Source organism: Gymnodraco acuticeps, unplaced genomic scaffold (genome assembly GCF_902827175.1).
Source record: "Gymnodraco acuticeps unplaced genomic scaffold, fGymAcu1.1, whole genome shotgun sequence".
Taxonomy (NCBI): domain Eukaryota; kingdom Metazoa; phylum Chordata; class Actinopteri; order Perciformes; family Bathydraconidae; genus Gymnodraco; species Gymnodraco acuticeps.
The window spans coordinates 123-71,264 of NW_022991478.1; the positions used below are offsets into that span (position 1 = coordinate 123).

The 71,142-nt window shown below is 40.4% G+C and overlaps 5 protein-coding genes and 1 pseudogene across 6 annotated transcripts in view; 5 read left to right on the forward strand and 1 right to left on the reverse strand.

Annotated features, from left to right (window-relative positions):
* The first annotated feature begins 5,996 nt into the window (after positions 1 to 5,996).
* On the forward strand, positions 5,997 to 10,883 carry LOC117533076 (cytochrome P450 2K1-like). Its single transcript, XM_034196703.1, has 9 exons — positions 5,997 to 6,362; positions 6,508 to 6,670; positions 6,794 to 6,943; positions 7,023 to 7,183; positions 7,376 to 7,555; positions 7,950 to 8,091; positions 8,199 to 8,383; positions 9,719 to 9,860; positions 9,943 to 10,883. Exons 1-9 carry the CDS (start codon positions 6,156 to 6,158, stop codon positions 10,128 to 10,130), a joined length of 1,518 nt encoding a protein of 505 aa, XP_034052594.1. The 5' UTR covers positions 5,997 to 6,155; the 3' UTR covers positions 10,131 to 10,883.
* A 4,241-nt stretch (positions 10,884 to 15,124) lies between these two features.
* LOC117533077 (cytochrome P450 2K1-like) lies at positions 15,125 to 23,933 on the forward strand. The gene is made up of 11 exons (XM_034196704.1): positions 15,125 to 15,369; positions 15,490 to 15,652; positions 15,736 to 15,885; positions 15,979 to 16,130; positions 16,728 to 16,852; positions 17,120 to 17,174; positions 17,612 to 17,753; positions 17,853 to 18,037; positions 18,184 to 18,325; positions 18,399 to 18,469; positions 23,817 to 23,933. The coding sequence occupies exons 1-11, from the start codon at positions 15,163 to 15,165 to the stop codon at positions 23,931 to 23,933; spliced, it is 1,509 nt and encodes a 502-aa protein (XP_034052595.1). The 5' UTR covers positions 15,125 to 15,162.
* Positions 23,934 to 26,190: 2,257 nt separating this feature from the next.
* LOC117533075 (cytochrome P450 2K1-like) lies at positions 26,191 to 29,661 on the forward strand. Its single transcript, XM_034196702.1, has 9 exons — positions 26,191 to 26,533; positions 26,663 to 26,825; positions 26,924 to 27,073; positions 27,163 to 27,323; positions 27,445 to 27,624; positions 27,993 to 28,134; positions 28,249 to 28,433; positions 28,532 to 28,673; positions 28,759 to 29,661. Exons 1-9 carry the CDS (start codon positions 26,327 to 26,329, stop codon positions 28,947 to 28,949), a joined length of 1,521 nt encoding a protein of 506 aa, XP_034052593.1. The 5' UTR covers positions 26,191 to 26,326; the 3' UTR covers positions 28,950 to 29,661.
* Positions 29,662 to 31,192: 1,531 nt separating this feature from the next.
* LOC117533074 (cytochrome P450 2K1-like) lies at positions 31,193 to 40,505 on the forward strand. 2 transcript variants are annotated; one of them, XM_034196700.1, is made up of 9 exons: positions 31,193 to 31,686; positions 31,836 to 31,998; positions 32,157 to 32,306; positions 32,398 to 32,558; positions 32,687 to 32,866; positions 39,063 to 39,204; positions 39,312 to 39,496; positions 39,830 to 39,971; positions 40,057 to 40,505. In XM_034196700.1, exons 1-9 carry the CDS (start codon positions 31,480 to 31,482, stop codon positions 40,245 to 40,247), a joined length of 1,521 nt encoding a protein of 506 aa, XP_034052591.1. In that variant the 5' UTR covers positions 31,193 to 31,479; the 3' UTR covers positions 40,248 to 40,505. The 2 variants fall into 2 exon arrangements, with proteins under 2 accessions (XP_034052591.1, XP_034052592.1); XM_034196701.1 differs by having other exon boundaries at positions 31,669 to 31,686; positions 31,858 to 31,998.
* A 7,250-nt stretch (positions 40,506 to 47,755) lies between these two features.
* Positions 47,756 to 52,111, forward strand: LOC117533078 (annotated as a pseudogene).
* Positions 52,112 to 65,470: 13,359 nt separating this feature from the next.
* flvcr1 (FLVCR heme transporter 1) overlaps positions 65,471 to 71,142 on the reverse strand; it is a 23,545-nt gene continuing 17,873 nt past the window's right edge. The window contains exons 8-10 of the mRNA XM_034196705.1: positions 70,954 to 71,062; positions 70,641 to 70,708; positions 65,471 to 67,996 (exon numbers count right to left, since the gene is read on the reverse strand). Coding sequence (XP_034052596.1) covers positions 67,898 to 67,996; positions 70,641 to 70,708; positions 70,954 to 71,062 — 276 coding nt within the window. The 3' untranslated portion in view covers positions 65,471 to 67,897. The remainder of the gene's footprint in view (positions 67,997 to 70,640; positions 70,709 to 70,953; positions 71,063 to 71,142) is intronic.

The following is a 71,142-nucleotide window of genomic DNA, read 5'->3' on the forward strand; positions in this document are numbered from 1 at the left end:
AGGAGGACCCTGGAGACATCTCTACAGCATCGACCCGGAAAGCCGCCAGTCAGCGGGCCCGGAGGACGAGGGACGAGGAAGACATCTCTCTAGCAGCAAGCCCAGAAGCCTGCTGTCAGAGCGGATTGGGGAGACAAAGACACGGCAAGCCAGGACGGCACAGGGAACTTGTCGAGGCAGCAGAGGAGTCTACTTCGCTCTGATCAGTTCTACCCGTGAAGGGGCAAGCTGCATCTCCCCTCCCCTATTAGCTGTCCTTGTGGGCTATTCCTCTGAGGGGGGTGGGGGGGGTGATGATTCTAGCACTCAGCTCCCCCTCATGGTTCCTTCACTGCCATGGAAAGTGGTGTGTCGGTCTCCATGAGGTTTCAAGTACTCTAAAACCAGCTTCGGATGGATTTACGGACACAGTAGAAAAGAATGACCGTGGGTATATTTCAAAATGCCTTGTCTAAGTTTATCTCTGGAGAAGGAGATAAAAAGGGGGATTTGTAGAGTTATATTTGTATTTATTCATGTTAGCAAACTATGGATAAGCTTAAAATGGGAATAATTTGGGTAAAACTGTGAGCTGCATTTGGGGCCTGTTGACATGTGTTTTTGAGGACAAAGGAAGATGGGGGAAGGTGAGAGCATGTCCTGATTTGCATTCAACTTAGATCTAGCTGCAGTGTTTGTGATGTTAAGAGAGGTCCCTTGGGTTTCTCTGGTGCTTATCAACAGTAGCAGTTAAGTGAATACTGTTCAAACAATACCTGTGTTTGTGTTTTATATTGATTTCTCTGTTTTATCCTTTCATAAATGTAAGGACTACAAATGGCTATAAACATTCTGGGCTGGTTGGAGTAAACAGGGTTTTATTGCTCTGTGGGGGAGGTGTAGGTATGCAGGCCTTGAGACCTTTTGTTGGAAAGTGAGCCTGTTTGGTTTCCTGCTGCGTTTCCTGCTGCGTTGCGTCTCCCAATGAGATGACCTGAAAAGATGACCAGCTGACCTAACACCAAACCCCTCCTTCTTACTCTGGTATATATCCGGTGGATTCCCTGGCGTTCGGCCTCTTCTTCACATGCTGCCCTCGGGTGAAAGTAGCTCTGCAGTATGCGGACTAGAGCAGGAGTAAGCCGGCATTACTCCTTAAGCATTGCAATATAACTGTAATATATCATGTTGTATTGTAATGATTGTATTGCATTGTCATATTGCCATTAAAGTAGATTATTGTTAACGGTTACTTTGTAGATATGGATTCCTTCCTGTATTATAACCAGCTTCATAGGAACGCGCGGAGATTTGAAAAGCGGACCAGTTATCTCTCCAAATCTCTAACAGTATATCAAATATATGAACTTATCTTTCAAATTCAGGGAATACAGGAGACATTGTAAAGGACGACATTTCCAAGGGGATGATGAGTTTTTTTTATGTTAAATCTAAAGAAATACCTATAATTTATCATTGACTTTTTTTGTCACACAATGATTAACACGCTTTATAGCGACAGCAGGAAACAAACAAAGTCGCTGAGAGGCTGTGGCCGGGCCTGTTTGATATTGTGTGACACGCTACAAAAAAGTACTTGCTGAAATCAAAAACTCTGTTGCAAAATAATGTAGTTTAATGAAAACTGCGATAATCAACTTATACTCCTTGGACATGTACATTGCAGTGACGTGCGGTGAGGTTCATGGCTGGTGAGGCACTGACTCTTTCAGAGTCAGATTTACAAATATTATATTTTGACCTTAATCGAAATATTCGGTTATTTTCAAAAGCTTTTTTAGTCTGATGCTTCGATTCATTTTAAACAGACCGTTCAACAAAAGGATACCCAAAATCTAAATATTGGATTGTTGTTTCTTAGTAAGATCCCATTTTCATTACAATTGGGGTCTTACCTTGACTTGAAGATGAAGTCCATGCTATCCTTCTGGACAACAATCTCTATTACTTTTTTGTAAAAGTCCTCCTTATCTTCCTCTAGTTTCAAAAGTCTAGTTTGTTGTTTGCGTCTACCGTCTCTGCGTAGAATAACAGTAGCAACAAGAACCTGTGGGCTCACTTGCGCCCCCTTCAGTGCGGCAGAGGTTATGGCTGCCTCCCCTGGTGCTTTTTTCATTGCCGTTGTACGATGAGACCAGCGAGCCTAAATATCATATATACGTGAAATAAGTTATTTAGAGACTATGGATGGCGAGGATAAATGTAATAAAGGGATCTACAAACATTACATTGGTGACATACAGTGAGATGGTGCAGGCATGCACTTAGGGCCCGCTTTCCAGCCAGTTTCTGTGGGGTGACGTATTCTGAGATGAGGCAGATCTCATCTGTGCCTCACTTTACCCCACAGTAACTGGCTTGAGCGCGCTCACAAAATAAGTGCCCGTGTTAAATTAGTGCCCGCGCTCCAGCCAGTTACTGTGGGCTTACGAGAGGCAGAGCTCGTCCCTGTCTCACTTCTCATCGCTACCCGTAGTTGTAGCGGAGCTCGTCAAATTAGCTGATTTTGACTATAAAAAGCGATTGGAATCATACATAAATCACATTTACAACACAGGTCAGTGGAGACATTTTATTATTATTACTATTTAGTTTTTCTTTAGTTGTTTTTCCGTACATTGGAGTATGACAGGTGAGGCTCTGCCTCCCCTGCCTCCCCTGACTGCACGTCCCTGGTACATTGTTATATTAATCGAAGCAATCATTTCAACTTGCGGTCAACAAAAAAGTACAACGGCCCTGTGTCACCCTCTCTTCCACCCACACCTCACGTAGGTGAACGGGATTATAATGAGTGCCGCCCATATCCATGTGACCCAAGCCAACCAATCAATAGAGATCAAACACATATCTTATATTAAAACATAAAGGATTACTAAACATGTTTCATGGCTCCTACACGCTTAGTGGAAAAACGTTTCCACCAATTAAGTAAGCCACTTGGTTAGATTAAGCTAAAGATCATGGTTTGGCTTAAAACAAGAACTTTATTATATTATTAAAGTAATGGAGATACATAAAATATAAGTTATTGGTTGACTAATAGTTTTACACGGAACACCAATCTCCTCCGTGAAAGTCCGGTGTTTGTTTGACCATCCTATGCAAAAGACCTCCTTACGGAGACAGCACTTCCTTTGATTAACACCTTGATTGTGAAAGATCAAAAACAGATGTAATCCGAGACAAAAAAGGGTCCTTCAAAACGGGGTTTCAAAAGAGCGGTTTTGTTTTTATGAAACCTTATTTTTAGGAGACCAGGCAGCTTCAATTAAATGTGCTATTGTTATAGGGCGCAGAACATCATGCTGAATCAGTGTATCTGTAAATAATGTATCTCACACAAAAGATTGACAATAAAGTTGACTTTGACTTGATGCTAGAGGCTTCTTTTTCCCAGTCTAACATTAACTTCAGCTATTTGGACATTTTCGTTGTTGTCCATGTTGAAGCCTTGGTTAAAAATCAACCCTGACCTGGCAGTGCTCAGCAGGGCTTTATAATTGATAATGTTGATTTATGTTCGCTGGATATGTTGATAGGTAACTGCTTGCTAACACAGTAGCATAATAACTTTGTCTGTTTCTTTTTGGGAGAAATTCTGCCACCTGGTGGGCTGAAACAAATTAAATCATGCATCTGAAAGTCTTAGAACTAATGCTGTGATGAAAAATGATGTAAAAGTCTAAAATAAAAAAAGAATAAAATATGTAGCAGCCTGACTTGACGAGAAAAATGAATTAAATGACCGTATGTCAAGGCTTAAGTGCTCTATAACAGTTTGTGTTATTAAAAACTAGACAAAGTAATTTATTTATACATGGTTAGAAAATAATGGACAAAATAAATGTTTTGAATCAAAAAGGAAGCAAAACCGTGGTAACAGTTACCATGTTAAAGCTATATTAGGGAAGGTACAGGGTATGTATTGATGTGTGTTTTGTCTTTTTGTATGTGATATGGACCTTGAGTCTGGAATAAAGATTGGAAATTATGTTCTGACTGAATAAATTGAATGTCTGCAGATTTTATAAAGAGATTATATATTCTGGGAGCTGAGGAAAAGTTGTAATCCTTTCCTAAAAGAAGATGCCATTGCCATGAGCCATTGAATAATACACACTGGTAATCATTTTTCAAGGGTTTGCAAAATCAGGGTAAATGAGCTTGTGTGAGTGAATACTTGAAGACCTCGACCTTGTTTCTATCAAATCTGTACGAGCAGTAAACACAATGGGAATTGCTTTTTTTCCTTTCCTTATAAGAGACATTTCTGACTGCCTGTCTCGTCTCAGTTGAGAGTTGTATTAGGGTACATGTATCCAAACGTTATCACAAGTTAGCGATTGAAAAATTGTCCTAACTTAGAAATGTCCTTAGTTAGGAATCCTAAATTTGGATGCCATAATCCTAAATTAAAAAAAACTTGCGAAATGAAAGCCAGAAGGGTGAGCAACAATTAAGGTTAAGGTCTGTAAACATTGTAATGAATGATCGAAAAGCTACTGTGTAGACCTGCTCTTTATGAAAAGTGCCTTGAGATAGCTTCTATGACTGTTTAGCGCTATATAAATACAATTGAACTGAAAACAGCATTTCTGTGTAAAATGTGGTCCACACGTTCGCAACGTTCCCAAGTTGGTTTCATTTTGGCTGAAAAATGTGTTATCATTTTCAGGTACTCATATACATGCTTATTACATGGTTTAGTTGAATACTCGATTCTGATTGGTCAATTCAGAACACGTGACACGTTGTTAATCCATAACAGACAGGATTTATTGACCGTTGTTAAGGACGCTCACCTCTGCACAAACAAGTCCGTTCGATTTAACTGTATACAGTCTAACTGACAAGACAAGAGCGACAAGACAAGAGCGACAAGAAAACAGCGGAGAAGTAACGGGCAGAAACCCTCCTTTGTACGCAGCGGTCCAGACATAGACATCAAACGGCGACACATATTCAGTTGCCAGTTCATTTGGCATTAGGGCAGGGATATCTAGATACTTTCCAAGGTTTGACATAATGAATTGTGCTACTTTTAAAGCAAGCAGCGATGTTTTCAAATCTGTAATTAAAAAGGTCCTCAAAAACGCTATCTAAGCAGTTCCTGCCATTGCTACGTTAGTTCAAACAGTAACAACGGACTATTTGTCTTAGCGGATGCATGTCAATTTAAATAAAAACTATTTTTTAAATCAATAAAATCATTTTCTAAATCCATAAAAGCATTTCAATTAATATTGGGAGTCATATCGTTACTTTGTTGAGAATGTGGCCATGTAATAAGCGGGATAATCAGGAGCCCGACGCGAAGCGGAGGGATCTAGATCGGCATGAAGGTGTTATTTTCCTCATAATGACCGCGTCGCTGCACATTATCCCTTACATATTGATCCTAATGTAGCACCTTATATTTTGGACAAATCAAAGAGGTGATTCATTTCATTCTGATTGCTGCTGTTCATGTCATAGCTGTTAATTTTCTTTTGCCATGTTTCTGTGTACTGTGCCAATACCGAGCTGATCGCACTCTGTAGTTACCTAGAAAATAATGGATCTGCTGCAGTAAAGAAGGCATGCCCTCCCTCATCCCTCCCCCAAACCCAACACAGTGCCAATGGACTCTAAATGGGTTTACGTTTTGAAGAGCCAATATCCAAAACCAACAGACTGGGACAGAGGAATCTGTCAATACAAGACCTAACTTTATTGTTCCATTAAACTCTCCCCTTCGGATCACATGACATTGAAGATAAGAAATCTGTAAACCAATGAAACAATAAAAGTACACTCTTTCTAAAAAGGTATATTGCAAGTTAGTTAGCTGATGCTTTTATCCAAAGCAACTTACATACATTTCTTTAAAAAAATGTATCTTTAATATATATATATTTTTTTATGCATGCTTCTTAGTTAATATTAAGCTGTCTTTCGCTCTTTTCTGCTGTAACAAATGTAAATATCATAGACATGCCTGCTAAATGAGTAATGTAATGTTTGTGTCCTGCCCAATGGCACTGGATTTGTTGGCTGCAGGGAGTGGGATTGCCCTTTGACCATCAGGTTAATAGATAATTACATTGAACAGCCTGGGCTGTGTCCATACCATAAGCTCCAAAAGAAACAAGGAAGCTTTTTCTTTTGAAATCATGGGGCTATTGGATCTGTTTCTCCAGTCTTTCAGTTCCATCTCCCTGTTTGGAGCTCTGGTTGTCCTGCTGCTCGTCTACATTCTCTCCTCCTCCAGCTTCAGTTCCCAGGATGAAGGGAAGGGACCTCCAGGTCCAAAACCACTTCCCCTACTTGGGAACCTGCTGCAGCTCGACCTCAAGAGACCCTACCACACATTTATGGAGGTGAGGAAATTATTGAACTAACGTTCATTTCTTTAGGGGTGTTATGTTATATGTGCTCTGCAGATATCACATTGTTGGTCTTCTGGTTCATTTTTATTAAAAAAATAAAAATGTATATGATGATGCCCTTGTTTTTGTTTTTTAGCTTTCCAAGAAATATGGATCCGTTTTCACAGTGCATTTGGGACCCCAAAAAGTGGTGATCCTGGCTGGATACAAAACTGTGAAGGAAGCACTTGTCAACTATGCAGATGAGTTTGGTGACAGATATGCAATGCAAATAACAAAAGAAACTAGTGGAGGCCATGGTAAGGAACATTTTTAGTAACGTTTTATTGTTTTTGGTGCTGGATAACAGCAAATCAGGACGCAATCCACAATTGAAAACATTGAGCAAACATGGTCTGGCCATAACATTGGTTTTATTTTAGGAATTGCATGGTCCAACGGTGAATCATGGAGAGAGATGAGGCGCTTTACCTTGACTAGCCTCAGAGACTTTGGAATGGGCAAGAGGGCTAGTGAGGACAAAATCATTGAGGAATGCACCTACCTCATTGACGTGTTAAAGAAATGTAAAGGTAAGTGTCTTATTAAAACCAACTGCATGATAAGCAACAGGTTAAAGTTTGTGGTTTTTATTTGTTTTACTTTTTACAGGAGAAGCTTTTGATACAACTCAACCCATATACCAGGCGGTGGCTAATATGATCTGCTCAATTGTTTATGGCAGCAGATTTGAATATGATGATGCAGAGTTTACATCACTGGTACATCGAGCAACCAGAAATATTGAACTCCTGGGCTCCCCGTCAATACAGGTGCCATTTATGCCGCTGTGTTTATTGTATCTTTGTAACTCTGGCACAACAATTTTCTGTGGGATAAAAAAAGTCCTATCTTATTTCATTTATTATTTTTGATCAAGCTTAGACTTTGAGATTTGATTTTAATATACATAGAGGAATGTGGGGCAACTGATTTGAAGGTTGTTGTTGTTTGTTTTTTTAAAGGTGTTTAACATGTTCCCATGGATCGGTAAATGGATTGCTGATCGAAAGGAACTTCACGCGATAATTGTTGAGAGCAAGAAACAGAATCAGCAGTTGTTTAGTCGTTTGAAAGAGACCCTCAATCCACAGATGTGCAGAGGATTTGTGGACGCCTTTCTACTCCGAAAGCAAAATCTTGAGGTTGGGAAGCATTTCATTACTTACCCCGTCTACACCTTTTCCGTGACCAGTTGAGTTGTTAGTGACAAAGGAGGAAATGCAATTAGTTCTAACAGTTAATCACCAGCAGTAATAGCAATTTTAGAAATCAGCAATTGCTTTCTGACTATAGAGATCCAAGCCAACATGTCCATAAGATGATATGGACAAGCAGTGATTCAAATTGATTAACATTCTGACATTTTGAGATGTAATTTACAATAGAGATGACTACATCAGTACTAGTCAGCCCTTTGATTAAATAATAAAAGGCTTGCCAAACTATACCTCAACAAAACAAAAAATGCCCTCCTATGTAACACGTCAAGGGTTTGGTTCAGATTTGTTTGAATACCTGACTTATCTTTACTTGCAGGAATCCGGAATCACAGACAGTCACTTCCATGATAAAAACCTTATACAGACGGTTCTTAACCTCTTTACTGCTGGCACTGACACAACAGCAACTACACTGAGATGGGCACTACTATATATGGCCAAGAATCCAAAAATACAAGGTAAGGAGCTTAGAATCCTCACAATTTTCAAAAACAGTCCAGGAAACAATATGTGCTCACCAACTAAAGAAAATAATCTTAATGGACATAAAAATATGGTCTTCCAGAACAGGTCCAGGAGGAGCTAAGCAAGGTTAAAGGAGGTCGTCAAGTGCAGGTTGAGGACAGGCAACACCTGCACTTCACAAATGCCGTCATCCACGAAATCCAGCGAGTGGCTAACATCGTCCCCATGGCACTTCCTCACAAAATGAGCCAAGACATCACTTTCCAGGGTCACTTCATTAAGAAGGTTGGATAAAATAAAACACCAAAAGAACCCAAGACAGGGGTAGACATTAAGGGTCGGTGGAATTGTATTATCACTGGCCCCACCATTGTAACCACTGGCCCGGAGCATTCGTCCAAAAAAAATCGACTAATAATGAAGAAAATGAACACATTTGTTGCAATAGTAATGTATGCACAAACTACATTACTACTTGTACTACAACATTTGAATCATCAGTTCTTCCTCATTTTCCTCAATTGTTCATATTTGGTTTATTAAAATAATGATATTGTGGTCATTGTTAAAAAATGTCTGCTATTATGAGTATTATTATTTGTATAATGCGCTTTCTGCCTTCCTGTCATTAGGAGTTAGTAATGTAATGTAATAGATTAGAACCTTCATTATCCGCTGGGACATTTCCCTATAGCCAATACCTTTATATTCTCTACTCTTCACTTACTTGTCAGCATAGGTCGGCATTGATGTACAGAGCTGACAATAGACCTTGTTTATATTGGCATCATATAGAGCGGTGCAGTGACGCGTCCTAAAACCAGGAAGTAAGCTGATAGTTTCCTCGACAAAAAAGCAATGGGATTTCTCCACAGGGTTTTGGAAAATAGCTGTAAATAAGGTCTGTGGAAAACAAACCTGTTTGATAAATGCACGTTTTGTTCAGCCGGATAATCTCCACATGTCTACCCTACTTTTATAATTTTCGAATCATAAATCTAATTGATAGATTATAAAAGGGTTTTAGGAATGCGTCACTGCACCACTAGAAATCAACTCCATCGATCAAGCTGGCTGAAACGTTCTCTCCCTCTTCTTCTCATGCTCCCTGTCACTCTCCTTGAACTCCTCCGGTAACTTTCTTTTATTTGAAGATAGTTTTTTGCTTGGCCGGTTACCGGTGGTATTAAAAACATTTTGGCGAATGGTTAGGTGGCGCGATAGTCTGTAGTGAACGAGCGCGTTCCCCCTCATAGGAGTCTGCTCGCGCTGCGCTCCGCAGCAAACAGCTGTTTGCTTTTCACCCAACAACGACAACCGACTCACGAAACGCTATGTTTTAGCGTTAGTAAACGAAACAATTTAACTAAATTGCTGGTCAAAATAGCAATACCACAGGACACATTTTTTTTAAAGCAATATTTTTAGTGGCCCGAGCGGGCAAGTGGAAAGTACGTTATGCTGGCCCGGGGTGTCTAAATAGTGCTTCCGGGCCAGCGGGCCATTTATAATGTCGAGCCCTGCAAGATGACTTGGAAGAATGATTCCTACATAATTCAAAATGGGGGTGTTGAGTTAAGTGGCTTGTCACTAAATAAAAATACTGTATATTGTCCACAGGGGACCACAGTGTATCCTCTCTTGACATCCGTCCTGTGTGATGAGACTGAGTGGGAACACCCCAGCAGCTTTTATCCTGCTCACTTCCTGGACAAAGATGGGAAGTTTGTCAAGCGAGATGCCTTCTTGCCTTTTTCAGCAGGTTTGTGAATTTAGCCATCACTCCTCAATATTCACTTATTTTGCAGATGAGTTGAAAATATTCCTTTTGTTTTCCCTCACAGGTCGCAGGCAGTGTCCTGGGGAGAGTCTGGCCAGAATGGAGATTTTCCTCTTCTTTACCAGCCTCTTGCAGCACTTTCGTTTCACTCCTCCTCCAGGAGTTTCAGAGAATGAATTGGATCTGACTCCAATAGTGAGCTTTGCCATTAGCCCGTCGCCTCATAAACTGTGTGCTGTTCCTGTTGTGTGAGCTTTACAATGCTGCTAACAGTCAATGGAGCGAGTTGGTTCAAGATTGAAGATTTTGAGTTGTACATCATTATATTAAATGTAGTGATAAAGTAAGCCAAGATTAGATTTTCAATATCAATGATGTAATTTAAAGTAATAGAGACGTATTTCTATTTAGTTGCTAAATGTCACTACTTTGAGCAGTTTCACCCAGATTATCATTTTCTTTATTACTAATAAAACTCACTGATATGCTCCTTTTACTATCCCATTATGACAAATAGACTTCAATGCTAACAACAATGTGTAATAGTGAAGTTAAAGCTTAACAGTATGCCGAATGTACAACTTAACCTTGATATGTTTCAGGTCCAATGTAATGATTTGCAAACTGCCCTATAACTGGATTTACTACATTTCAAAAGGAACTCTCCTGGATTATGATCACAGTTGCATACGGTCTCCTCTGTGAAAGTCCAATGTTTGTTTAACCAACCTATGCAAACGACCTCCCTACGGAGACAGCACTTACTTTGATTAAAACACTGTTTGTGAAAATCAAAAACAGATGTTATCCGGGACAAAACAAGCGTCCTTTAAAATGAGTTTAAAAGGAGCGGTTTTGTTTATATGGAACATTATTTTTAGCAGAGCAGGCAGCTTCAATTAAAATTGCTATTACTGTAGAATGCAGAACATCATGCTGAATCTGTGCATTTGTGAATGCTGTATCTCATACAGAAGATTGACAATAAAGTTGATTTTGACTTGATGCTAGAGGCTTCTCTGTCCCAGTTTAACATTAACTTTGGCTATCTGGATATTTTTGTGTTGGTCCATTTTGAAGCCTTGGTTAAAAATAAACCCTGACCTGGCAGAGCTCAGCAGGGCGTTATCATTTATATGTTGATCTTTGTTCGCTGGATGTGTGGATAAGTAACTGCTTGCTAACACAGTAGCATAACAACTTTGAAAGTTTATCATATTGGAGGTTTGTTGCTAAATTCTGCCACCTGGTGGGCTGAAGAAATTAAATCATGCACCTGACAGTCTTAGAGCTAATCATTGTACTACGTAGCCGTTTACTCACCTTCTGTATTGGATGTAGTTGATGAGAACAGCAGCAATGACGAACAGCACTACCAACCCCCTAATGATGATGAAGGTCTCATCAAGAGGGGGATCTGTGGTTGAAGTCAGGTGTGTAGTCAGCCTCTATCGGCACATTGTGCTCATCAACAAACTGGCAGGTGTATCTCCTGTTGGTGCGAATCTAACGCTTTAGTTCCTGGTTCATCTACCCAGCGGATGCTGCTCCGTTGACAAGGATCAAGACCTGTGTGTCTCAACATGGAGCACTTTAATGCGACTTCACTGTCTCTCCTGCATCATGTGGAGATGGAGAGACTGAAACAAGATATGTAATCGCTTAAAACGTGGTTTAACAACATGTTAGTCATCTTCCAGGATGATCCTGGCAAGTTTCTTTCCTTCTTCTGTCATCAATGTTTTTCTTTGTTTGAAGGTGAACTGAACCAAATGGAATCAAGACCTCTCTGTGTTTTTCAAGAAAAAACAAGGAAAACAAAGAAAAAATTATAACCAACCACTGGAGATTATGCCCGTCCACTCCATCTACACTTGCTTCCTCAAACTTGATGGTGTGACGGAGACTTTCGTTAATCGCCCTCAAAATGTGCCAAAAGTAGAATTCCCATTTGATCATATCAATGACTGTTCATGGAAATTACTCACTTGTCAGAACACTTAGGTATGGACAGATATCCTGATTAGAGTGTGTCCGCTGCCGACAGGTTTAGTGACTAACATCCTCTGCAGTGACGTTGGTCATGACCAAAGAGCAGTTAGTGTTCAAACTTAGACTGGCAGCTCGGGGAGGCTCTTCTGAACATTTCCGTTCTCTAACACAGTCAAAGATTCTGATAGATCTTGGTTGTAAAACCCAACGGTTGAGCATGAGGTTTCAGGGGATGATGAGGTGTCACAGTGTAGAATGGCATCTTGTCCAACTCTTCTATAGACAGAAGTGCATTTTCCATTAATGCCTGATAGAAAATAAATAAGACATCACGTGTGAAATAATCTGCAAGAAGATGTCCATTTTTTTTGTTATGGAACTTTGGGAACTATTCATGTCTTACCTCCACTGTTGAATCTATACTAAAGAATCACACAGTTGATCATAATAACAAGTTTGACACAGATCTGTACATATTATGTAATTCTCTGAGTGTAATATATGTTGTACTCTATGTATAAACTGACTTCATGCATTTAAAATATATTTGAATATTCTATCACATTACTGATTGTAAAAAAAAATACTTTTGTGTCTTGTCTCACACAACATTTGGCTTATTTTCAAAGCTTATTAAAAGGTGCCTCTAAAACAGGAAATTATGGCTGGTTCCTGTTATTAATTACAACTAAAGTTTAAATAAGGAAAAAAAAGAGACTTACCTTGAAACTGAAGTACCAAAATGAGAGTACATTCAAGTAAAATGTTGCGTCCATTCTGTCAGACGTTTATTCTCTGCTACAAATATGCGATGATGCCGTTTCCTCTCAGTGGATACTGTTATGAGTATGGAGAATAAACCTATGTGTGTGTTTCCACATTGCATGTGTTCATTCATAGTCCATATTTACAGCGTGCTACACATGAAAATGCCTAAAACTTTGACTTGAATGTCTTGTTTATTAATCAACTAATGGACAGTGTTTCAATTCAGTTCATGTAAGCCTTACACACACATTCCTCTTTTGAGCGTCTAGTGATTATGGCCTGCATGTCTCTCTGTTCTAACTCAGCTGTCAGCTTCTTAGCAGTTTAGACAAACATCAAATTCATAATGTAGAGACTAGTTGGACAAAATAATGCTTAACAACTGTTCCATTACTGTGTGAACTGTATGAGATATCGTTCTCCCGCTAGCTGCTGGGTGCAGGTGAAAGTAGGGCCACAGTTCTGTTCACATCGCTGACATTTGTCACAGGTAAATCTTGCAGGAAAAAAACGTGAAACCAAAGCCGTTTTCCTGTTTATGTTGTTTAGGTCAAAAAACGGATAACAAGAAGACCTAATTAAAAAAAACGGTCTGATTTTGGTTTTTGATAACAACTTCATTCAATTTTCCGTTTTGTAATGAAGAATTAAGAAAAGCAGTCCGGTGGACCGGAAGTTAAAGAACATATTTCAAAATAAAAGACAGGAGGATATAATGGCAATGCTGTAAAAGACCCAGAAGTCTGACGACCATTGGCCCCCCTGCTTCCGGCACCCATGCTGACGCGGATACGTTTATTTCTGCATTCACATGCAGATATGCGTTTATAGAGATTAATACAAGTATAACTTGTATTAATTACAAGTTAATTTGCATAACTTTATTTTGCTGACTTCCGGTTTGTACTGTGTCGGCAAATCCAGTGTCCAGCTTGTCGCTGTGTGACAACCATTGAACAACGTCATGTTTGTTGCAAGATTTACCTGTGACAAATGTCAGCGATGTGAACAGAACTGTCGCCCTACTTTCACCGTTTTTGATTTAAAACGAAATATGGCTGGTATTTTTGTTTTTTTGGTTCAAACGAAAAATCAAACTAACAAAACGTACAGACTTTTTTTTATTAGGTTTTCTCGTTATCCGTCTTTTGATTCAGACAACACAAACAGGAAAACGGCTTTGGTTTTCCGTTTTAAATCAATTACGAAAAAACGAAAAAAGGCTGGTATTTTCGTTTTTTGGCTTTTGGTTCAAACGAAAAATCAAACTAACAAAACGTACACAGACCCAGAAAGCTAGTTGTGTCACCCTGAATATGTGGCTTTTAAATCTAGTTCACAGTTCATGACCTTGCTAATGTTTCTGACTTTGAGAGTGAAAGTTGATTGCATCGGTTCTTTCAGCACAACATTTGTTTGCTAAAAAGTAAGAAAGTTGGTTCAAGTTGTTCCTTTCAAAGTACTTTAAATTACATATTAACTTAGGCAATAGGGAAAATGGATAAAGGTAAAATGAGACAACATATTGGACACTGTTGTGGAAATATTTTCCAAGGCCCATAACTTTGACCCAGTGTATCAGTTCAAACTGTCCTGACTGAGCACAGGCACCTGTAACCTTGGCTGCTGTGCTCTCAGTGTTTTGTCTCCCTGTTCCTGCCTGTTGGCGTCAGCTGATAGAGGTGTTATCATTCTATCTTGTTATGCAGCATATTGATGATGCTCTCTGAACTAGCTAAATACATGGGTCTGGGGTAGAGTTCTTCAGAATTGACGTGGCAACTCTACCGTGAAGTCAGAACCTCTGACTCTTGGACTTGTGATGTGAATCCTCCGGCCGTTAACTCCAAATAAACCATCATGTGTTTGACATCAAAGCTACTGCTCTTCCCGTGTCTCCTTCCTGAGTCGGTGACTCCCACTGCATAGCTACACAGAAGTTTCCTCTACAGACACCATGATCTGAAAGAAGCTGATGAGCTGTTAATGGTTTACTACTTTTTTGTATTCCTAAATTCCATTTAAGACAAAGTTTGAATAGAGCCCGAAAAGCTCCAAGAGAAACAATTTGAAGGCTTTATTGCAAGCTATAAATATTTGCCTCTCTTCTATTGATGATCACACAGGAGGGATATGTTTCCTCAACATTTTTTAGGTCCATATTTTTTACAAGTTAAAAAACCTAAAAAGGCTTGGAGTCAAGTTGGCCAGGACTGAGAGGGCATTGAGCACATTTTATCATGTTCATTTTATGTGAACCCGGTTGTTAAAAGAATAATATGACGTTAAACATGAAATGGCATCCTTTTGACCATAAGGAGATTATCATCATTAATGTTCAAACATAACCACACACACAAACTTACAAACAACACACAAACATTATGTAACAACTAATTATTCTGCAGATCTTGTCCCTCCCTTGTCCATTCTCTACTTAAAGCCTCCAAAGACTTACCTCTTCATCCAAACACCCACATAGCAAACAAGTTAGAGTTGGACTTCAGAAGACTTGATTAACGTCATGGGAATATTAGATATTTTTCTCCAGGCCTGGAGCACTAGCTCCCTGTTGATGGCTCTAGTTGTCCTGATGTGCTTCTACATCTTATTTTCTTCCAGCTTCAGCTCCCAGGATGAAGGAAAGGAACCACCAGGTCCAAAACCACTTCCCTTCCTTGGGAACCTGCTGCAGCTTGACCTGAGGAGACCCTACCACACATTAATGGAGGTGAAGCAGTGCCGGAAGACAAGTTATTGTAGGGTCTGTTTTACAGCTATCTTATCTTGTGTGCTTTTTATTGTGCACGTTTTATATAAAATACATATCATGACCTTATTCTGTTCTTAGCTTTCCAGAAAATATGGATCAGTGTTTACCATCTATATGGGAACAAATAAAGTGGTGGTCCTGGCAGGTTACAAGACGGTGAAGGAGGCACTTGTTAACCATGCTCAAGAGTTTGGAGACAGAGACCCATTTCTAATTTTTCAGGAATATAATCAAGGGCATGGTGAGGAAAACATTTATAATTTAATTAAACCTACATCCTTCAGTTTTTTATTCAACATATTTTTCTGAAACACTTTAACTCAGGCATTACATGGGCCAATGGTGAATCATGGAAAGAGATGAGACGCTTTACCTTGACTAACCTCAAAGACTTTGGAATGGGAAAGAAGGCCTGCGAGGACAAAATCATTGAGGAATGTAACCAGCTTATTGGAGTGCTAAAGCAATTCAAAGGTAAAGGTCTTATTATTAAAATGTAATATCTGATCAACTTTTTCTGGGAAAATAGATATGACTTTAATATGTGTTCCTGTTTCCCTGTCACAGGAGAAGCTTTTGATAAGACCACACCAATATTTTGTGCAGTCTGTAACATTATTTGCTCGGGCATCAGATTTGAATATGATGATCCAGAGTTTAGGTCTCTGCTGGAGGATATGAGCAGACGTGGTCGACTTTTGGGCACCATTTCAATCCAGGTATGATTATATTTTCCGAAGACCTTGAATGTGAGTATAGTGTGAGTATATGAATAGCAAACAAATTATAATTACATAATTAAACTTGACAAGTTTAGTAAAAAAGAACATTTACCGTTTATTGTCTGCTATCGGGGGTGGGGCAGGAACAGTTTATAATAGACCTGTATATCTTTAACATATAACCAATGTGTTTGTGTTTTTATTGTTCACAGAGGCACAAAAGTGTAAATCAGAAATTGTCTGCAAGAGCAAGAGGTTCTTCATTGATGTAACGACTTAATTTTAGATGCATTTCATCTTCACTGGGGGAGCAAGCCCCCTCTGTAGTCGCTGAAATCAAGAAGGAAAAATCTTGCTTTTTGATAATTACATTTTTCAATGTAAATGAAATACCATTGAACTTAAGCTGGTCTTCAATTTGTCAATCTTAAATCTTTCTTATGTGCTGTCTGAGGTTAGGGCCCCTCATGTAAGGTAATTAATCTAATACAGCCCGCTGTTTTTGGCAGAGGTACAATCAGAGACAACTTCCAGCTGTAAGAGATTGCTTTTGGAAAGGAGATTGTTACAATTTATATTTATATTCTTTGGCAGGTGTACAACATGTTCCCAAGGTTCTTCAAATGGATTGGGAACAGGAAGCTTTTCTTCAGATTGGGTGTTGCCAGTAGAAAACAGAACCTAAAGATTATCAGTCATTTGAAAGAGACCCACATACCACAGATGTGGTTTTACACACGGCATCTATTGCACGTATGTCCGTCCTGGGAGAGGGATCCCTCCTCTGTTGCTCTCCCTGAGGTTTCTCCCATTTTTCCCTTTAAACTGTGGGTTTTCTTTGGAAGTTTTTCCTTGTACGATGTGAGGGTCTAAGGACAGAGGGTGTCATATTGTCGTACTGATATTTTGTACAAACTGTAAAGTCCACTGAGACAAATGTAACATTTGTGATATTGAGCTATATAAATAAACATTGATTGATTGATTGAGATGTGCAGAGGATTTGTGGACGCCTTTCTGCTCAGGAATCAAAATCTTGAGGTTGGGAAACATATACAAAATAGATATGTTGGTCAAAGTAGATGGGGATATTAGGAACTTGTGTAAATATTTTGCTGAAAAGAAAAGTAGAAAAGTATTACAGCAGAATGCCAGTATTGGTCATGTATTTGCTTTTGTTTGTTGGAGTGGTTAAGAACAAGATGAGTGACATTGTGTCAGGGATGAGCGAAGCAGGCAGGACCCAAACGCAGATTTCTCAGAAAAAACACCTTTATTTATTAAAAAAAATAGAAGAATCACTTTACTTTTCATAATGGGCAATGGATATCCAAAGTTGCAAATTGGTTCAAAACTGACGGTTAACATACTGTACTCTACATTTATGACAGTAATTGCAAAATTGATTAACTGCAAAGAAATACATATTTGTGATCAGAATTGTTTGAATAAAAGCAGTGATATGTGTTTACTTGAAGACATCTGGGATTACCAACAGTCACTTTCACGATGACAACCTTATGGCAACAGTCTTGAATCTCTTTGCTGCTGGCACTGACACAACATCAAATACACTGAGATGGGCACTTCTGCTTGTGACCAAGTATCCAGAAATACAAGGTAAGAAGCTTAATATATCCACATCCTTCAGACCAAGCAAAAAAACATGAAGTTCAAGCCGAATTGTCATCATAAAAATAGAAGCTCTTCATTATTTAGACCAGGTCCAAGAGGAGCTGAGCAGAGTGATAGGACCTCGTCAAGTACAAATTCAGGACAGAAAGAACCTGCACTTCGTCAATGCTGTCCTCCATGAGATACAGAGATTGGCTAACATTGCCCCAATATCGCTTCCTCGCAAAACTAGCCAAGATGTGACCTTTCAAGGTCAATTCATTAAGAAGGTACAACTGAATTAAACACCTAATTTTCCTTTATACTAATCTTCATGTCTTAAAATGAATGTTATATGCAGGAAATGTTGTTTTTGCTTTAAGACATTTTAAATGTATCACGTCATATAAAAACATATTTTCAACTCTGCATACAGGGGACCACAGTGTTTCCTTTGTTGACGTCTGTCCTGTATGATGAGAGTGAATGGGAGAACCCACACAGCTTTTATCCTGCTCACTTCCTTGACAAAGATGGACGGTTTGTGAAGCGAGATGCCTTCATGCCTTTCTTTGCAGGTTTGTGAGCTTAGGCAACACTTCTTGTTCACTTTGTATTAACTGGCAGACTAACCTTCACACTCTCTAACAGGTCTCAGAGCTTGTCCCGGAGAAAGTTTGGCCAAGATGGAGCTCTTCCTCTTTTTCACCAGCCTCATGAAAGCTTTAGCGCAAGTTCAATAAGGAAGACCTAACTCGAGTCACTCACACGTCACTCTATGGCTCCCTTCCCCCCTCATTAAATACGAGGGCGTCACCCCTCAGCAGCCAATCGCTGCACATGCTAAATGCCTTAAATGCCTGCTCTTCCTCCCTGTCAATTGTCATTGCAGATGATCACACGCAATGGTAGTTGCAATGCAATACTGCTTCTCGTGAGAAAAACCGTAAGAAACAACTAGCTCAAGATGTCCAACTCGGACAATTCGGAACACGAACCTTCTCTGGAAGTCTCCGATCCCGGTTCGGCTCCCCACAGCGGCTTATCAACAGAGGAAGACTTCCTCATCGCCCGGCTCCTGCAGCAGGGCTTTCCCACAGCCCCAGGCCTCACTCTCTCTCAGCGGCGATAGCTCTCGGACCAGGTCTCCAGCGTAGCTCCCCAGTCCGGGGCAGCAGCTCCAGCCAGCTTCCCAGAGAGCAGGACGAGGCCGCAGCCGCGGAGGTAAAAAAGGGCAGGAAGTCGAGCCCTCCAGGATCCCGTCCCCCTCCAAAAAATCCACCCCTTCTCAGGCTCGCCAGTCCGGGAGCGTCACACACCCCTATGGAGAGTAGCGCGGCCGGCTCCCTGCAATCCCTGGCTAGCTCCATGATAGCTATCGATGCTCGCCTCCAGGCTCTGGAAGACTCCGCCACAGGAGCTTCAACTTCCGTTGCACTCAGGTACTAGTTTTAACGAAAACGTTTGCACTCGACCCTTACACAGGGTTGGGTTGTAACGGAATACATGTAACGGTGTTACGTAATCGGAAGAAAAAGAAAGAAAAGAAAAAAAAGAAAAAAAATCAGTATATTCAGCTGGCGTTACATTTGAAAAACGAGTAAACTGAGTGCAGTTACTTTCGTAAACCTGAAGTGAATACTTATTGGAATTATTGGTGGAAAGTTTCCTCACAATGTAATATTCATTACCGGCAGAACCGTGTGCACAGCGCTGCAGCGTATCTGCGAGCGAGAGATGCAGCGTGTCCGTGAGGCCCCGCCCCGCACGCAGATGAGAGAGAGAGAGAGTTCTCTTTCAAAACATATTGGAAGGTAGAAACGGAGATGTTTAGATAAAACGTGGAAGATAACGTTTATGTAGCATTTATTTATTGTCGAAATGATGACATTCATAACGGGATCAAATCTAACTGAATGGCCTGCTGCTGCCGAATGCATGGGGCAAGTAACTGGGAAAAGTTTTAAAAGTGATTACATCGTTTCAGATAATAAATAATAATGATAATGTATTCTATTTAGGGGCGCCTTTCAAAGCACCCAAGGACACCTTAAAATGCATAAACTTTTCCAAGGAAAGGTTTTAAGACAGTACAAAGAATGCAGTCTGGGTGAGTTTTTCTTTTTATGTGCGGTGCAGATGAGAGAGCTGTCAAGAATGACACTAAAATGTTGTGTTCGTGCTCTTCATAAGCCATTAAAACAGTAAAATACGTGTCTCCCGTTCACCAAAACATACCCATCTGTTATGGAAAAGAAAGTATTCTAAAGAGAAACAAAAAAGAAGAGGAAAGAAGAGGAAAAGATAGAAAGAAGAGGAAAAGGAGAAAAGAAGAGGAAAGGAAGTATTCTAAAAGTAATCTGCCACCGGTACCGGCGGGATCGTGGTTAGTTTCCGATGCGCAGAAGAAAAATCTGGGCCACCCTATATTTTTACAGGCCCACCCTAAAGTAAATGTCTGCCTACGCTACTGGTCCGCACAGCAGCAACAACCAATCACATGAATCTCTTGCCCCCGACACACAAAGCAATAGCAATGTTAAAACTAAGTAAACTGGAAAAAAAAATAAAAAATCCCCAACAGGCGAAAACCTACCAGTTTCACCCACTGTCTCTGCCTCCTCCCTCCATGCCTCGCTCCTCTGGTTTGTATCCCGGTAGATGAACAGAGACTGATCATACAGCACCGGGTGATTCACTACCGCCATAATGAATTTTCCCTCACATTTTTGGAATATGAGGAATTACCTGCGTAGTCTCTCCCAACATACACACGGTCTGATTGGCTAGCGCTTGTACCGGCAGATTTGCATAAACGGGATTTCATTGGCTGACGCTTCTGCCGAGGCGCCAAAAGTTGAACATTGCTCAACTTTTTGAAGCGAGCAACGCCAGCAAACGCTCCACGTCGCTTCCCAAAATACAGTTCTACTAAAAGTGACGTCACCCCATTCAAAGTGAATGGGCAGAAGCGTTTGGAAGCTGTAACGCACGCCACCGTGTGGACGGGCCGTCACAGTGGCTCTGCGCCAGAAACATCAACAAATAAATAAATAACTAAATAAAAAATAAAAAATACAAATAAAAACATTCTGGAATATCACCCCTCCACTCCCATTAACATCCCTCAGCTAGCAGCTGCGCTATCTACAGATTCCGTGTTTGTTGACTATCTCCCGTCAGGGCTCTCCCAAGGCTTCAGGGTAGGGGTCCTCCCATCTCCCACAGTGACTTTCGTAGCAAGAAACTTACAGTCAGCCGCTAAAGAACCCAACATAGTTTCCCAGCTCATCGACAAAGAACTTCTCAAAGGATATATAATCGGTCCTTTTAGCTCCTCCCCCTTCTCAGTGTTCCGTTCAAATCCCATCGGAATAGCCACACGTAAATAAAAGGCTGATTTTCGATCTGTCCGCTCCCTGCTCCGGCCCATTCTGCAGCGTCAATAGCATCATCCCTCCAGATCAGTTCTCCCTTCACCATGCCTCAGTGGATAATGCAATAAAGATGATCAAGTTCACAGGGCACGGAGCTCGGCTCTCCAAAGCGGACATTACCGATGCCTTCAAATCATCCCCATTCATCCGTCTCAGTGGAACTTGTTCGGTATTAAGTGGGAGTCCAAACTCTATCTTCGCGTTCGCCTGACCTTCGGGTGCAGAAGCAGCCCCTGCATCTTCAATTCCTTCTCGGAAGCGCTCTATTGGATCCTGCTGAACATCGTCAGAATCCCCTCCGTCCTTCACCTACCGGACGACTTCCTCCCCATAAACCCGCCACAGGACAGCTCAGGGATCTCACTGGCCAAGCTTAAACACTGCTTCAGGAGTGAGGTGTCCCTCTCTCCAAAGAGAAAACGTTAGGTCCCGTCACACGCTTAGAGTTCTTAGGCATCATCCTCGACTCCATAGACATGAAGGCGTCTCTCCCCTCAGACAAATCGCAGCGCATCCAGGACATCACCAAGTCATACTGCGAGCAACAAGTTATCACAAAACAACTGTCGCTCTCCCTTCTCGTACACCTCAACTTCGCCATGCACATCATCCCCCAGGGACGCTCGTTCATCTCCCGCCTCCTGGACGCAGCATCAGCGGTCGACAACCTCCATGACTGCGTTTTCTTAGACGAAGGCTGCCGCTCAGACCTTCGGTTCTGGTCCCTCCTGCTCGCCCACTGGAACGGAATTACTTTATTTTACGATGGCCTCGTGCGTTCCTCTGACTCAATGAGGTCTTCACGGATGCCGCCCATCCATGGGTTTTGGGGGGTTTCTTCCAGGGAGAGTGGTTCGCAGGGTCATGGCCCCGTCAATTTCTACCTCAAGCAAGTTCTCACTAAATCCAGCCTATCACCCATATCATACCCGGGGCATTCCTTCAGGATAGGTGCAGCCACCTCTGCTGCTAATCAAGGTCTCTCTACCTCATCCCTACAACAACTAGGACGGTGGTCCTCCTCCGCCTTCACAACCTTCATTCGTCCGGACATCAGCGCCGTACGGGCTTCCCAAAGATCTCTCAGACCCTAACTATGATAGTTATACATATAACTGTTGGTGGCTCAAACACATTCACAAGTATACATGTCTCACTAAGGTTCCCGATATTCAAAACTGCATTCCTGTCCTAATTCCGCGGGCCCCGCCCACAGGGAATAATGTCTCGTCTCACGCTGCAACCACATGTAACGGGCTTCATCTCCGGCACACAGGTATTTCATTCTCAGGCCTTGCTCAAACGTATCAGTGTAAAATGTATTTCCTGCAGTCCGCGTGGACTCGGGCCACCGTACACTCCGGTGTCAGTTACAAAACAAAGGAAATAAAGAAAGAGTAAAGAAAAAGATATATATAGCCTGCGAAGTCAGGCGTGGCGGAAGGCCACCGTACACTTCGGTGTCAGTTACAAAACAAAGGAAAGAGAAAGAAAAATATATATATATATATATATATATATATAGCCTGCGAAGTCAGGCGTGGCGGAAGGCCACCGTACACTTCGGTGCCAGTTACAAAACAAAGGAAAAAGAAATGAAGAGTAAAGAAAAAGATATATATATATATATATATATAGCCTGCGAAGTCAGGCGTGGCGGAAGGCCACCGTACACTTCGGTGTCGTAGCGGAAGGCTACCGTACACTTCGGTGTCGTGGACGTTGGGCCACCGTTACAAAACGAAACCGCTCGCTCCTCGGCGTAGTCAAGCCCTGCTGGCCAGGCATGCGACCCGCAGGTCGTTGTCAGGTAAGACCGGCACTGATTTCGGCAGTCAGAGTCTCAGCATGACCAGTAAGCTCCGGCAGTGATTCCGGCACAGTGTCGCTCATATACGTGTTAATCTATTATCTCTCCTTCCCAGATCACCAGTCACCCCACAAGGTAAGCAACTCAGTTCATCTCAGTATTCATACTTCACTGGTTTTGGGGATTTCATCGGAGCGGTGCTTTCCCTCCTGAATGATTATCCTGCAAACCGGGGCCTAATCGCCAAACACCATTACATTCTCCCGTTGTATTATCATGGCAATCATTTCATTCATATGACGTGTAAACAATAAATATGTAATTCTTACATCACGTCTCTCCGGTTTGAAATGAAAGCTTTAGCGCAAGTTCAATAAGGAAGACCTAACTCGAGTCACTCACACGTCACTCTATGGCTCCCTTCCCCCCTCATTAAATACGAGGGCGTCACCCCTCAGCAGCCAATCGCTGCACATGCTAAATGCCTTAAATGCCTGCTCTTCCTCCCTGTCAGTTGTCATTGCAGATGATCACACGCAACCCGCCTCCACCCCTCTCGCCTCCTGTCTCCTTCAGAACAAAACTAAACCTTCCTCCTTCAGACCGGTCTCACCTACTCATCACCACCACCAGTGTCTAGACCCCGGGGATTTCATCGGAGCGGTGCTTTCCCTCCTGAATGATTATCCTGCAAACCGGGGCCTAATCGCCAAACACCATTACATTCTCCTGTTGTATTATCATGGCAATCATTTCATTCATATGACGTGTAAACAATAAATATGTAATTCTTACATCACGTCTCTCCGGTTTGAACTGCAGTACTTTAGATTCACCCCTGCTCCAGGAGTTTCAGAGGACTTACTCGATCTGACTCCATGCATGCGCCTAACCTTCGACCCAGTACCGCATAAACTGTGTGCTGCACCTCGAATATGAGGAGTTTACCAGGAGGGACAAAGTTCAACACAACTGAAATATTTGGGATGATGAATATTGATTGGATGTGAGAAGTGCTTATGTGCAAGCAATCAAAAATGATTATATAGTTATTACTGGTTATTTATGCAGAGCACAATCATTCTAAATATATTACATAATGTCTTCCTTGTAACTTGAAATGTAAAATACGAATGAATGTAACTATTTTATCTTGAAGTTTTACATTTTCCAAGTTGAGTAACACAGCAATAAAGTTATAAACTTTAAGGAACTCTCCTCATCAAAAACGCTTCAAAATCAATACGACAAATCTTCCTGCAGCAACCCTATCCACCAAAGATAATGTGATTTTTAAAGGGATATACAATTAAAACCAGTCTGACCAAAGTAGAGGGTTCCCCAATGTCTTCATATGTCACTGTACATTTATCGTCCTCTCCAACATTATGTATCTGTGAAACAAAATTGAACAAATGTGTCCACCTATCGTCAAAATAAAACATTTCATAATGTATTTTTTTATTTTAAACATTACAATATCGCAAATAAAAGCATTTATTTCTCGCTTTTGTTCCCTGAAATAAAAACTTTAACTTTAAGTAACTGGAATGATTCTGACTAGTTCTTATCCTAATGTTGACAAGACAACCATTGCTAGAGACACAAATAAACAATAATTAACCTCCACAAACCTGGAACAAAACTTAATCTTGTAAATATATATAACATTTTAGCTGTAGCTTTCCTGGTCTATACAATCCCTATTGGCTACAGAGGTTTCCACTAGGTGCAATATTACGTATTTGTAATATTTAGCAACCAAACAAAACATACCTTGAGGTGTTGTTGAAATGACACTGATAAAGACAATATTTTCAACATAATAACATATTAACATTGCCATGTCCATGTTCTGCAGGTGTTGCCACCAACATCCTTCCCTGTAACCTTTGTTTTAAGCAGCAAACATATCGCTGTCTGTTTGATTTAGCTTGTAGTCATTACCAATTCTTATTTTGTAAGTACATAAATGCATTACTTCTGTTTCTGACAAAACAACCATCAGATGAGGCTGGGTGAAAGTTGAGAGAGAGCAAGTTATAATAAAACTTGATATGGTGATCTTTGCCACCAATCTATTACAAGTAATTTGAGATAAGTTATAAATGTGACCCAGTTAAGTTGATCATTTACCAGGGTTCAAAATATCTTGGTTGCAAGGTCATGTTTGGCCAGCTGGTGAGAAATTAGCTGTCTCGTCTACCCCTCTCTATGAAAGTCTGCTTTTCAAATATAGCAGTTTAGATCAACTCTCACTTTAACTTGAACTAGTCTTTCCTTTATTACATGACATTACATGTCACTTGTTAGACGCTTTTATCCAACACCTTCAAAAAACACCTCAAACACCATCTGTTCACTCAGGCCTTTGGCCTCAACTAATATACAGTACTCAGCAACCTGTTCCTGTTTTGTTTTCTTCAGCCTATGTATCTGTATGATTATTATTACTTTTTCTTTTGTTACTTCCCATTGTAAAGCGTCCTTGGGTTTCGTGAAAGGCGCTATATAAATTGAAATTATTATTATGATGATCTTTGCCACCAATCTATACATTGGATAGAGTCCTGTGACGTTTATTGAATCCAATAAAGTTAATGTTTTTTTTTACAATACAGTTTTTGAAATCTAGGTAAATCATTAATCTGAGTTTGTCCATGTGTCTGTGTCCTAGTTTCAGGGAAACCCTTGTGGCATTGACCCGATCTCTAATTCAAAACATTTGCAAAATACCTGCCAGAAATGTCAGCCGCAAGTAGTGTGTCTGCCTGCCCTTTATGAAAAGTGCGGTGAGATAACTTCTATGAGCAAATGCTCAAACGTTTGCAATGTAATCAGTTTGCTGCTGATCATGTAATCATTAAAGGATGTATCGTATAACTATAATATTTCCTTCTTTCTCCATTCAAAATGCTTGTGTACTGTGAGTCTGAGTCGATGACAATGAGAGTGCATGAATACTGTTTTGACCAGTAGAATAATGTCAGCACAGACAATCATTACTGCAGGCCCCCACTCACCCCTCCACCCAACCCAACACTGTGTCCATGGGTTATTGGTATTTGGCCAAAATGTAATCTCACTTGTCCTATCAACCTCTGTACAGGCCAAGCCAATCCCTCGATGATCACATGACATCTGAGGTAGCAAAAGTGCAAATCAATCTTGTTAATGTCAAACAGAACAAATAGACTGTTCTCAAAAGTTCTAATAAGATCAAAGGAGCAGCTACTAAAATAAATCTCTCCTCCTCACTCAACCAGAGCCAGCTGCATTCACACAGCAAACAAGTTAGAGTTGGAGCAACTTCAGAACACTTGATTAAAGTCATGGGAATATTAGATATTTTTCTCCAGGCCTCGAGTACTAGCTCTCTTTTGGGAGCTCTGGTGGTCTTGGTGCTCGTCTACATCGTCTCCTCCTCCAGCTTCGGATCCCAGGACGAAGGAAAGGGACCTCCAGGTCCGAAACCACTTCTGCTACTAGGCAACCTGCTGCAGCTTGACCTTAAGAGACCCTACCACACATTACTGGAGGTGAGGCATTGGCGTACAAGAAGCTTTCTTTTAGAGTCAGTTTCTGCTTATCACAAAGCTCTCTTGTCTTGTTTGCTTTATTCTGTGTGTTTTGAAAAGAAAATGTAATGACATTATGTTGTTCTTAAGCTTTCCAAGAAATATGGATCAGTGTTTACCATCTATTTGGGACCCAAAAAAGTGGTGGTCCTGGCAGGATACAAGACAGTAAAGGAGGCACTTCTCAATCGAGCTGAAGAGTTTGGAGATAGAGACATGCTGCAAATTACGCATGATTATAATCAAGGCCACGGTAATAAATGTTTTACCAAATACTTATCCTTTTCATTTCCACATCCTTTGCCTTCGATGATTTAATTCCATGACATTGTTTGCTGAACTACATTTCAGGGGTTCTATGGTCCAACGGTGATTCATGGAAAGAGATGAGGCGCTTTGCCTTGACTAACCTCAGAGACTTTGGGATGTGTAAGAGGGCTTCTGAGGACAAGATCATTGAGGAATGTGAGCACCTCATAGAAGTGTTTAAGAAATGCAAAGGTAAGTGTCTTATATTATTTGTATGATAACCAACACTTGTCAAGACAATGCATGTGATATTTATAATTTCACCATTTCCCTTTTTACAGGAGAAAATGTTGATACAACTCAATCCATGAACTATGCGGTCTCTAATATTATCTGCTCAATTGTTTATGGCAGCAGATTTGAATATGATGATGCAGAGTTTACATCACTGGTAGATCGAACAAACAGAACTATTCAGCTTGTGGGCGCACCATCGATACAGGTCATCAAATGTTTTAACGCTTAGACTTTCGAATGTGATTTACATAATACATCCATTGCGGCAACTTATTGAACAAATATTGCATTTTTTACTTTCTTTTTTTCAACAATTTCTTTAACAGGTATATAACTTGTTTCCATGGATCGGTAAATTTGTCGCTCACAGAAAGGAGATCAATATGTTGATTTCTGCCAACACAAAACAGAATCAACACCTCTTTAGTCGTTTGAAAGAGACCCTCAATCCACAGATGTGCAAAGGCTATGTGGATGCCTTTCTTCTCCGCAAAAAAAATCTGGAGGTTGGGAAGCAACATAACCACATCTCTGCTGTTGATATCTGAAAAGGGAAATTACATTTACCTGGTCACAATGTTGTTCAACATCATACATTCTTTAATTGATTAAAATAAATACTGATATTTAATAATCAAATTATTTTTGCAAAAATTGTAAATGAACAAATGGAAGTTTTGAAATGTTATTTCCACAAGTTGTAACTAAATTGATAATAGTCAGCCCTTTTCATTAAAAGAAAAAAGTATTGCAATAAACTCACTCAACCATCACTACTACCTCAAAAAACAAGATCAAATTCCCTTTTATGTCACTTGTCAAAGTGTGGGAACAGGTTTGTTGACTGAAAGCACCGATTCATATTTACTTGCAGGAATCTGGGATTACGGACAGTCATTTCCACGATAAAAACCTGATGCAGACAATTCATAATCTCTTTAATGCCGGGACTGACACAACAGCAACAACGCTGAGATGGGGACTTCTGTTTATGGCCAAGTATCCAAAAATACAAGGTTAGGGGCCTAAATTCTAAACAAATGTCTTACAATTAACAGTCCAATCAGCAATATTTTCTTTACCAACAAAAACATCATCTTCATGAAGTCAAAAACGTTTTCTTCTGCCAGACAAGGTCCAAGAAGAGCTGAGCAGGGTGATAGGAAGTCGTCAAGCCCAGGTAGAGGACAGGAAGAGCCTGCCTTTCACTGACGCTGTCATCCATGAGACACAGAGACTGGCTAACATCGTCCCCATGGCACTTCCTCACAAAACGAGCCAAGACGTAACTTTCCAGGGTCACTTCATTAAGAAGGTCAGAATGAATGAAAAACGGTGCAATACATTTCCTTTCATCAATGATAAATAAAAACAAACCAGAGTAATGAAAATCCAATTGTATTTTGTCCACAGGGGACCACAGTGTATCCTCTCCTGACATCCGTCCTGTATGATGAGAGTGAGTGGGAACACCCCCACAGTTTTTATCCTGCTCACTTCTTTGACAAAGATGAGAAGTTCATCAAACGAGATGCCTTCATGCCTTTTTCTGCAGGTTGGTGAATTTAGCCATCACTTCTTGATGTGCACTGACTTGCAGGTGAGATGATCATATTCTCTTTCATTTATTTCTCTTCAACGTCGCCGGGTTTGTCTTGGAGAGAGTCTGGCCAGGATGGAGCTCTTCATCTTCTTCAGCAGCCTCTTGCAACACTTTCGTTTTACTCCTGCTCCAGGAGTTTCAGAGGATGAATTGGATCTGACTCCACGCACAGGCTTCACTCTCAACCCTTCACCTCATAAACTGTGTGCTGTTTCCTGTGACCAGTAGGGCTTGGAAATGCTGCTTAGTCCCACTGTCATCACTTCATATTCATTAAAATTCAGGAGTTCTGATTCTGAGTCATTCTAATGAGTTTAGCATGATATTTCATGTAGTGCAATAGGACTAAATATATACAACTTCATTAATGTCCTTATCACCTTCAAAAATAAGAACAAAATGAAAATCGCTCACGTGGTGAGGAACAACACTTTTCAATAGCACAAAAAGAGCATAGACCTGACTGTGGCAAGAGACAAGACCTTACCATGGCAATAGACCAAACGCATAAACCTGAACATGACAAGAGACAAAAACGAACCGACACTGAACACTGGGAGACAGGGGAATTTAAACACAGGGTAACAAGACACAGGTGGGAACAATCAGGGGCGGGGCTGACACTGATGAGCACAGGAGACACAGAAGGGGTGACAGGTGAAAACAATCAGGAAATTAGACACACCAGGGAAACTAACGACAGACAGGAAAACACGGGGAGAAAGACCAGACAATACACAGGGAGGAAAACATGACAAGGAGAACAGAAAAACACCCACTACCAGACACACAAAACTAAAAACGTGACACAACACAAGAATCGTGACATTTTGACTGAATAGTACTGAACACACTATTGACATCTTGTAGGAAACTAACATCCAAATGTTTAAAGGCACTCTGACTGTCTTTTTTTCATAATAAAGTATTATTGAAAAAATATATGTCTGTGTATCCCGGACACGTCATATTCATGCCCAGTAAATATGGGTCTCGACTCACGATGTTACCTGAGGTAGTGTAGAAATACATTTTGTCACGTTATAACACATATCCACAATAAACATCCATAATAAAATATAAAATTGTGCAGCAAGTCACTATCACTCATATACAAGACTCATAGATAACTGAGGTGCTTCGCTTGTTCTAGCAAACTTGTTGACACAATCCTATAAAATACAACAGACACAGACACAAACTTTTGTGTTCAATGGATGGCTGATATTTTGTCTAAATTGCTATTGTTTTTATGAAAATCAAGCAAAAAGTTACCAGCAGGAAAAGGCACACGTATTTATTGTTGTGTAGGGGCAAAATTAAACTTTTAATTTTAACAACGTACGTACTTGGTTTTGTAAAGAAATGATCAACAGAGATAAGAATGAGTGAAAGATAAAAGAAAACAACATAACAACTTCATATGAAACGTTTTATCAAGATGATCTTTAACACCATTTTATGTTAAGTCATTTGATGCATATATGATCCAGTAACATTAATCATTTCAAGAGTTTTCTAAATCAAACATTGATTAAAGCCAATCTTAAAAATTTAACAAACGCCTGTTTGCGACTCCTCAGTGCACACAAAAACATAACTTGGAGGAATAAATAAATACGGATATGTTATTTAAAACCACCTCGAATATGTTGTGTTAATGTTATGAAATGTTTTCTCATAAATTATGCCGTAAGCAGGAGGACAGAATTACGTCTAAACTGACGCCGTTTTGCATTTCTATAGGTTGTAGATACGAGCATGGTTTTAAATCGTGTTTTATGCCGTTTGCCAAGTCTTGATAAGTCGCTCGTAAAACACAGGAGGTATGGAAACTAAGAACACCATATGTCAGATCCAGTCGTCATGACTCCACTCCGGAGGGATTCCCCGATCATTTCTTACAGTCTCTCATCAAGGGGGTGTCTCCAGTCCCCGGTACAAACACACTGCCTGAGGAAGGCTATGTGTATTTATTTTGTCATGAACCTTTTTCAGACCACTTATTTATTTATTTTGGTGACGATCCGACCTCCATGCTGCTACTCTGGATCAAACTGCATCCACCGAACAATATGATTTATCTCGACCTCCCCAAAATAACCAAAATCTGACACGGTGTGAGATGTCTTTTTTAGCTGTTCTGTCGTCATTTCCTGCGATCTTCTTCATAAAGTCAGTCAAAATGAATGAATGAATGGGCGTTTCTTTGACTATTTATAGGCAAATATGGGCGTTACGTGAAGCCCGCAAAAGCTGCACCGCATTTCGATTCCATTGTGATTTATAAAGGGAAACCGGCGTAGGAAGTGCCGTACGCACTTTCCTCGCCGGTACGCAATGTTTAGTGAATCGGAAAATGTTTGAACATTTCTGTACCTATTTTTTGGATTTCTACTACGTAAGCAACCTTCCCACGTGAATCCTACGCACGGCGTTATAAATGAGGCCCCAGGACTTGTCCAGGTTAAACCTCTCCTTAACCTCACTAGTCTCTAACCTCTGTACAGACCAAGCTAGCTCTCTGCGTCTGATCATATGACATTTGAGATAAGAAAACCGTAAACCAATATCAAAAACAAACACTCTCTTCTGAAGTGTGCTGATAAGAACAAAGGTTGAAACCAGCCCTACCCTTGGCAGGGCTGTTTCCCTCAGCAGCAAATATAAAAGAAATGACTCTTCAACACACAAAGCACAACATCCAGAATCGTTTTTTTCAGTAAGCTGTCAAGAACGCTTTTTCTTTTTTTAAATCATGGGGATAATAGATGTTCTCCTTCAGTCTTGCAGCTCTATCTCCTTGTTTGGGGCTTTGGTGGTCCTGCTGCTCGTATTTATCGTCTCAACCTCCAATTTTAGTTCCCAGGATGAAGGAAAGGAACCTCCAGGTCCAAAACCACTTCCCATCATCGGAAACCTGCTGCAGATTGACCTTAAAAGACCCTACCACACATTTCTGGAGGTGAGAAAATGACTGGAATAACAAGCATGTCTTTAAGGGTGATTTGTTGGATGTGCACTTCAGGTAGCAATGTCACAAAGGTTCAATCAAATTAATTTGTGTTTTTGGTTACTTAAAAAAAACTTGACATTATGCCCCGGTATTCTTAGCTTTCCAAAACATATGGATCAGTGTTCACAGTATATTTGGGATCCAAAAAAGTGGTGGTCCTGGCTGGATATAAAACAGTGAAGGAGGCCCTTGTCAACTACGCTGAAGAGTTTGGAGACAGAGATACAATGCAAATCATAGCGGAAACTGGTAACAGCCATGGTAAGGAAAGCAAGATTTGTTTACACAAAATATTTGTTCTTGTTTGTTAAAACAGCTGATTGGGCAGTAGGCAACAATTTGATCAAATACGACGCAGCCATAAACTTGGTTGCAACCTAGTCTAATCTTGTTTAACTTAAAACATTTTTTAATCTTAGGCGTTATATTTTCCAACGGTGAATCATGGAAAGAGATGAGGCGCTTTGCCTTGACTAACCTCAGAGACTTTGGGATGGGTAAGAGGGCTTGTGAGGACAAAATCATTGAGGAATGCACAAACCTCATTGAAGTGTTTAATAAATGCAAAGGTAAGTGTCTTATTAAAACCAACAACATGAGAAACAGCATTTTGCCAATGCTTGTGATTCCTTTTTTATGTTCCTGTAATCCTTTCTACAGGAAAAGCTTTTGATACAGCCCAACCAATGAACTGTGCAGTCTCTAATATTATCTGCTCCATTGTTTATGGTAGCAGATTTGAATATGATGATCCTGAGTTTACTTCATTGGTAGAAAGAACAAACAGGAATATTCAACTCCTGGGCTCCCCGTCGATACAGGTGCTATTTCATATGTTTATTAAGCTTACACTTTCAGATGTTGTTTTAATGTTCATATACAATATGAACATGACAAATGTGTCACTTGTCTTTTGAACACTATTTCATTGCCAGTTCGTTTTGAACAGGTATATAACATGTTCCCATGGATTGGTAAATGGATTGCTAACAGAAAGGAAGTCCACACGATGGTTGCTGCAAACAAGGAACAGAATCGACGGCTGTTTACACGTTTGAAAGAGACCTTCAATCCACAGATGTGCAGAGGCTTTGTGGACTCATTTCTGCTCCGAAAGCAAAATCTGGAGGTTGGCAAGAATTTCATCACCAACCTTAACAAAAAACACTGGTTGATCAACCCGTTACTGCTTTGTTTGTCTACACTCTCCATAGGCCACAAGTAGATTTATTAGTGAGAAAGATTGAGGTGCAAGCCTTTAATCAGTAGTGAAAATGTACATTGTTGGAATCAAGAAAATTATATTCTTATTTATGAACAATTGTTCTTCATCATAGATATCATAAATAGAATCCTAGATGTGTAAAAATTAGGGATGCACCGATCAGAGTTCCCGTTAGAATATTTTTTCGCCGGTCAAGTTTAAATCTTCCGAACAAAATTTGAAAGTTCCGGTCAAAGGTCTTCTTTGTTATTTATTTAGCTTTAAAACAAATTGATATGATTCGATATTAAACAAACGAATTATAGTAGATTAACTATTCAAAAGTGTACAGGAATTTACAATAACACGGGAATAATAAACGGAGCGCTCTCTCCCTCTCCTGACAGCCCGTCAGTATCATGCAGCTCGCAGATCAGTAATGAGTGACCCGACAGTAAAACTAAACATATCAATAACTAGTTTAGGTAGTTTGAGAGGTCATTAAAATAGCTATGTGTGATATTCTAACCTGAAGTGTGTGTTTTGTTCCGCTCACCGCTGCATGTGATTATGCAGAGCTGCGTGCCGACTCGTCAGCAGCAGCTGATCTCTCTCTCCCGTCAGATTAGACTTTACTCGTCGCGTTTATGTCCATATCGATCAGATCTAGCTAGTTCTAGCTAATGATAGGTCTACCTGCTTATTAAAAGACACCTAAACAATAAGCGTCGCTATGCAACCGGGTGAGGCCGCAAAGTATAGCGCAGCATTATGCATTTGTTTACATGCCCACCGGAACCCTGAGGCATTACCAACAGATCAACGCACAATCAACCCATACAGGAAATTAGACATTAGAATTGACTATTCTTGTCTGTTACATAAGTGGCGCAAGTTGCGCAACTGATGCAGTATTGCGCTAAGGGGAAATTATTTTGACCGGACACTTTGACCGGAGAGATTTAGATTTGCCGGTCTTCAGCATATTTTACCGGTCATAGTCCGGTAATTACCGGCTAACGGGAAATCTGCCACCGATGCAACATTTCTTGGCTGATGCCGATGTTAAGAATGACAATTTGGCCGATGCCGATGTTTTAATGTAATTTGTTTCCACTGTTGTTATTCCACTTTGTGCCAGGAAAAACACATTTATTTCTCGCAAAATGGTTTCAGTTTCAAAGGCTGAGCAAGTTCGTTATTATAACATCATAGTACGCTGTTTAGAAAGTATGGAGCTCTACCGGATCACCTGCAGGTCTGCTCGCTGTGAGGGGGCCGGTGAGCGGAACAAAACACACGTTTAGATTTAGAAATCACACTTAGCTATTTCATCTACCTCTGAATCTACCTAAACTATTTAGAAATATATTTATTCCTCACTGTCGGATCACTCATTACTGGATCAGCGAGCTGCATGAGACGGATACGGACCAGCTGTCAGGGGAGAGAGGAAAAGAGAGAGAGGGAGAGAGGAAAAGAGAGCGCTCCGTTTTAACGGAACACTTTTTGCAAACTGCAAATTGCGGATCTCTGGGTGAAACAATGAAATAATCCCACACTGCCGACATTTTTTGTTTTCTTTAGTTAATGTTTTTTTTATATGTAAATGAACTACGGGTGCCGCAAATGTTATGACGGAACGCGAGAAAAAATAACAAAATCATTGGCGCCTAAATAGGGCGAACATCGTCCCTCTGGCCGATGTATGGGTGCATCCCTAGTAAAAAATACATTTAGACAAGAAAAGAGTAAACTGTTGATATGTTGGTTTATAATGAAATGTTATAATTTAATATGTATGAATTTAAATGTAAGATATCTAGGATTGAATTTCAGAAAACTATTACCGAGTTCTAATATCCATCTAGTAAAACTTATATTTTTACAAGTAACTTTTATACTTGAGATGTATACAATTAATTGTAGATCTAGTCAAATTTGAATTTAGTAAGGATTATGGTAATTTGGGCCAAAATGTTTTTGAGATATGTTGTGATAGAGACAACTGATATGGGAAATTACACTTACACTAGTCACTATCCTTTTCAACATTTATTGTAAGTATCTCAAATTGTTATTCATATAAGTTCAAAAAGGAATTATTGATTTTTTAACAAATATTTTTACTGTTATATTACATTACATTACATTACATTGCATTTAGCTGACGCTTTTATCCAAAGCGACTTACAATAAGTACATTCGACCAGGAAGACACAACCTTGAAGAAAACAGAATCATATAAGTATATCAGGTTTCATAGAGCCAAACATTTCAAGTGCTACTCAACTGGCTTTAGGTAATCCAGTCCTTTATTAGTATAAAAGTGCTTCGTTAATCGTTCTAACGCTCGAAGTGGAGTCGAAAGAGATGAGTTTTCAGTTTGCGCCGGAAGATGTGCAAGCTATCTGCTGTCCTGATGTCAATGGGGAGCTCATTCCACCATCTTGGAGCCAGGACAGCAAACCCACGTGTTTTCCCCAGCGAGGGCGCAACGAGTCGTTTGGCTGATGCAGAGCGTAGTGCACGCGCTGGGGTGTACGGTTTAACCATGTCCTGGATGTAGGAAGGGCCAGATCCATTCGCAGCACGGTAAGCAAGTACCAGTGTCTTGAAGTGGATTCTAGCAGTTACCGGAAGCCAGTGAAGGGAGCGGAGGAGCGGAGTGGTGTGGGAGAATTTAGGAAGGTTGAAAACCAGACGAGCCGCTGCATTCTGGATGAGCTGCAGAGGTCGGATGGCACATGCAGGTAGACCAGCCAGGAGGGAGTTGCAGTAGTCTAGGCGTGAGATGACGAGAGCCTGGACCAGAACCTGAGTCGCTTTCTGAGTCAGCTGGGGACGTATCTTCCTGATGTTGTAAAGCGTGTATCTGCAGCAACGGGTTGTAGCAGCGATGTTTGCAGTGAAGGACAGGTTGTTATCTAGGGTCACACCCAGATTCCTTGCAGTCTGAGTCGGGGGAAACAACTGAGGTGCCGATGTTGATTGTCAGGTCAAGAGTTGGACAATCTTTTCCCGGGAGGAAGAGCAGCTCAGTCTTGTCAAGGTTGAGCTTGAGGTGGTGAGCAGACATCCACTGAGAGATGTCAGCTAGACAAGCAGAGATGCGTGCGACGACCTGGGTCTCTGAGCGGGGAAAGGACAGAATTAATTGGGTGTCGTCAGCGTAGCAGTGGTAAGAAAAACCATGCGGGCTAATGACTGATCCGAGCGAGTTTGTGTACAAGGAGAAGAGGAGGGGACCAAGAACAGAGCCCTGAGGGACCCCCGTAGTTAATTGACAAGGGTCGGACTCAGACCCTCTCCAAGTCACCCTGTAGGTACGGTCTTTCAGGTATGAGGTGAGGAGGGAAAGTGCAGAGCCTGAAACTCCAAGTTTTTGGAGAGTGCGAAGGAGGATCTGATGATTCACCGTGTCGAATGCAGCAGACAGGTCCAACAGGATGATGACAGAGGAGAGGGATGCAGTTTTGGCAGTGTGCAGTTCCTCCGTGACAGCAATGAGAGCAGTTTCTGTGGAGTGACCTGCCTTGAAACCAGACTGGTGCGGATCCAGAAGGTTGTTCTGATTGAGATAACAGGAGAGTTGTTTAAAGACAGCGCGTTCAAGTGATTTAGACAGGAACGGGAGGAGAGAGACAGGCCTGTAGTTTATAACATCAGACGGGTTGAGAGTGGGTTTCTTTAGGAGAGGGTTTACTCTTGCCTCCTTGAGACTGTTTGGAAAGTGACCAGAAGTTAGAGAAGTGTTGATGAAATGGGTGAGAAACGGTAGAATATCAGGAGCGATAGTCTGAAGGAGGTTTGAAGGGATAGGGTCCAGAGGACAGGTGGTAGGGCGGGCAGAGGTAATGAGGGTAAGAACCTCACTTGGAGAGAGAGGGGAAAAGTAGGTTAGTGTGTTGGTGGAAGGAAGGTCTGGTGACCCAGCGGTGAGTAAAGGTGAGTCAGAAAAAGAAGAGCGAATATCATTAACCTTTTTTTCAAAGTGGGTAACAAAGTCGCTTGACAGAAGTGAGGAGGGGGGAGGAGCTTTTGGAGGGTCCAAGAGGGTGGAGAAGATGGAAAATAGTTTTTTAGGATTGGAATAGGAAGATTGGATCTTATCTTGAAAGAAAGTGCTTTTTGCCTGAGAGATTGAAGCAGAGAAAGAGGAGAGGAGAGCTTGATAGGTTAGGAGGTCGTCACGGTGTTTGGATTTCCACCATTTCCGCTCTGCTGCCCTAAGGACGGTTCTATTAGCACGCAGTGCATCATTTAGCCAGGGAGCCGGAGGGGACTGACGAGCCTGCCGAGATGTCAGAGGACAGAGCGAGTCCAGAGTGGATGAGAGAGTAGAGAGGAGAGTTTCTGCAGCAGAGTTTGGAGGCAGTAGTTGGAACGAATCAGAGGAAGGGAGGGCTGAGAGCACCGACGAGGCAAAGGTAGAGGGAGAGAGGGAGCGAAGGTTACGGAGGACAAGTGTAGGATGGGAAGAGATTAGTTTGTTATGTTTGGAAAGGGATAGAGAGAATGAAATGAAGAAGTGATCGGATGTGTGGAGCGGGTTTACAGAGAGGTTAGAAGTAGCGCAGTTCCTTGAGAATATGAGATCAAGGACATTCTCAGCTTTATGAGTCGGTGGGGACGGAGAGAGTGAGAAAGCAAAGGCGGTTAACAGAGATGTTAGTTCGTCTATCTTCCCCATCTGGAGGTTGAAGTCTCCGAGAAGTACAGCGGGAGGGCCAGTTTCAGGGATGTGTGAGAGGAGATGATCTAATTCCTCCAAGAAGTCCCCCAAGGCGCCTGGTGGACGGTAGAGAACAACAATGGTTAACTGTATAGGATGGGTTACTGTGACGGCATGGAACTCAAAGGTGGAAGGAGTGAAGTTTGGTAGCTTGAAGAGGGAAAAGCTCCATTTGGGAGAGAGCAGGAGACCAGTGCCACCTCCTCTGCCAGTGGGTCTGGGTGTATGGGAGAAGGAATATGCAGTGGAGAGAGCTGCTGGGGTGGATGTGTTGGATGGAGTAATCCAGGTCTCAGTGAGAGCAAGGAAATCCAGAGACTGCAGGGAGGCGTAGCCAGAGATGAAGTCAGCCTTAGGAACAGCTGACTGGCAGTTCCACAGGCCACCTGAAACTAGATGTTGGATCTCAGTGGAGCACGTGGGATAGACGAGAGCAGGCCGGTTATATCGATTACGAGATACACGGGGCCAGTGATAATTGCGAGAAGACACATGAACAGGAATGGAGAAAATACACATGATTATAGCATGAGGGGCTAAACAACAAAATTAAAAATTAAAAACACCAACGATACTTAGCTCAATCAAAGTAGGATTTGCCTCCTCTTTGCCTCCCTCGTGACTCCTGTAGGACTCTAATGTCTTTGTCAGTCTTACTCCTGTAGGACTCTAATGTCTTTGTCAGTCTTAGCCTGTCTGCCGCTGAAGCTGACGCTCCAGGAAAGAGCTACCCGAAATGGACGCCTGATTGCTCAGTTCTCACAGCTGAAGTTAATTAGTTAACTATCTACAGCTGATGGGCGACAATAGACTGGCCCTGCCTATGTTAATAATGCAGGCTTGAGTGCTGAGACCTGTGCAGCAGGTTTCGCCTGAGCAGATCTGAGATTTAAAATCTCTCAAAAGCGATTTAGCCGTTTAAGCTACAGTAACAATTATACAGAGTCGAATAAATGAAACCGAGAAGTCTAATTAAACAAGAATATAACTTACAGTGGTTGCTGCGTCAATAGGTAATGTCGTCACCAGGTCCAGATGCACACTTTGCCACGTAGAAATGTGATTTCCACTAGTGATACGATACGATACGATACGATATTACTTTATTGTCAGATCAAGTCTGAAATGTGACTTGCGTCACAGCAGCTCCATGTCCAACATCAACAGACAAATATGCATACACAAATACATGAAACACAAACATTTAACATAACAGCACAACTAGATTGTCAATAGTCAGCCCTTTTGAGTAAATTATAAAAGGGCTATCCATAAACCCAATCGGTCATGAAAACTACAAGAAAGAACAAGATCAAAATCCCTCATATGTAACATTCATACATTCGATTGGTTTAAATAACTACAATAATTAATCTTTACCTGCAGGAATCTGGGATTACCAATAGTCACTTCCACGATAATAACCTGTTGCAGACAGTTCTTAATCTCTTTGCTGCCGGGACTGACACAACAGCAACAACCCTGAGATGGGGACTTCTGTTTATGGCCAAGTATCCAAAAATACAAGGTAAGGAACCTAAAATCGCCCCCAAAAAAATCATACAACAGTCCAAGCAGCAATATGTGCTTTACCAACAAAGATCATCTCAATTATAAAAACGTTTCATCTTTTAGACCAGGTCCAGGAAGAGCTAAGCAGGGTGATAGGAAGTCGTCAAGCCCAGGTAGAGGACAGGAAGAGCCTGCCTTTCACTGACGCCGTCATCCATGAGACACAGCGACTGGGCAACATCGTCCCGATGGCCATTCCTCACAAAACAAGCCAAGACGTAACTTTCCAGGGTCACTTCATTAAGAAGGTCAGAATGAATGAACAACTTAATTTAGAGAATCCAAAATGACTTGAAAGGATGAATCACAAATGACTAATAAAACTGGAGGACTGTCCTGTGACTGAAATTACACTAGACATACCACCTTAGATCTGCCTAAGCTGAAGAAAATGCTAACCTTAATCAGCAAGGAACAGGGTTAAACAAATAAAAAGATATGCTCTTCTTGACTTAATCAATTGCCCTTATTTAAATCATTAGCTCATATTAGTAAGACATCCATTGTTCAACCGGTTCAATCAATAGAATCCGCCCTCTATATATGACAGTATTGGAAATCATACCGTGTTTTTTCCACAGGGGACCACAGTGTTTCCTCTCCTGACATCCGTCCTGTATGATGAGAGTGAGTGGGAACACCCCCGCAGTTTTTATCCTGCTCACTTCTTGGACAAAGACGGGAAGTTCATCAAGCGAGATGCCTTCATGCCTTTTTCTGCAGGTTGGTGAATTTAGCCATCACTTCTTGATGTGCACTGACTTGCAGGTGAGATGATCATATTCTCTTTCATTTATTTCTCTTCAAGGTCGCCGGGTTTGTCTTGGAGAGAGTCTGGCCAGGATGGAGCTCTTCATCTTCTTCACCAGCCTCTTGCAACACTTTCGTTTTACTCCTGCTCCAGGAGTTTCAGAGGATGAATTGGATCTGACTCCACGCACAGGCTTCACTCTCAACCCTTCACCTCATAAACTGTGTGCTGTTTCCTGTGAGCAGTAGGGCTTGAAAATGCTTCTTAGTCCCACTGTCATGACTTTAAATCCATTTAATTCCAGAGTATTTTCCAATTGTCCAACTTGATAGTTAATGTAGTAAAACAGCAGATAATATTTACAACTTCATAAATGTAATCACAACAATTTTCCCTTCCTCACTATAGACATGTAAATGCAGATGTGGCAAAGTACATGGTATTCTCTACATCAACTAGTGTTTCTGGCTATCATGTCATTAAAATGTCAATTGTATTCATGTTAATCTTTGTCTGCATTTCTTTGTAAATCATTGAGACCTCATTGAACTGTTCAAGAAATGAAGGGGTTGAGTACCTTGTAAAGAAAACGCATGATTCGCAACATTTTGCCAATGTTTAAGGTATTCATTTATTATCCCCAGTGATTCCCACAGCATGTTAATACTTTGGGGGGCCCCCAAAGTATAATGGCTCCCCCCAAAGTATAATTTGTGTGTTTTTTGTTTTTTTTTACTCAGTGAGCACTCATTTGCATTTGCATTGGTGGCAATGAGTGCTCAGTGAGTAAAAAAAACTTTAAAAACCATAAATTATACTTTGGGGGGAGCCACCCATAAATTATACTTTGGGGGGAGCCATTATACTGGTAAACAGCCTCTATGGGCGCGAGTCCAGACCCACTTTTGGAATCAAATGATGACGTCAGTGGGATTATCTCCTTTATCAACTCCTAAGCATCCCCGGGACAACATCACTAGCCCCGCCCCTAAAAAGGTGTGAACTTGAGCCAATCAAGGACTACTACTACTAGGTCGTCCTTAGACGAGTTTGCCAACGGGTTCGCCAATCCTCACGGTCCTCCATACACCCGGCCAGCTCTGTGGAGCTTTCCACCCCCACATCCTTCCTCAGCACCTCCACGTATGTTGGCGTGGGGCGCCCTCTTGGTCGGTGCCCGTGTGTTGGCTCCCAGAGTACTAACTTGCCAGCTGGAAGTTCCTGGTGTCGATGGCAGTGACCTGTACATTTCAGTTTCCTGGATGCCACCTTGTCACTCAGCCTGGGTAGCCCACCAGGACTAGCCCCGCTCCTAAATTTCACCAGTTTGTATATAGTTAAAATAAAGTTATCCGGTGATTTGACGATCAGATACCAGTGTGGAGTTTTCTGTCTTAAATTTTATATAGATCATGTTCTTTGTTGGTTTGTGAGGATGTTCATACACACTTGGTAAGATGTGTGTGTGAAAGAAGACCACAAAAAAGACCCCCCACCCCCGCCCCGAGAATTGAATTGTATGTGTTTCATTGTTAATGGCCACAAATGTTAATATAATGATCTAGAATGTACATAACTGGTAGAGGAGGAAGCAATCGGTTAATACAAAGTATTCATCCTAGAAAACCAGAACCACAATAAACATCCACAATAAAGAAAGAAATTAGTTCATGTTACTCCCACTCATATACAAGATTCAGAGTTAACTGAGGTGCTTCACTTGGTCTAGCATACTTGTTCTCACAATTCTATAGCATAGAACAACAAATGACTAACAAAACTCTTCATGTTTATTGATGGCTGATATTAACTCAATTGATTCATCGTTGCATTAATGTTAATGTGCTCTGTGAATTGCTGTCGTGTATAGCTCTTCTACAATCCTGCAACATTTGAGAAAGAACCGGTGTACCAAACCCAACAAAGTGTCATATTTTTTTTAACCAGCCCATTTCAGTAGGCCGGATTCATTACTTTATTTTCCATCCATCTTCTACAATGATTAGAAAGTGTTGAAGAGCGACAATCAAAACCCAACAGACTGAGACAGAGGTATCTGTCAATATTATATACTTAACTTTATTATTCCGTTAAACTCTCCCATTTGGATCACATGACATTTAAGATAACAAATATTTGTGTCTATTTTCTTTTGCCATGTTTCTGTATACTGTGCCAATACTGAACTGTTTGCACTGGAAGTCCACTCTGTTCTTTCCTAGAGAATAATTAGCTTTATCGTTCCATAAAACTCTACCCTTCCGATCACATGACATTAAGATGAGAAATCTCCAAACCAATATTAAACAACAAAAGTAAACTATTTTCAGAAAGGTACATAACAAGTTTGTTAGCTGATGCTCTTATCCAAAGCAACTGACATACACTTCAGTATAATAGACCTGCCTGCTACTTGAGCAATTTGGGGTTTGTTTCCTGCCCGATGGCACTTGATATGTTCAGCCTGTCCTCCTACAAAAAACGACCATAGGTCGATTGTTCAGCAGCTAAATACGACCCAGAGTCACGTTTTAAAGTGTAGCACCTCTAGTGGTCATGTAAGAAACAACATGCTCCTGTCGATTGCAAACGCTCCGGAGGGACGTTTATTCACAAATAACCCGCTCTGGAAAATCCTAAATTGTGGAATAGTTTGGCCATTAAAATGCTTCTTTATTAGATTTCTAGCGAGAAGTGTATATTGTACTTTTATAATCTACGTCCAGTGGATGTGTAGGATCTACAGTTTGATAGATATACGAAGATGATTTGAGGTCTCGCCAGGAGAACGTGTATATGGGGCAGCTTCCATGTAAAGTTAGCGTGGGTAAAAACAGTATTTCCGGTCTCGAAGTTTTCATAATAAAACCAGAAGTATTCCCCACACTGTCAAATGATTACACAGTGATATCTCCATTACTCATCCACTAAAAAAACATCAGTTTATCCTTGTTAATTACACAATATTGATTGGTTTAAATTGTGTACAATGCTTTTGTGTTTTTAACCTTCGATTCGGAGAAACAAATTGTTTTTTCGGAGTTTAGACATTACAGAGTTTCCGAAGACACTACACTACCCAGAATCCCCAGCTATTGTTTGGGACTACAACATCCTCCTTGCTTTACAAACCCTGTGATTAGCCCTCAAGCTCTGTGATTGGATGTTGGAGTGGCAGTGCGACAAGGTTATGCCGAGTGTCAAACAGCTCTTTGAAATGGAATGGAACCACGGCAGACTTTCCAAAACTGGATTTGGACGGGTCCAGCCCAGCCCTCCCCCACAGAATTACACATGCTGGCTATTGTGTGTTTGGTGGAATGGTGGAAATCCAAACACCGTGACGACCTCCTAACCTATCAAGCTCTCCTCTCCTCTTTCTCTGCTTCGATCTCTCAGGCAAAAAGCACTTTCTTTCAAGATAAGATCCAATCTTCCTATTCCAATCCTAAAAAACTATTTTCCATCTTCTCCACCCTCTTGGACCCTCCAAAAGCTCCTCCCCCCTCCTCACTTCTGTCAAGCGACTTTGTTACCCACTTTGAAAAAAAGGTTAATGATATTCGCTCTTCTTTTTCTGACTCACCTTTACTCACCGCTGGGTCACCAGACCTTCCTTCCACCAACACACTAACCTCCTTTTCCCCTCTCTCTCCAAGTGAGGTTCTTACCCTCATTACCTCTGCCCGCCCTACCACCTGTCCTCTGGACCCTATCCCTTCAAACCTCCTTCAGACTATCGCTCCTGATATTCTACCGTTTCTCACCCATTTCATCAACACTTCTCTAACTTCTGGTCACTTTCCAAACAGTCTCAAGGAGGCAAGAGTAAACCCTCTCCTAAAGAAACCCACTCTCAACCCGTCTGATGTTATAAACTACAGGCCTGTCTCTCTCCTCCCGTTCCTGTCTAAATCACTTGAACGCGCTGTCTTTAAACAACTCTCCTGTTATCTCAATCAGAACAACCTTCTGGATCCGCACCAGTCTGGTTTCAAGGCAGGTCACTCCACAGAAACTGCTCTCATTGCTGTCACGGAGGAACTGCACACTGCCAAAACTGCATCCCTCTCCTCTGTCATCATCCTGTTGGACCTGTCTGCTGCATTCGACACGGTGAATCATCAGATCTTCCTTCGCACTCTCCAAAAACTTGGAGTTTCAGGCTCTGCACTTTCCCTCCTCACCTCATACCTGAAAGACCGTACCTACAGGGTGACTTGGAGAGGGTCTGAGTCCGACCCTTGTCAATTAACTACGGGGGTCCCTCAGGGCTCTGTTCTTGGTCCCCTCCTCTTCTCCTTGTACACAAACTCGCTCGGATCAGTCATTAGCCCGCATGGTTTTTCTTACCACTGCTACGCTGACGACACCCAATTAATTCTGTCCTTTCCCCGCTCAGAGACCCAGGTCGTTGCACGCATCTCTGCTTGTCTAGCTGACATCTCTCAGTGGATGTCTGCTCACCACCTCAAGCTCAACCTTGACAAGACTGAGCTGCTCTTCCTCCCGGGAAAAGATTGTCCAACTCTTGACCTGACAATCAACATCGGCACCTCAGTTGTTTCCCCGACTCAGACTGCAAGGAATCTGGGTGTGACCCTAGATAACAACCTGTCCTTCACTGCAAACATCGCTGCTACAACCCGCTGCTGCAGATACACGCTTTACAACATCAGGAAGATACGTCCCCAGCTGACCCAGAAAGCGACTCAGGTTCTGGTCCAGGCTCTCGTCATCTCACGCCTAGACTACTGCAACTCCCTCCTGGCTGGTCTACCTGCATGTGCCATCCGACCTCTGCAGCTCATCCAGAATGCAGCGGCTCGTCTGGTTTTCAACCTTCCTAAATTCTCCCACACCACTCCGCTCCTCCGCTCCCTTCACTGGCTTCCGGTAACTGCTAGAATCCACTTCAAGACACTGGTACTTGCTTACCGTGCTGCGAATGGATCTGGCCCTTCCTACATCCAGGACATGGTTAAACCGTACACCCCAGCGCGTGCACTACGCTCTGCATCAGCCAAACGACTCGTTGCGCCCTCGCTGCGAGGGGGACCCAAGTTCCCATCGGCGAAAACACGTGGGTTTGCTATCCTGGCTCCAAGATGGTGGAATGAGCTCCCCATTGACATCAGGACGGCAGATAGCTTGCACATCTTCCGGCGCAAACTGAAAACTCATCTCTTTCGACTCCACTTCGAGCGTTAGAACGATTAACGAAGCACTTTTATACTAATAAAGGACTGGATTACCTAAAGCCAGTTGAGTAGCACTTGAAATGTTTAGCTCTATGAAACCTGATGTACTTATATGATTCTGTTTTCTTCAAGGTTGTGTCTTCCTGGTCGAATGTACTTATTGTAAGTCGCTTTGGACAAAAGCGTCAGCTAAATGCAATGTAATGTAATGTAATGTAACATGTTTTATGGCACGTCTCTACTGGGAATTGTGGTTTTAAAAGATGTTTTTGTATTTCCCACAATTAGAAGTTGCCAGTATTAAACTGTATACATCCCTGGAGGTTTAGGGGATACAAAACACATTGGTGTTATCAAATTTAAAACATAATTAATACATGGGTGAAAATTGCTTGTGTCCATAATGGGCAGCATTAATATACCCACATGACAGCTAAGGTCAGAAGAGCTTTATTTAACAGCTGGTCTTATGTCTGTGACCCCTCCTGTTGTTCATTGATAAGCCTGAAACATGCACTTGTATAGGTTCAACTTCAGATGCACATTTAGCAAATATGGCAGAAGCCATCGATCATCTTAAGATGAGATAAGATATACTTTATTGATCCCAAGTTGGGAAATGTTTTTGTTACTGCAGCATGTACTACTTTGTTCTACTCCACTACAATTCAGAGGTTAACCTGGTATTTTTACTCTACTACATTTATTTTTGTTACTTTGCAGATTCTGATTAATGATGTGAAATATAAACAACCCTTAAATCAGACTTTAGTTACACCTGAGTAAAATTCAGCCTTATCAGTTTGTCTGTTTTTCACATCCTCCTGTTAATATCTTTGGACGTCCTGCACTAAACTGTTTTATTGTAGAGATCACTAGAGTATCTTCTTGATATTTTCTATTCTATATTTCTATCATTGACCCCTATTTTGTATGTAGGCTACTCTTAATATTTAAATGTTTTCATCAAATATAACTTATTCAACAACTACATTTAATAACGTGCTTTAACCACTAGGCGGTGTGGGTTAAAAAAACAGTGGTCTAGTTAATAAAACATAATAATAACAAACATAATATGACTATTCACTTTATTGTGAAATTAAAACAGAATGGTAAAGGAAAATACAGTTTCAGTCTCTCGATGTGAAGCTTATGCATTGTACTATGAACCTGTATAGACCTGTAACAGTCAACTGCGTGAGGAGTTGGAAAGGTAGTTCAGAAAATCAGTAATATCTTTAAAAACTACAACAAAGTCCCTTTCTATCAGCTGTGCACCGTTATGGTGTAAATACAGACTATCTACTAATTGGATCAAATATAAAAGTCAGCCGAATTAGTGTTGATACTGCAAGGAGACGTATTGTGTGAAAAGAAATGGAAGATGTTGTTTAATTGTTGATATATTTATGGTCCACGTCACGTATTCAGTTTTGGCGGCATCTCTTCCAGTTTGTCCAGAAGTCTTCTGATCAGGGCTCTATAAATAAATATCTACGGCAGATATGTAATATTTAATGCAGCTGAACCGTGTATTACAATGCCGTATGTGATGACTTTCAAAGAGAAAAGCAAGAACACTCGGAATAAAGTTTTTTTTTTTTTTAAATGTTTTGCGATTTCATATCACATAAACACCATATCCCGACGTGCATTGCGGCGTGATTTTAGCCTATCAAAACCTCTGAAAAAATAAATGTGTCTCTCAGAATCGAAAGAGAAAAACCTATGGGAAAAACACAAAAGCATTGTACACAATTTAAACCAATTAATGTCGTATAATTAACAAGGATAAACTGATGTTTTTTAGTGGATGAGTACTGCAGATATCACTGTTAAGTCATTTGATCATTGGTTTTATTATGAAAACGTCGAGACCGGAAATACTGTTTTCAACCAGTAACTTTACATGGAAGCTTGCCGCATATACACGTTATCCTGACGAAACCTCAAATCATCTTCATAATATCTATCAAACTATAGATCCTACATATCGACTGGACGTGGATTCTAAAAGTACAATATATACTTCTCGCTAGAAATCTAATCAAAAAGCGTTGTAATGGCCAAACTATCCTACAATTTAGGATGTTCGAGAGGATTATTTGTGAATAAACGACCCTCTGTAACATTTGCATTCAACAGGAGCACTAGAGGCCGAACACTTTAAAACGTAATTATAGGTCGTATTAAGGGCTTGAACAAACAACATATTTGGTCGTAATAAGGGCTTGAACAATCGACCCATTTGGTCGTATGAGTTGGAGGACTTGTTGGATATGTTGGCTGCATGGGTTGGGATTGTCTATTAACCATCAAGATTAACTGCTACTTCCTCTACTTGGGAACCTGCTGCAGCTCGACCTCAAGAGACCCTACCACACATTTATGGAGGTGAGGAAATTATTGAAATAATGTTCATTTCATTAGAGGTGTTATGTTCTATGTGCTCTGCAGATATCACATTGTTGATCTTCTCATTCCTGTTAGTTTTTTTAAACATGATTTTATCATTTCCATGTTTTTTGTTTTTGTTTAGCTTTCCAAGAAATATGGATCAGTTTTCACAGTGCATTTGGGACCCCAAAAAGTGGTGATCCTGGCTGGATACAAAACGGTGAAGGAGGCACTTGTCAACTATGCAGATGAGTTTGGTGACAGATATTCAATGCAAATAACAAAATAAACTAGTGGAGGCCATGGTAAGGAAAGTAAAACAAGTTGTGTAAAGTGCTTTTCAAAATAACCATACTTTTCTGTTAAATCTTTTGCATAAGTTTATTGCTTTTGGTGCTGGATGCAGTAAATCAGGACACAATCCACAATTGAAAACACTGAGCAAACATGGTCTGGCCATAATATTGATTTTATCTTAGGGATTATATGGGCCAATGGTGAATCATGGAAAGAGATGAGGCGCTTTGCCTTGACTAACCTCAGAGACTTTGGAATGGGCAAGAGGGCTTTTGAGGACAAAATAATTGAGGAATGCACCTACCACATTGAAGTGTTAAAGAAATATAAAGGTAAGTGTCTTATTAAAACCAACTGCATTATAAGCAACGTGTTTCTTGTGGTTTTAATTTATTTGACTGATTCTGTTTTTACAGAAGCTTTTGATACAACTCAACCCATATACCAGGTGGTGGCTAATATTATCTGCTCAATTGTTTATGGCAGTATATTTGAATATGATGATGCAGAGTTTACGTCAATGGTAGATAGAGCACACAGAAATATTCAACGTGTGGGCTCCCCTTCAATAGAGGTGCCATTCCATTTATTTAAAATAAATAAAATGCCTTTTAATAAAGATTACACTTCAAGGTGTGATTTTATTTGACATAACACATGAATTGGGGCTTCTTTTAAAAAGGTGTTTAACATGTTCCCATGGATCGGTAAATGGATTGCTGACAGAAAGGAACTTCACACAATAATTGCTGAGAGCAAGAAACAGACTCAGCAGATGTTTAGTCGTTTGAAAGAGACCCTCAATCCACAGATGTGCAGAGGATTTGTGGACGCCTTTCTGCTCCGAAAGCAAAATCTTGAGGTTGGGAAGCATTTCATTACTTACCCCGTCTACACCTTTTTCGTGATCAGTTGAGTTGTTTATGACAAAAGAGGAAATGCAATTTGTTCTAACAGTTAATCACCAGCAGTAATATCAATTTTAGAAATCAGTAATTTCTTTCTGACTATAGAGATCCAAGCCAACATGTCCATAAGATGATATGGACAAGCAGTGATTCAAATTGATTAACATTCTGACATTTTGAGATGTAATTTACAATAGAGATGACTACATCAGTACTAGTCAGCCCTTTGATTAAATAATAAAAAGGCTTGCCAAACTATACCTCAACAAAACAAAATGCCCTCCTATGTAACACGTCAAAGGTTTGGTTCAGATTTGTTTGAATACCTGACTTATCTTTACTTGCAGGAATCCGGAATCACAGACAGTCACTTCCATGAGAAAAACCTGATACAGACGGTTCTTAACCTCTTTACTGCTGGCACTGACACAACAGCAACTACACTGAGATGGGCACTACTATATATGGCCAAGAATCCAAAAATACAAGGTAAGGAGCTTAGAATCCTCACAATTTTCAAAAACAGTCCAGGAAACAATATGTGCTCACCAACTAAAGAAAATATTCTTAATGGACATAAAAATCTGGTCTTCCAGAACAGGTCCAGGAGGAGCTAAGCAAGGTTAAAGGAGGTCGTCAAGTGCAGGTTGAGGACAGGCAACACCTGCACTTCACAAATGCCGTCATCCACGAAATCCAGCGACATGGCTAACATCGTCCCCATGGCACTTCCTCACAAAATGAGCCAAGACATCACTTTCCAGGGTCACTTCATTAAGAAGGTTGGATAAAATAAAACACCAAAAGAACCCAAGACAGGGGTAGACATTAAGGGTAAAATTACACTGGCCCTCCGGGCCGGTGGAATTGTATTATCACTGGCCCCACCATTGTAACCACTGGCCCGGAGCATTCGTCCAAAAAAAATCGACAAATAATGAAGAAAATGAACACATTTGTTGCAATAGTAATGTATGCACAAACTACATTACTACTTGTACTACAACATTTGAATAATCAGTTCTTCATTTTCCTCAATTGTTCATATTTGGTTTATTAAAATAATGATATTGTAGTCAGTGTTAAAAAATGTCTGCTATTATGAGTATTATTAGTTGTATAATGCGCTTTCTGCCTTCCTGTCATTAGGAGTTAGTAATGTAATGTAATAGATTAGAACCTTCATTATCCGCTGGGACATTTCCCTATAGCAAATACCTTTATATTCTTCTTTATACTCTTCACTTACTTGTCAGCATAGGTCGGCATTGATGTACAGAGCCGACAATAGACCTTGTTTATATTGGCATCATATAGAGCGGTGCAGTGACGCGTCCTAAAACCAGGAAGTAAGCTGATGGTTTCCTCGACAAAAAAACCAATGGGATTTCTCCACAGGGTTTTGAAAAATAGCTGTAAATAAGGCCTGTGGAAAACAAACCTGTTTGATAAATGCACGTTTTGTTCAGCCGGATAATATCCACATTTCTACCCTACTTTTATAATTTTCGAATCATAAATCTAATTGATAGATTATAAAAAGGGTTTTAGGACGCGTCACTGCACCACTAGAAGCCAACTCCATCGATCAAGCTGGCTGAAACGTTCTCTCCCTCTTCTTCTCATGCTCCCTATCACTCTCCTTGAACTCCTCCGGTAACTTTCTTTTATTTGAAGATAGTTTTTTGCCCGGCGCTTGGCCGGTTACCGGTGGTATTAAAAACATGTTGGCGAATGGTTAGGTGGCGTGATAGTCTGTAGTGAAGGAGCGCGTTCCCCCTCATAGGAGTCTGCTCGCGCTGCGCAGCAAACAGCCTTTTGCTTTTCACCCAACAACGACAACCGACTCACGAAACGCTATGTTGTAGCGTTAATAAACGAAACAATTTAACTAAATTGCTTGTCAAAATACCAAAGGACACTTTTTTTTTAAAAAGCAATATTTTTAGTGGCCCGAGCGGGCAAGTGGAAAGTACGTTATGCTGGCCCGGGGTGTCTAAATAGTGCTTCCGGGCCAGCGGGCCATTCATAATGTCGAGCCCTGCAAGATGACTTGGAAGAATGATTCCTACATAATTCAAAATGGGGGTGCTGAGTTAAGTGTCTTGTCACTAAATGAAAATACTGTATATTGTCCACAGGGGACCACAGTGTATCCTCTCTTGACATCCGTCCTGTGTGATGAGACTGAGTGGGAACACCCCAGCAGCTTTTATCCTGCTCACTTTCTGGACAAAGATGGGAAGTTTGTCAAGCGAGATGCCTTCTTGCCTTTTTCAGCAGGTTTGTGAATTTAGCCATCACTCCTCAATATTCACTTATTTTGCAGATGAGTTGAAAATATTCCTTTTGTTTTCCCTCACAGGTCGCAGGCAGTGTCCTGGGGAGAGTCTGGCCAGAATGGAGATTTTCCTCTTCTTTACCAGCCTCTTGCAGCACTTTCGTTTTACTCCTCCTCCAGGAGTTTCAGAGGATGAATTGGATCTGACTCCAATAGTGAGCTTTGCCATTAGCCTGTCGCCTCATAAACTGTGTGCTGTTCCTGTTGTGTGAGCTTTACAATGCTGCTAACAGTCAATGGTGCGAGTTGGTTCAAGATTGAAGATTTTGAATTGTAGATCATTATATTAAATGTAGTGATAAAGTAGGCCAAGATTAGATTTTCAATATCAATGATGTAATTTTAATGAATAGAGATGTATTTCTATTTAGTTGCTAAATGTCACTACTTTTAGCAGTTTCACCCAGATTATAATTTTCTTTATTACTAATAAAACTCACTGATATGCTCCTTTTACTATCCCATTATGACAAATAGACTTCAATGCCAACAACAATGTGTAATAGTGAAGTTAAAGCTTAACAGTATGCCGAATGTACAACTTAACCTTGATATGTTTCAGGTCCAATGTAATGATTTACAAACTGCCCTATAACTGGATTTACTACATTTCAAAAGGAACTCTCCTGGATTATGATCACAGCTTCATACGGTCTCCTCTGTGAAAGTCCAATGTTTGTTTAACCAACCTATGCAAACGACCTCCCTACGGAGACAGCACTTACTTTGATTAAAACACTGTTTGTGAAAATCAAAAACAGATGTTATCTGGGACAAAACAAGCGTCCTTTAAAATGAGTTTAAAAAGAGCGGTTTTGTTTATATGGAACATTATTTTTAGCAGAGCAGGCAGCTTCAATTAAAATTGCTATTACTGTAGAATGCAGAACATCATGCTGAATCTGTGCATTTGTGAATGCTGTATCTCATACAGAAGATTGACAATAAAGTTGATTTTGACTTGATGCTAGAGGCTTCTCTGTCCCAGTTTAACATTAACTTTGGCTATCTGGATATTTTTGTGTTGGTCCATTTTGAAGCCTTGGTTAAAAATAAACCCTGACCTGGCAGAGCTCAGCAGGGCTTTATCATTTATATGTTGATCTTTGTTCGCTGGATGTGTGGATAAGTAACTGCTTGCTAACACAGTAGCATAACAACTTTGAAAGTTTATCATATTGGAGGTTTGTTGCTAAATTCTGCCACCTGGTGGGCTGAAGAAATTAAATCATGCACCTGACAGTCTTAGAGCTAATCATTGTACTACGTAGCCGTTTACTCACCTTCTGTATTGGATGTATTTGATGAGAACAGCAGCAATGACGAACAGCACTACCAACCCCCTAATGATGATGTAGGTCTCATCAAGAGGGGGATCTGTGGTTGAAGTCAGGTGTGTAGTCAGCCTCTATCGGCACATTGTGCTCATCAACAAACTGGCAGGTGTATCTCCTGTTGGTGTGAATCTAACGCTTTAGTTCCTGGTTCATCCACCCAGCAGATGCTGCTCCGTTGACAAGGACCTGTGTGTCTCAACATGGAGCACTTTAATGCAACTTCACTGTCTCTCCTGCATCATGTGGAGATGGAGAGACTGAAACAAGATATGTAATCGCTTAAAACGTGGTTTAACAACATGTTAGTCATCTTCCAGGATGATCCTGGCAAGTTTCTTTCCTTCTTCTGTCATCAATGTTTTTCTTTGTTTGAAGGTGAACTGAACCAAATGGAATCAAGACCTCTCTGTGTTTTTCAAGAAAAAACAAGGAAAACAAAGAAAAAATGAACCAACCACTGGAGATGATGCCCGTCCACTCCATCTACACTTGCTTCCTCAAACTTGATGGTGTGACGGAGACTTTCGTTAATCGCCCTCAAAATGTGCCAAAAGTAGAATTCCCATTTGATCATATCAATGACTGTTCATGGAAATTACTCACTTGTCAGAACACTTAGGTATGGACAGATATCCTGATTAGAGTGTGTCCGCTGCCGACAGGTTTAGTGACCAACATCCTCTGCAGTGACGTTGGTCATGACCAAAGAGCAGTTAGTGTTCAAACTTAGACTGGCAGCTCGGGGAGGCTCTTCTGAACATTTCCGTTCTCTAACACAGTCAAAGATTCTGATAGATCTTGGTTGTAAAACCCAACGGTTGAGCATGAGGTTTCAGGGGATGATGAGGTGTCACAGTGTAGAATGGCATCTTGTCCAACTCTTCTATAGACAGAAGTGCATTTTCCATTAATGCCTGATAGAAAATAAATTAGACATCACGTGTGAAATAATCTGCAAGAAGATGTCCATTTTTTTTGTTATGGAACTTTGGGAACTATTCATGTCTTACCTCCACTGTTGAATCTATACTAAAGAATCACACAGTTGATCATAATTAGGGATGCACCGAATATTCGGCCACCGAAAATTATCGGCCGAAAATGGTTAAAAAGGCCCTTTCGGCTTTCGGCCGAAAGGGTTTTAGCACCGAAAAAATATCACCGAATGTCAGAACAGGCTTACGTTGGTAACCTAACGTGTTGTTGTGATGACGTAATAAAGACGCGGCGACCATGCTCGCGGCTGGCTCACAGGGGGGGGGGGCATTGACCTTTGTCATCGAGATTGCCTTGAGCCTTTAACAAATCGTATTAAATAATCTGATGAGACTGTAAACAGAATAGCTGAAATTTTAACAAACTAAATAACTCAGTTTCCTCTAACCATTAACCCATGTTTGTATAATGTAGTTAACTCCGTGTGTTGCTGCTAGCATACATAACACCTGACGTGGAAACGTTACTCGTGGATGGGGCTACAGGGCTGCTAGAAAGACGGTCGAACCCGGTACATTCCTCCGTCTGCATGCGGTGCACTTTTGCTAAATGTTTAGACAAATTGCTCGTGCTTACATGCTAAGCTCTTATTGCACTTATGGTAACAAGTATTCTCCACATCGAGACGGGTAAAGTTTAACCACACCTCGGAGCGCGTTCTCTCCGCCATCTCCGCAGTGTGCTCCGCTGCATGTAGCAGCTGCGTGTGTGTAAACTGCCCCGCCCCCTCGCACACAGACGGGGAGAGATCTCGTCTGATCGAAAATACATCATAGACGCATTTGTTGTCTTTGCATATTAGAAACGAGTTGGCGACACTAAGACTGCGATATAATGTTTTTTAGCAATAATACATGACATATATAAATGTACTCTATGCGTTCAAAAGTGCTGAATAAATGTTTTATGGACCCATAATAGTGATTATTATTTAAGTTAAGTTTTGCCATAATCATGTCTATTTCCATAATCAGGTAGCTGAACAACATTGGTAAAAAATGTATACATTATATATATATATATATATATATTTCTATTAATCATTTTCGGCCTTTCGGCATTCGGCCAACTGTTTCCTATTTTCGGTATCGGTTTCGGCCAAGAATTTCCCCATTCGGTGCACCCCTAATCATAATAACAAGTTTGACACAGATCTGTACATATTATGTAATTCTCTGAGTGTAATATATGTTGTACTCTATGTATAAACTGACTTCATGCATTTAAAATATATTTGAATATTCTATCACATTACTGATTGTAAAAAAAATACTTTTGTGTCTTGTCTCACACAACATTTGGCTTATTTTCAAAGCTTATTAAAAGGTGCCTCTAAAACAGGAAATTATGGCTGGTTCCTGTTATTAATTACAACTAAAGTTTAAATAAGGAAAAAAAAGAGACTTACCTTGAAACTGAAGTACCAAAATGAGAGTACATTCAAGTAAAATGTTGCGTCCATTCTGTCAGACGTTTATTCTCTGCTACAAATATGCGATGATGCCGTTTCCTCTCAGTGGTTAGCTTATTGAGAAAAATGTCTTGTCCACCACACTGCTTGACGTACAGTAAGTCCAAGAGAGTAACACTTACCTCGCCCTTTAAACAGACAGCACACAACAGCCAAAAAAGATCTTGGATAGGCCTAAACACCATTAGGCCTCTCCAACCTTTTGCATAAAATAAAAACACCAACATAACATTGTAAGAAACATGAACTACAGCTGAAGATGATGGGAATGTAATTAGTTATGCAGGTATTTAGTCAATATTTTAATATTGGACTACCTTTTTAACCAAGTATGGTGGCAGATCAAAGTTAACACAATTAATTCTAAGAGAAAGACAAAGGTGTGTAAAAGGTGAGACATGTCAGTCGAAAATGCTCACACCTGAATACACTCTGTATCTTTGTAGCTTCAAATCCAGTCCCTATTGGATTCCAATGTAAAATAAAGAGGAGACATGGCATGAAAGATCACTGCACATTTTGAGTCCATGTTACTGTAGCTTCATCAGAATAAATGTATTCTACACTGCATAGTGCATATTATGGAAGCTTTATAAGAAGATGAAAACAGCACAGCCACAGTGCAGTAGCTTCATCTGAATATATAAGCGCATATTACACCAGTATATAAAGACCATAAAACAGCCTCAGCGCACATTACAGCAGTTTTTAACTATTTCATTTCATTTCAAACCTTTATTTATACAGATAAATCCCATTGAGATCATTGATCTCTTTTTCAAGGGAGACCTGCTAACTATGTCTATTTAATGGAGACATATCCTATATCTTGTTGTACACTCTACCTGCTTCTTTCTGAGGCAGTGTCTCTACCATCTTAGGTAAGAAGACTTCCAGGAAATGAAATAAGTCCTGAAACACTCCTGTCTTGTTGCCAACTACTATATACAAACACACACAGAAAACACTTGTGCATAATACACTAGCTTCACACAAATGTGAAAATAGCCCAGCAAGGTACTGTATGGCAGTACAGTACTGGATGACATGTATTAGAGTAGCTTGAACACAATACAAAAGACCACTGAACAGAATAGATGTGCACACCACTGCACATCTAAAGTGCATATTACAATAGCTTCATTTAAATATGAAAACAGCACAGCCACAGTGCATTTTTAAAGTAGCTTTACCTGAATATGAAAACAGCACTGCACAGCTAAAGTGCACATTACAGTAGCTTCATTTAATAAAAGAGCACAGTCACTTGGGATATTACTGTGGCTTCGTCATAACAAATATAAGCACTGGTTGCAGCAGCTTTATCAGAATATATGCGTGCGTATAAGCACTACACGGCGGGCCGCACTGCACACACACACACTGAGCCACTTACCTGCTGCCCCGCTTCTCCTCAACTGCTTCCATTGCCTCCGGTTTTCCACTAGCTGGGGCTTCTTGTTGTTTAGTCGTCTGTTTCTGCCACAGATCCGTTTCAATGTGCATGTCTGATCTTCTGCATGTTGCTCTTGTTTGTCTCCATCTTCATATTGTAGCTCTTCCTCGTGCAAGCACTCACGCGCTAACGTTAGCACAGTGCTACTGTGGTGGAAAGTTGAAAGAAGTTATTTTCGCGCACTTTCTCCCCTCAGTCAACGCCGTTTCCTTTGTTTCTGTTTCTCGACTTTTCTCGTGTTTGGAGCATTAATTCAAATGTTCACCGCTAAAAACATTTACCCGCGCTCAATCTTCGTCCTGATTCCCATAGACATATAAACAGTTTATATGTGTTATATGTTTATATGTCTATGCTGATTCCGCCCTCACTTGACCTCACTCTGACCTCACTTCACTTGACCCCAGGGCATCATGGGAAAAAGTAAAGTCTTATTTAATTTTTTTTTCTCAAGAAAAAATAGGTACATTTACAGTATGTACACACAAACTGTCCATACCAATGGGTCATATGAAAAGTTAAAAATATATATATATAGAAAAAAAGTGATGCAAAATAAAACAAGTAATGCATTCATAAAATATGTGTCAAATATATTGTTTAAAATTACCTTTTTACACCTGACGTTTTTTATCATGACGATTTACTGTAACAGTTATCATTCAAAATGTCCAATCGCCAATAATAAAAACATTTAAAAATATATATTAATATTATTAATATAACAATATTAATCATATCATAAATATTTGTATTATTATCATTGTAATTAGTATTGTTTGTTTATTTATTTTGATATCATTATTCTTATTGTTGTTGTTGAGTAAATATGGTTTAAGGGCATTTTAAGCCACATTTAAATTGTTCAAACAGCATTTATAGAGCCTTTACATGTTAAACGATGCTATATTAATCTGAACATGGAGCTGCTTGCAGAATGTAAAGTGCATAACTTTATATTTTAATAAAGTCAAATGCAGGCTTTTTGTGCAGAAAGTCTAAAATGTTTTCAAGAAAAGTATGATTTATGATAATTAAAGGGAAGAATTAAAGGTGGGGTATGTAATTTATTTCAGAAACACTTGTTGTTATATTCCATGGAATGCTCTTAACATCCCGATAGCAATGAATACATTAAATGCTTTGACAATAAATACATACAAAAATGTCATCTGTGGAAGCCGTGGCGCTGTAAAAAGCACGACCAATCATCTGAGCCGGCCCGGCTAAAATAACTGGATGGCCTACCTGCCTGTCAGCCTTCCATCTGGGCACAAACTTATCTCGTGCCTTCATTGGTCATGTGTATTTTCAAATTCTAGCACACTCGAGCTGGTTTCTCCAAAATTACCTACCCCACCTTTAAGCATGATGTGTAAAACTCGTACTTCTCAATCTTTACTTTGATGAAAGAAGACCAAACTATGAGCCTTAATTGTCCTTGTTGAATAAATGTTTATTAAAACACGAAATCTGACAACAGAGGAGACCTTGGTATATATGGACACTGCTGTCTTTAAACTCATGATGACATTCACTCTTTGACAGTATTTCCCACATATTAGTATACATAAATGGAAAGCACTGAAGGATCTAAACTAATTATAGCAGTGTACGTTTTTGGACATGGGGTATCAGACTACAGACTACAAATGCATAAGAGAAAAAACAGTACAAGACATTTTTAGCTAAACAAAATTCAGTCATTCAAAATCATTTGAAGCTCAATTAATCAATTTATGTGCCTTCATTACGAAAGAAAACTCCCCAAACAGCGTGAAAACACCTCTGCATATTAAAACCAAAGCATAAAAGACCTTCTTTATTTACACATTCAGCAATACATCATCCTATAAATTGAGTTCATCTGATGTATGGTACGTTCACTGTCTTTTAGCTCCATTTTTGGTCTCCACCACCTCCTGAGAAACGTCCTGTCATTTACATGGAGCTGGCTGATGGCATAAAATCAAATCTAATAGCTAATGCCGAAGTTTGAGATGTTTCTTTGTTTGTCAGTCAAACTGTCTGCCACAGAAAGCAGTCAGACAGATATTGTAACCTAAGATGTAAAAAGAGTCAATGGTTTGAACTCCAAGTGTGAAATCCCTGATGGTTTTTGAGTTTCTGACGAGCTGAAGATGTTGATCAGGGCCACCTAGCATTAGCAAGACGGACTCCCCCATTCTCATACTCGATGTCTTCATCATTCCTAAACTTTGAAGCACAACAAAAGAAAAGAGATTCTTAAAAATAATTTCAAAGGAATAGTAACGACGGACTAAAATAGAAAATAAAATTGCTTAATATTAGTTTTAGTTTCATTACTCACTTTGTTTTTGTCCTTAAGAATGCATTTTGTGTTACCTAGGGGGGAGAGAAGAAAGAAAATAAGTATTACAATTCTATGATATACCAGTTCAACCGAAATTAAGATCTGAATTTCCTTACATATCCTTTTGATGATTAGGACGGCGCTAACAATAATCACGACCACTCCTGCAATACGCACAGCCCACATGGCGTAGCTATGAGGCACATCTGTGATATTACCTGAATGGAAGTACAATATTAAAATCAGATATTTGAAAAACCAATATGCAACGATTTAGTATCTGGTGGGCTGCATTTTCTCTTACCTGGATTGGATATTTCCGTCTGGTTCCCGCCTAGGAAGTCAGGTGTGTAGTCAGACTGTATCTTTGTGCCGCTGTGCTGTTCAAACCGACAGGTGTATTTCCTGTTGTGGCCGCTCTGCTGCCTCACAGTCAGAGAGGAGACACATTTCTCCTGTCCGTGAAAATGGTACCCGACACCTTCATCCAGCAGCACGGTTCCCGTCTCATCCACCCAGGGGATGGTGCCCTTTTGGCAAAAACCGAGTGTACTGTGACGAAAGAGAGAGCACTTTAACTTGACCTCACCGTCCCTCATTGGATCAGCATCTAGTGGAGATGGAGAGACTGAGAGAAGACAAGTGAACTCTGTGAACTCAGGATAGAAAATGATTTACATCTTCAAGTTAAAAGAAAACAGTTCAAATAATCAAATATAGTCGTAGCACATAATGAAGATGTAAAATGGGACACTAAAAATACACATTTACAACGTATAAAACACCTAACGCTAACCAAATGTCCCTCCCTTAAGGCAAGGGACAATAAGTTGGTCTATCTTCCAAAAAGTTACCATTTAATCTATTCCAAGTCAAGTTAAAGACCACGTCTAGTCAAGCCCAGGTAAAGACCAATTAAAAAGGCAGTCAAGACCAATTCAAAAGCAAACCAAACCAAATCCAGTCCTGTTCAAAATGGAAATTTCCAATGCTGCTTTCACGCCTAATATGGTCAAAATAGCTTGGATAAAAGGTCCTTCTTGTTAATGCATCCAAACAGATGATAACAGTACATTTAGAAAGAATGTATATGTACGTTAAAAGTAGACATTTATGAGTCTGGGAAGGCATGAGTTCAATACCAGTGCAAGACATCCAGAAAGTGGAACTATAGCCCTGCTACAAGAACCTGACAAGTTAAAATGAATCCACTCACTGAGTCAGAATCAGAATCATAAGTGAATATGGTGAAAAACGGCCGATAGAAACGACTCACTTGTCAGAAGATTCAGATATACTTCCTCGCTCCCCCCACACTTGTAAAGTCCAACATCCTCAGCAGAGACGTTGTTCACGACCAAAGAGCAGTCAGAGTCTAAACTCCTGCTAACAAAGTCTATCCAAACATCAGGAAGAGTCGAATATCTGTTGAAAACCCAAGCAACGTTTGAGCAAGTTGGGTCGGAAAATGATCGACCAGCACAAGGCAGAAAGACATTTTCTCCAGGTCTTGTGTAGACGATTTCTCCGTGGGTGATTGCTGAAAATAAAAATGACACCATTTTACACATACAATTATCTGAATACAGTAAATATCAGATAATAAAGATTCCAAGAAACACCACAGTGTATTACATTATAAACACATACAATAAACAAGATAATGATCCTGCTTTTTACCTCAGTTTATATCAAGCTATAAATACTGTATCTTCAAATTACAAAAAATGTATTGAGGACATTTTTTTTTTTATGTCAACACATTTTACCTGCAAAGTAGACGTTAATTGCCTATAATTAAAATAATCAGTAATAATCTTCATTGTGCTGATATGATACTTGATGGTATTTATGACAAGTTTTTATATTTCCTTTCTATCTTCTCTTACACAGTTGTCATTGGCATGTTGCATGAAGCGGAACATGTTGTAATTCTCCCTAAAGGCCACTAGATGCCCCTGTTTCAATGCCCCAGTGTAACAGTCTGGTACACTGGGGTACAGCATCACAGTGTCGAGGCCCACCAGAAAAGAGGATAAATGTGATTTAAAATGTGGTTTTGAATGATATAGATAGAGATGAATAGTAAATAGAGATAAATAAAAATATAGATTAAGATAAATGTGAGACAACACCCAGTTTCATACCAAGGCTGGCCTTTCTTAGACGTTTAACCTTGTCTGGTCTTATTCTGTATTCCAAGATTACTGTCACTTTAAAGACACAATCAAAAATATGTAGGAGGAAATGTGCATGTTGTCATATATATTTTCAGCTGCACTGTCAAGTGAAGTGCCATCGTCGAGAGGAAGCAACCCCCCCTGCTCTAGATGCTTATCTATAGAACAAGATGATACGATAAAGATAGAGATAACCACAACAAATAAGAACATTTCAGCAGTATTCAAATGTTAAAGGTACTGTTAAAATAATTTAGCATTTTTAAGCCATTCGGAAGTAGGGTTGCGGTGGTCTAATGGATAGTGAGGTGGGCTGAAGATCGGAAGGCTGTGAGTTCAAATCCCATCTGCAACACCACCACTAGTGTGCCCTTGAGTTACATTACATTACATTACATTTAGCTGACGCTTTTATCCAAAGCGACTTACAATAAGTACATTCGACCAGGAAGACACAACCTTGAAGAAAACAGAATCATATAAGTACATCAGGTTTCATAGAGCCAAACATTTCAAGTGTTACTCAACTGGCTTTAGGTAAGCCAGTCCTTTATTAGTATATAAGTGCTTCGTTAATAGTTCTAACGCTCGAAGTGGAGTCGAAAGAGATGAGTTTTCAGTTTGCGCCGGAAGATGTTGAGTGAGGCGCTTAGCCCTCAGTTACTCCAGGGAGAATGTCCCGGTAATTGTAAGTCGCTTTGGATAAAAGCGTCAGCTAAAAGCTGGGGAATTTTGGAAATATTTCATATTGGAAACTTGGGAATGTATGGGAATTGAGGGTAATGTAATCGAATTGTATCATATCCAAGCATAAATATAAACATTTTGTTTTGTCATAAGAAGACATCCATGCAAACTGATAGAATAAAAAAACATGACATTTCAACAGATTTATTTGTAAGTAGAACAGAACAAGTTTTAATAATTGTATTGAACAATCATTTGTTTCATTGAAGAACAAAAACATGAATGTTGAATTAAATATTACTACTAGAAATCATCCGTGCTTGTGACGGAGGAATGCACAGTGCCTGTAGGGTGTGGTCTCAATAGCCATGCAGTAAGCAGTGTGCTATGTGCATGTGATTGAGGAATGGCATGGATATTCAAGTGTCCTTGAATGGCATCTGTTTGTTTTAGTCAAGATTATGGTAAAATATACTTTCCCAACTACATTTAAGTTCCCTACAAAGAGCCAACCTTCAATTTAGAAAATTCCCAATTTATTCCCATGGAAAGTTTCCATCTTTGAAAATTCCCGGAATGTTGCAACCCTATTCAGAAGCACACAGTATCGTCCTCCAAAGTTTAACCAATAGTATTTCTTGAATAATCCACACATAGTAATCTTAATGCGATTATGTGATGTTCATGCGACTGTGGCTGCAAGGGAGTGCGGTCGTCTTTCAACCAGAAGGTTGTGGGTTCGATCCCAGCCCATGCAGTCAACATGTCGATGTATCCTTGGGCAAGATACTTAACCCTGAGTTGCTCCCGATGGCATGGCCAACGGTGTGTGCATGTGAGGTAAGATACACTGCTCTGTATGAATGGGTGTGAATGGGTAAACGACATGTAGTATGTAAAGCGCTTTGAGGGGTCTTAAAGACTGGATAAAGCGCTATATAAGTACAGTCCATTTACCATTCATGAGTTTGTTCCCCAAATAGAAAAGCTATGTTTCCTTGTGTTGGAAAGACAATTTGAGGACTGAAAACTAAATATATTATCTTGGTAAGCTTACTCTTCATTTTCAAAATGTCTTCTACCTAAGCGAAGAACACTATTCACAATTCACTTGGTGAATCCTTGAAATCAAACATCACTTATCAAATAGAAAGAAATCATGGACATGGATAAAAACGTATATCATTATAAAACTAAATGTTCTTATAATTGTCAGAATCCCCCAATCAAAAGGTTGGACAAAAATAATCCAGCGCTGGTTTAATGTTCCCCTGCTATAATAATTAATAATATATGTTGCATAAACAGAAACTCTTAAAGAGCTAAAGACAAGCAGATAACTTACCTTCAAAATTAAGCACCAAAATGAGTATTATTGCCAATCGAGCCATCCTCTGCGTCTTCTTCTCTGGAATCAAACGACGATGTTTGAGGGCTTTTTGTGTCCGGTACAGAGCTTTCTGTCGATGGTGAAACTTCCTTTTTTGTGGTTGAGTTTGTGAGTTAATTATAATACTTTTTGTGAAACAGCATCCGTCCGCCTTTCACTGTTTAACCTTTCACTTGGAAAAAAAGTTTGAATGGGGAACTGAGGTCACAGATTTTCCGACGAAATGCTAACAACACATTAACTTTCTGTATCTGATGTGATTCAGTTAGACACTAACTTCAAACTACACTAAATCCACCTAGTTTCTTTTAACAATCGCAGGTACAAATTGGTAGGAAGACAAGGTTTGAAGAACATTTAGTTGAGGTGCACTAAACAGTGTATTAATTAATAATATCAGAAATATTTTCAAGATGATTTTATGTCTCTACTTATGGGGGAGCTGCTCAATTGTCTTCTAAATCGAAGATACAAGGCTTTTCCGTGATATTCAAGTGACTGTAAATAGTGAGCAACCATCAGGTAAATGACAAGACATTCAAAGACAGTAAAATGCTTTTATTGTTGTGATCAGACTCAGTTTATTTTGATTTGAAATGTATAGAATAATGTCATCTGCATATAACGTGATTCTAGTTCAACATCATAAAAAAAATGACTTGAAATCCAACAGCAGCTTCACACATAAATGAAATGAAACATTTTGAAACATATTTTGTTCAACAATCTGCACCAATAGAAATGTCTCCAATGCAGTTTAGGGTCAAAAGGATAAGGCTGGCAATATTCTGTATTTGATCATTGTCAATTTATCGAGATGAAGACACTGTATATACCCATAACTAATCGTGTGCTTCAAAGTCTGATATATCTTCTCTCTTCTGAGCCCCATTGTTGTCCAACAACTATCAATTCAAATCAAATCTCTACTGTGACATGTCTCCATGCTTTAATGTTCAAAAAGCTCTTTATTTCTCTCATACTGCCTGTGCTGCAGCACCTCTTCTCACCCTCTGTCTGAAACCAGAGCCCAGTCTGCTCTGATTGGTTAGCAGGCCGGCTCTGTTGTGATTGGTCAACCGCTTAGAGATGTCCCGCCCCTTAGCCTATCACGTACAACGAGTGCTAGCCAATACAAGCGTGAGTGTTACAGAGTGACGTCACTAAGTTATGGAAGTAAACAAAGGACAGCACATGATATTTGTTTTCCAATTCGACCTTGTGAAATATTTTTTGTTAACAATGAACAAATGTTAAAAAAGCATCTTGTAAACAACGTAAAAGTTGGCGGACCAAACATGACTTTTCGGCCTTGAAATGAAAAATATTTTAAAAACCTAAGAGAATTAGAATAGAATAGTTATTAGCCAGACTTGATTGAACAAATACATTAAATAACCGTATGCAAGACTAAAGTGCACTAAAACAGTTTGTGTTATAAAAACTAGACAAAGTCATATATTAATACATGTTTACAACAAATTTACAAAATAAATATTGTAAACCAAAAACTAAGAGAACAGATGTAACAGTTGCCATGTTAAAGAGTCTCTCTCTGCAGATGTTATGTTATTCTGGGAGCTGGAAACATGTTGTAACCATTTCCTGAAACAGCATGTCATTGAGCCATCGAACAATACAGTTTCTTTCACGAGTCATATTTAAAAAATAAAGTAGTATTTTTGGACATAATGCTGCGAAACCAGGATGATGGAGAGGGGAACACGTGAAGCTGTGTGATGTTTAAAGAAAGGGTAGTGGACATTCAGCTTGTTGTGTTGAGGTTGTTTCATTTGAAAGACCATGAACCGCTGCTATTGATTGAAGGATCAAATATAAAAAATAAGCCGAGAAACTGGTTGTTGTGGATGTTTTGATTGTGACCATATGTTGTCTGTTGTTGTTTTTAATTTGACTGTGCTGCTGCCTATCTTGGCCAGGACTCTTTTGAAAAGGGGATTTTTAATCTTATGGCGCATTTCCACTACAGCGCAGAGCTCGCTTTAAGCGTGCCGTGCCCGGCCCGTTTTTGGTTACGTTTCCACTTAACGTAGTTCCGGCTAGCGGGTACTATTTCATAGTTTTTCTGGCCCCATAAAATCGAGGTTCTTTCCGGGCCAACAACCAGGCAGAGTCGGGCTGAGTATGCTAAACTAGAGAGAGAATCGCTGGCAAGGGGGCTACAACTACAACAAGATGAACATATTTGACCGTGATTTAATTGTAATACACGTTTCAAAATGATGCCGAAGTAACAACATACTGATACCGGTTAGTAAAAACCATGAATTAATGCTTTGACAAGTCTGCAGACAGACGGCAGAGAAACACCTTTTAAAATGCGTGTTTTTCTAAATGTAGCTTGGTTAAGCTAACGTTATATATGCTCCGACCGTCCACACTCACAACAACGGCCTACAGACATAAATAAACCAGCGACTGTATTCTCCATGACACAGGCAGTCTGTGGTTTGTACTTGTTTAACTTCTGTCTAGTTTCTGAACAGATATGAGGAGCTGTGAGCTCTGAGTGCTAACAGCTAACGGCTGTGTTGGTTTTCTGTGGTTCTCATTGAAGATGACGTCACGGCTCCGCCTACACTGCGTTACTATAGTAACTGCCCCAGCTACTAAACTGTAATGGAAACGCAGCATAAAGTGAGCCTGGCCTAACGAGGCCTAACCATACCGAGCGAGGCCCTGTAGTGGAAATGCGCCATTAATGAGACCTCCCTGGTTGAATCAAATCAAATGAAACTACCTCGTCGGAAGTTAGAAACAATTACTTGCTTGCTTTATCCTTTGCTGTCGGGGCAGCAACAAAATGTCTTTGAGGAAGATTTCACAACCTTGCTTTAAGAAAACAAGAAGTGTCTTATCTAGTAATCACATCCAGTGAAACAGGATGTGAGCTTTTGGACACAAAAGTTGAAGCATGACCAATAAATACACATTTTCCGTCTATTTAGAAACGTGTTGTACCCATTTCCTGAAACAGCATGTCATTGCCACGAGCCATCGAACAATACAGTTTCTTTGATGAGTCATATTTAAAAAAGAAAGTAGTATTTTTGGACATAATGCTGCAAATTCAGCATCATTCTCACCAAGTAAGAAAAGGCTCTATTCTATGTAACAAAAAAAACTAACATACATCTAAAAAATAAATGAGTATCGTTTGTTGTGCTTCTCCTCTCCCTCTGCTTGCTTTGTTAGTGTAACACACCACAAGATGGCGTTGTCCTCTCGTCTGTGAGCTGTCTGGACAGAGTGTGATAGAGACATTGAAATCACATCTCAATCATAACACTGGGTATAAAACCTAAAGTTGTGCGTGTGTTCCTGATTGTGCACTGAACTCAGAACACTGTTTGGTCTGTTGTGGCTTGTGTATCGCAGTGACTACATTTCATCTGCAGATAGTTATTTCTCTGATATCTTCCTCAGTGTTTCGCTTATTGGTGTCCGGGATCGTTCATAGCAACACAATGGACTCTTATAGGAAGCTCAGAGATGCACTCCTGAAATCGAAGAGACAAATTCAATTACTATTCAAATGGTACTATTTTTTCGCAGTAATCAACGCGCGCTGAATTCGCCTTTTCCTGCTGTAACGTGCCCAGTTGGTCACAAAGAAAGAATTTAAAGCGGCTATCATAGATTTTCAATTAGATGAATGTATGGTAATTCAATATCTATCGCCATATGAGATACCACAACGGTGAAGTATTGCAATATTTATATATTAGCAGTTTTCAAACGGGCTGAATATGGTAATGTTCCTGGAGATAATGCTATTTATTATAATTTCCTTCTGCTGCAGCTTCGCATTAAAAGCATAATGTGACGAACATACATTTACTTATCATGTAGTCACAGGAAATGCCTTTTTTTGTCTCTGACCTTGATGCTTTTTATTCCAAATGTGTCTTCAAATAGTGGACTTTTTAGGCCTTTTTGATCAGCCGAAGAGCTGTTAATATATTTAAGGGAGTAATGGAAGAGTCAGGTGCAGCCCCAGTGACTGACTCAGGGCAAAGATTGTTTGTTTTGCTAGCTATAGTAGCTCCTAATATTCTGGGATGTGCAGTATTTGACCACATTTGCGTTTCCTCCCAGTAAATAGGGTATGCTTTATCAATCAGGACTGAAAACCGAAAGATTACCGCTTTAACTCGTATAGATCGATGTGCCAACAAGAAAAGCTGCAAATAAAGGAGGATTTCGGACCTCCCTGTACTTAAATGTCATAAATTTAGCACAAAGTTTGCATATTATTCTGCCGACTAAAAGAAAACGGGCACAAGCATTCGCAGCTACTTCTTGTCTTGAATATGCAAGCAGCACTAAAGTGCGTTTTATAATGACGGCATCTACCCGAAGCAGCTTGGAACCAAATGTGAGTTGTTCTCCTTCTTCCACAGCTAACATTACCACTGCCATACTTACGGAAAACGTTCAAATGAAGCCCCATGAACAACATTTACAGTAAGAGGATGATTCAAGTAAACTCAGGAGATGTCGGTTCTGTGCAAAACCAAACCAAGCGACTCTGTAGTTCTTCTTCACTGCCTCCAAACGAAAAGTTGGAGTGTTTTCTGTGTACAGCAAACGTGTGACGGCGATCTACGAACTGGAAGTCAGTCCTTGTTTAAAAGGCAGATTCACATACAGTAATCCAACTAGGAGCACCATGCTTCACACAAGAAGAGCAGCAGTAATCCTCTGAAGTCAGCATTCACCCTCAGCGTCTTATTGGTCTCCACATCCAGGGTTTCTAATCATCAATCAGCGTCAATAAAGTTCACCTTTAGGTCCTTCACATGTGTTTGATGCCCACAGATGTGCCCGAGCAGCAGGGAGACCTTCCTCCTCCTGAGATCCAGTGACTCAGCAGCATCACAGCGAGGTTTCACGGGAAAAGCTGACCGAGGTTTCAAGTTTGTCTCTGTTGGTTTTCTCTCCTGGAGAGCAGTCCTCGGGACAATTGGTAGGAAGCTAGGAAAGAGACGGAGAAAGTTAGATGGGGATCATTTAAACTAAACCTAGGAGAAAACATTCAATTCAAAGATTCAAGGCTTTTATTGTCATGTGTACATTAGCTACAGGGTAGTTATAACCAGGGGTGCACATAACTTTGTTGCCCTGGTTCTCAAAGGAGCACCTGGAGATGTTGCTTGGTGCTCATCCTTAAAATGAAATAAACCGTAACTTTTGAGGGGTCTTGACTTTATTTGCCAGACACACGGCACTGAACACACATGCAGAGGTGAACACAGAACACACGTGCAGAGGTGAACACAAGACAACATTAGCACGAGCAGTAATCCTACAAGCTGTCATCACTCCTCCTGACTGTTCTCCTCACTGTCTTCCTCTCTGTCAGACATGGTAGCTGATGATGTAGGCCTACTTCTTCCTCTCTGGTTGAGTCTGCACTTAGCTGCTTGCATCCACAAGTCAACAGCTGGGTTTGGGTCGAAAGTCTCTGTTGTCATCTTAGACAAGTGGATGTAATCAAATAAGTATGTGAACATAACCAATAACCTACCATAGCCAATAACAAATTAATGTAACTTATTTTATTTGTGTTGTTCATTCATATCTTATTTTACCTTAAAAAAAAATTATTTATGCATTTTTTTTTTTTTATCTCCAGTTTTAAAGCATATTTTTGGTTACTGTCCTATAGTATACATTGGAATGATTTCAAACCTGTTTATCCCAATAATTATAAAGGAGTGCCTTGGAAATATGTGTTCACATAAATTGTGACCAAACTGTTTGAACTTAGACTAAAGTGAACTATCTAAACACTCAGAGTCCTTACCTCACTGAGCTGTAGTTATCAGCCTCTCAGTCTGACTGGAGACGACTCTCCCTCCACATTATTGTAGAAACATCTTCTTCTTATATCCATTAGAGCAGCTAGCACCAGATGCTAATAACAACAGCCCTAACAACCCTTCCTACCCTCGCACTTTGGCTGTGAACATCCCCCATTTTCATCACGTACAGCGCCCATCGTACAGGGCAAATGAAACGTGTAACCGGGGTGAAAAGGGTGTTACATTTACTTAATTATGAATATTGTTACATCAAGGCCGAAAATTAGGATGAGCCCCAACGGTCAAAAATGTTTTTTTCCCTCCTAGAACTGCCAGCGCAGCGCCTCCCCGGATCTGGCGCCCTAGGCGAACATCTATAACGCCAGTGCTACGGGCCGGCCCTGAGTTCATATGCAACTCGCAAATATCTTTCTCTCTCTCTCCTCTCTCCTCTCTTTTCTCTTCTCCCTTCTCTCTCCCCCTCTCTTCTCTCTCTCCCTCTCTCTCTCTCAATTTTGGTGCGCAAATGCGCCTTTTTTCAAATGACCCGGTGCTCTTTTTTTGGCGGAGGTGCGCATGCGCACCTGCGCACCAGTTATGTGCAATGACAATGAAAATCTGAGGTCACAGGCTCCTCCAACAGTGCAACACAATAAAACAGATCAATTAGTGCAAGTCAATACATATAAAATATAGTAGAAAACATCCAAGTTATCGCTTTAAACTCTCCAATAAACTCTCAATAAACCTGACACAAAACAGGCCATGAAGTTGTATGACTCTCATTTTATATATTTATGTGATATTGTGATTATATCACCTTTCAAATTGTTCTTAAGAAAAATGAATATCAGTGCATTCAAACACCACCAGGTGGCGCCAAAAGAAAGCTAAGTTAAAATCCTTCACATGCAGGTTTTAGTGGTTGTAAATTGAGGTAGCAGTAACAGTTTTGAGGAAGGACACTAGAGCGATGACTCAGTAGGATGATGGGAAAATGACTCAGATTTTATGGTTCAAAATTGTAAAAACGTTCTCGTCTGAAGGGTGCAGGGAACCTGGGGGGGTTCTGCTGTTGGGGAAGGGGGATTCAAGGGGAGGAGGATTGTATAGCTTTGTTTGTGAAGAGGACAGATACACAAAGGAGACTTTATATCAGAGTGACAGGGGAGAGTTCAGGGAAAGAGGAGGAATGTTGAAGACTGTCTGGACATAAAGCCCCTCCACAGGGAGGAGGAACTCTGAACAAAGACCCTCTGAACACTGTCCTTTAAAACGGCTACAGAAAGGAGAGGGGGATACACTTTACAACTGGATCCTTACACTGGACATTTAGAGCCAAAATCTGGTATTCAGCATTCAAATCTGTATTAATACTAGGGATGGGAACGATTAATCGAATATTCGAAATTATTCAGGTATTCGAATGTGAGTTATGAATATCTTTATTGTAATTTCTTTTTTTTCTTTTTGGGTGGGGTGCCTAAGTTGATTACATATTATCAAATGGAATAATTCAATGTATACGACAGTGCCATAGCTAAGTGTGTCAGGTCTAAAGGTGTGTTTTGCTCCGCTCACCGGCCCCTCACAGCGGGCAGAGCTGCTGATCTCTCTCTCTCGCGTCAGGTTATACTTCACTCGCGTTTATGTCCAAGATTTAAAAAATGTATGAGGAATGTATGAGGAATTGATTAAGAATTTTAAATAAATGTGATGTATTTTGTGAAAGCAAATCTTGAAAGTCAACAAATGTAAAAAATTGACTAAAGAGTCAAAATGTTTTTGTGTATTTTGTGTTTTCATGTACTTACAGCTTGCAGGCGGTTGTTTTCTGCTCCCATGTTGACGCTGTGTCTTTTCAGATCTGACTTAATAAAGGCTGAAACATAAAACGAGGAAATTACATTTACATTTCAAATAGAGAGTACATTACATACACAAATACACACACACCATCACTTCAGGGGACATTACATTGACTTACATGCATTTCCTGGAGACTTATCCTAACCTTAACCATTAAGGGAAGCCAGTCCCCACACGTGACTGTGTAAACAGATTTAGGTCCCCACAAGGATATTAATTATACACACACACATACATACACACACACACACAGCATACCAGTGAGCAGTATTCCCAGAGAGATCCAGGCGCAGAGGAACAGGTTTCCGATCAGAGGACTGCGGTGTGTCAGTTGGCCCTGAATCAGAGTGAAGACGATCCCAAATAACTGCAAACACACACACACACACACACACACACACACACACACACACACACACACACACACCACACACACACACACACACA

What these genes read in the sequence shown, in the direction of transcription:
- LOC117533076 (XM_034196703.1), top strand. Translation starts at nt 6,156, where the DNA reads ATGGGGCTATTGGATCTGTTTCTCCAGTCTTTCAGTTCCATCTCCCTG. An exon ending in AGGGTCACTTCATTAAGAAG is followed by an intron (nt 8,384 to 9,718) that starts GTTGGATAAAAT and finishes TATTGTCCACAG; the next exon opens with GGGACCACAGTGTATCCTCT. An exon ending in CTTCTTGCCTTTTTCAGCAG is followed by an intron (nt 9,861 to 9,942) that starts GTTTGTGAATTT and finishes TTTCCCTCACAG; the next exon opens with GTCGCAGGCAGTGTCCTGGG.
- LOC117533075 (XM_034196702.1), top strand. Translation starts at nt 26,327, where the DNA reads ATGGGAATATTAGATATTTTTCTCCAGGCCTCGAGTACTAGCTCTCTT. An exon ending in TGATTATAATCAAGGCCACG is followed by an intron (nt 26,826 to 26,923) that starts GTAATAAATGTT and finishes ACTACATTTCAG; the next exon opens with GGGTTCTATGGTCCAACGGT. An exon ending in CAAGTATCCAAAAATACAAG is followed by an intron (nt 28,135 to 28,248) that starts GTTAGGGGCCTA and finishes TTCTTCTGCCAG; the next exon opens with ACAAGGTCCAAGAAGAGCTG.
- LOC117533074 (XM_034196700.1), top strand. Translation starts at nt 31,480, where the DNA reads ATGGGGATAATAGATGTTCTCCTTCAGTCTTGCAGCTCTATCTCCTTG. An exon ending in TGGGCTCCCCGTCGATACAG is followed by an intron (nt 32,559 to 32,686) that starts GTGCTATTTCAT and finishes CGTTTTGAACAG; the next exon opens with GTATATAACATGTTCCCATG. An exon ending in CAAGTATCCAAAAATACAAG is followed by an intron (nt 39,205 to 39,311) that starts GTAAGGAACCTA and finishes TTCATCTTTTAG; the next exon opens with ACCAGGTCCAGGAAGAGCTA.
- LOC117533077 (XM_034196704.1), top strand. Translation starts at nt 15,163, where the DNA reads ATGGGAATATTAGATATTTTTCTCCAGGCCTGGAGCACTAGCTCCCTG. An exon ending in CCTACCACACATTAATGGAG is followed by an intron (nt 15,370 to 15,489) that starts GTGAAGCAGTGC and finishes TTCTGTTCTTAG; the next exon opens with CTTTCCAGAAAATATGGATC. An exon ending in TCAGGAATCAAAATCTTGAG is followed by an intron (nt 17,175 to 17,611) that starts GTTGGGAAACAT and finishes GTTTACTTGAAG; the next exon opens with ACATCTGGGATTACCAACAG.